The following is a 72,089-nucleotide window of genomic DNA, read 5'->3' on the forward strand; positions in this document are numbered from 1 at the left end:
ATGGTATCAAAGCCTATAACAGAAATTGTTTCTCATTCTTCTAAGTATTAATTGAATTTAACATAGGTTACATGTGGTATGTGTATTGTCAAAGCTTAAAACTCAAGAAAAAGACTCTATTGTGAGAGTATATATTAAATATATAACCATTTATGATCATGTACCTCTACCGATAGCTTAAGCTTTTGGGGTAAGATATTTCATTATAGGATGAAAAGAAGCAGTAGGAGAAAGCACCAGAGATTCATAACAGAAGAGCAGAGGTTCCAAAAGCTGATTTGTTGTTTCATAAAAATCAGATGAATTTTGCTCACATGGACAATCCTCTAAAAGAAACTCTAGCCGACTTTGAGTTCTTTAAAGCTAAACACATGGAACAGAAAATGAATTCATTCACTACAATATTCTAAATTATAAACTAATTATTTCAATTACTTGCTAAAGACAAAACTGAAAATCAACAAGTTTACATAATAATATAGATAAATGCATTAACTTTAAGGTGAAAAATTGCATACAATTGTCTACATGTGAAGTTGATAATTGAAGATCATTAGATGACAATTTCGTCAAATATGTCAAATCATCTAACAGTTCTTATCTGTTAACTTTACATAGAGATAATTGTAGTCTTTCCCTAAATTTAATGGATCATCATAAATTAACCTTTTATGGACAATTATAAATCTATTTGTGAAATAAAAGTCAAATAGGAATGCCATTCACTCTTTATTAAGAATTAATCGTGCAACAAGTTCTGTAAACATGATTAGTTAATGGTTCGTCACAATCACAAGCATCCATAATCTTTCAAGTAAGGGAAAAATTAAGCCAAACCATATTAGACAAGAGAGGAATGGTAGCGGATATTTATATTTTCTAGGCCTCAAAAGTGGGAACTTCTTAATTGTACGGCCAACTTCAACACCCTTAGATTCATAAGCCTGCAGTTGATTATACTCAAACAGGATCTTATCCCACTGCTTTCTGTAATCATTGTCCATATATAAGTTTCTTAGCATCTCAGACAAAATATCATTGAATATAGTCACGCTCAAATAATTAAAATCAATAAATTAAAATCAATTAAAATCAATAACAATTAACAAATTAAAAACAATTACAGTAGCAGGCTGGCAGCAGCTAGCACTGAAGAACAACAAATCAATAGCAAGAACAAATTAATAGCAAAAAATAGCAAGAACAACAAACAATAGTAGTAGGGCAATGAAGAACAGAGAAACAATAGCAAGAACAACAAACAATAGCAAGAATAGAGAAAATCAAGAAGCAAAAAATAGCAAGAGACTGAATCAGAAATTGAAGAACCAACCTGACTCTCCATTCTTGATGAGTTGATGATGGAGTGGCAAAGTGCAGGGAGGACCACGGAAAGAGAGAGGCGCTACGAGGACGATGGCATCCTGCATTGCTGATGGAGAGTTGCTACGGCCTGTGTGGAGAACGTGACGTGTTGCTGGCCTGCTGCTGCGTGGAGCCTTGCCAGGGAGGACGATGGAGAGAGAAAGGTGCTACGAGGAAGGGAGGGGAAGAAGAAAGGGTCGCGGGACACGAGCAAGGGTTGGTGCCGTCCGGCGACGTCAATGGCGGAGGAGAGGGAGGAGTTTTTAATGGTGTGAGAAATGAGGGGATGAGGATTTTCGGTGCTGAGGATTGGAGAGTGAAGAGGGAGTCAGTTAGGGCTACTAGTGCGCCTAGCGCATTTCACTCATTTGGGGGGTGGGTGGGGTTGTATTTGGGGGGAATTCAAACTTTCTAAATTTTAAATTTTTATTTTAGAAGGTGAAAGTCTTATTTCTTATTTTTGAATAAATTTTTTTTATATTTTTTTGTCTTTATTTATGAATAAATGATAAAAAAATTATATTTTATCTTTTAAAATAAAATTTAAAATTTCGAGAATTTAAATTCTTTTAAGAGAGAAAATTATGAACCGTGTGATTAATTTAAAAATTTTTAAGAGAACCAGTTTTTAATAGTAATTTAGTATAATTATAATATATTAAAATTATTTTAAAAATATATCAAATATTTATTTATTAATTTATTAATGAGTTAAAATAATTATTTTGATTTAAAATATAAAATTATTTAATTAATTTATTTTATTCATAAAATTAAATTTAAATTTTAATTATTTAAATTAAATTTTTTATTTTTATTATCTTACAATTATTTACAATTTAATTTTAATTATGTATAATAACTAATTATTAAAAAATTATTTAAACGTCTTAATTAAATAAGGTTAATTTAAAAGAAATTTAATTTAGTTTATTTTAATATTTTAAAAATAAAATTTTTGAATAAACAAAATAATTTCTAACTAATTTATCAAAAATAAAAAAAATGATAAGAACGATGGGAGAAAGAAGTTAATGCGTAATGTACGTGTTTAGTATAAAAAAAGTAGTGAAGATTTTTATTAGTAAAGAGTTTTTAACAATAATAATATATTAATAAATTTGTGGTTTAATTGAAAGAAAAACTTTTTTAAGAAAAAGCTTTTGATTTTGATTTGAGTTGTTTGTAAAAAATTTTAGAATTGACATCTTGCTAGAATATTATAAATTATTAGTTATTAATAATTAGCTAGTTACAACTTTAGTACTTTAATTATTCTCTCATTTAAAATTACTTTAAATTAATGACAAAATTGTGACAAATTATATTAGCGTATTTGACAAATTTATTTCAAAATTTTTATGAATTTTCCATAGCTTTATATAGAGGTTAGTAATTAGTAGCAACATAAAATAAGGACAAAATAAAGACTAACTTTTTTTCTGCACAAATTAAAAGCAACATGAAATAAGCGAGAAAAGTCTATCAATTGTTAAACGGTCGCTAATTCCTCACTAAATAAGCTTTTGATTAGTGACTCAATTGCGACCAGATACTTCTAAAATTTTCTCGATTAGCTTTGGATTTGTTATAACTCTGTGACAGATTTTCAACGAGATTGGTGAGTAATTTGCTACAAAATAGGTAGGATATAGCTTTTGATTTGCGACAAGATTGCAGTTGCCAAGTCGCTCGCTGAACTAAACTTGCAACAACTTAGCGACAAATGTATTTCGCCCGCTAATCAGTGACTTGAAATCAGCGAACAAAGTGTGTCAGTTGTTAAATAGTCGCAAATTTCTTGCTATTTAGGTCATAGGCGCTCAATATCCGTGTTTCTACTTTAGCGACTAATTAGCAAGGAACACTTCCCTAACTGAATGATTTATCTATTGCGACAACTTAGCGACAATTATTTTCTGTCGCTATCCTAATTTTGAATTTTATAATATTATGCGACAAATTAGCGAGAAACTAGTTGCTCGCTAAAAAATAAAAAACTTTGGTGACAAATTAGTTAGGAAATTGTCCATCGCAAAATGCATTTCAAGACTTTGTGACGGATTAGTTAGGAACATTGTTCCTCGCTAATTAGCCTTTTCGCACAAAGTTTATTTAGCGACGAATTAGTGTGTGAATTGTTTCTCGCTAATTGTATATCAAACACTTGCGACGGAATAGTGACAATAATATCCCTCGCTACTTTACTTTTATTCGATTGAACTCCTAAATGACTGATTTGCTAGAACATTGTCACTCGCTAATTAATTTGTGACAAATTAGCGAGGGAATTTTTCCCGTTCTTTTTTTAGCTACAAAAATCAATTTGTGAGAAACAAACTTACTCGTGAATCTCTCGCTAATCAGTCACTTTTCTCAAGTTCGAATATTTTGTGACCGCTCATTATTTTTGTCGTTAGTGCGTCACTAATTACTCGCAAGTTAGTGATGGATTAGTGACAAAAAATATTTCTCGCAAAAATTGGTCGCTAATTTGTCAAATTCTATTAGTGATACCTGTCAGACTAACAATCCTCCCGTCCGAAAAATGACAAGATCTCAATTTACTTTTCACCAGGTAAGATTAGTTTTTGTTTCACATATAAATACAATTTTGGAATAGTAGAATTGGCATATTCCTTTAAGGTTATAAATTGTGAGAGGTCTTCGCAAATCCCGACAGTTCCATTAAAAAACTCTTATGGCTTATTAAAGGAAAGGAATAGGAAAGAACATAAAAAAAAAAAGAATAAAGAAAAGAATTAACAAAAGTCAAACATTTACCTAAATGACACATGAACTCTATTAAAAAAAACCCTAGTAAAATAACTTAATTCACCATAATTTATTATTATGAAAAGAATATGATTATTTTCATATTTATTTAATTATAATTTATAAATAAATTTTGATCACAAGATTATGAATATATAATATATTTAAAATTTTGTAAAATATTTTTAAATAATAATCTTATATTACCATCGAATTTAATATGAGACTAATTCAATGCTAATAATCTTTTATAATTATTTCAAATAATAATTATCATCCAAGCATTACATAAAATCCAATGATAAATTTGACAGATTTTTTAACGGTGATAAGCGATTTTTCTATAGTAAATTATTGCCGTGGAAGAGTTCTAAAGGTCCACAAATGCTTTAATATTAACCCTTCGATTGAAGTATTAATTAATGTTTAATTTCTTTTTTAAGATAATTTTTTATCTTTTAAAGAATGAATCTATTGCATAATTTTTTACAATAGAATTCCAATAAAAAATAAGGTGAATTTTATGAGTTGTGGTGTTTAAATTATCTAATTTATTTTTATAAATAAAAAATAAAATATTTAAAATTAAAGAAAAAGTTAAGTAGGCATAGTTAATTTCAATTCACAAGTCACAACGACTTTATTAATTGAGTTTAGTAAGAAGTTAATGATAATCAAATATAATATCAACTAACAACTCTAGATTATCAATTTAAATTGGACATTAATGACTTAAGATTGCCTAATTTCTCTATTACAAGTTAAGAATGTAAAAATCTATTCTAAAACTAATTCAAGCATTTTATCAAATACCTATAGTGCATAAACATAAAAGTATCATAAATTGCTACAAGAATTAGTAAAATCTATAACTACTAAATGTAAGAAATTAATAACAGTAACTCAAACAAGTATAAAGAAAACATAAAACAACAAATTATATTAAATAAAATCAAAATCAACAAAAGTCCAAGAAGCTAGAAATTACAAAATAAAGAGATTAACAAGTAAAATTAAGAGAATTGAGATATTAGAACAATAAAAAGTAAAGAAAACTAAATCAAAACAAGAATCAAAACCTAAATCTAAGAAGAATTTAAACTAAAATCTCTACATTCTAGAGAGAAGAGGGAGTTTCTCTCTCTAAAAAAATATCCTAAAACATATTTCTAAGTTACCCTAATTGCTCCTCCTTTGTTCCTTCTTGAGTTTGGCTTGAAATACTTTAGAAATGAGTTGGATTGGACCCAAAAAAACTTGAAATTGCGACCCACATGTTCACTTAAATGAATCACGTGCTGACAGTCATGTGTACACATGAAGCATGTGTACCTGCAAGTTTGTGAATTTCCAAAATCGTACGCGCAACATAAAATTTATGCATAGGCATGACTATGAAATGTTCCAAACTCCTTTTTTTATGAATTCTCTACTCTTGCATGATTTTTACTCATTTATTCAATCCATCCTTACCTTATAAGTCTGAAATCACTCAACAAACACATCAAGACATCGAATGGAATTAAAATAAATTAAATTTAGCGTTTTAAGAGCTTAAAAAATATGTTTTTACTCTTAAGCGCAATTTAAAAAGAAATCACAAAACCATACTATTTCAATGAATAAGTATAAAATAAGTTGATAAAATCCACTTATTTCAATACAAGATAAATTATAAAATTATGATTTATCAATATCCTTTACTAAATTTGGCTTGGTTCAAAAATTAAATTCAATTTTCTATATCCTATTGCAAAATAGACCTTAAATTACGTACGCATTGGAAGATTGATACAATTGTCTATTCAAACAACCCTTTTTTATGTTTTGTGTATTGTTGAAAATAGTAATTTATTTTTATTTATTTATATTATATATATATATCTTTTTTTTAATTAAGAGTAAAAGACTCAAATTTGTAATTTTATAGACGAGCATAAAAAGATTATGTCACTTAATTTATAGTTTGTTTGCATATATATTTAGGTGAATGCTATGGTGCCTATAATGTGGTGCCTATTTACTAAAAAAGGTTAAAAGTTATTATTTTATTTAAAAAATATAAAAATAAATAATTTTTAAAAAATCAAAACTTACTACAAAAAATAAGTTAGACAACATTTAGATAAAAACTCATATAGACACTATAGAATTAGCCATATATTTATCTACGTGTCTGTGGGGATAAGATTGAACGTGTATGAGCAAACATTGAAGGGCACGGATTCGGTACGCAGGAGACGTTTGAGTATCGAAACGCCAAAAATTTGTTTGGCACACCGGTCAGCTAGAAAGTGTCAAATAAAAATATTTGTCTTTTGTGAGTCTTTTTTGCAATTCTTTATAAAATAAAGGGGTCAATTTTTTAATTTTTTAAGTGAATATATTTAACTTAATTATTAAAGTTAGTTATTCTCAGTATTTAATTGACTATTAGTATTGCTTCTCTCTTCTTCTAGGTTCTCTTCCTCTCTTTTCACTGCCGTTGCAAGCACCGCCCCTTCCATTATTTTTCCGTTCGTTGACAACTCCCCGTTCGCTGACAACTGACTGAAACCTCTCCACCGCCTTTCCTACTCGCTCTGTCATCGCGCTGCCAACTCCTTCTCCCCACTCAGTCATGGTGGCTTCGGCATCTTATCCGGCACGTCCGAAGTCCACTGCCCCCACTCCGTCGAAGTCCACTGCTTTACCAAATGTAGCAAGTGTTTCTTCATCTAAACCCCTTGGTTTTGTTTTAACAACCTTCTGCCGCGAAGGGCTAGTGTTCCTCGAGCTAACGCGAACAATAGGATTAGAATTCCTTGACCCACCACCACATCTTAGAGGTAAAGCTTGCTTATAGCGCATCTCACATTTCCATAAAAACCTCTATTTTCTGCTAATTGACCACTATACTCACTAAAATCTGTTTTAGAAAAATGCTCAATACGATCCATGTTATTCCAATTTTTTGAAATCCCTAAAAGCCCCAATACCCCAAATCAAATAAGATTCTAGATTCAGATTACTATTCCAGCATCACAATAACCAAAATATATATAGATACGGTTTCAATTTCAAATCACTGCTAATCTCAGAGTTCAAAATTTTGAAGCAATCCCAGCGATAACCATGAAATGCGCTGCGTGATTCCACTGCATTTCACTTTTTTGCACTTGACTTGTGGACAGTTGACAGGAAGATTTAAAGTTTAAATGAAATTTATGTAATTCCATTTTGAAATGAAAGAATTATACCCAGCTTCAACTCTTCGGCGAACATTGCGGAATAGGGGAGAATGTGGTGGGCGCAACGGAACCAGCCAAAATGCCTCTCACCCTTCTGTGGGCAAATTCTATTTGTTATATTAATTTTATTAACTATGGTCATATGCTTTGGAAAATTAGTTTTTTTAGATTAATTTTATTAATTATAGTTAAAGAGTGTTCGGATTAAAGTTTGTAGACCGGAATTTGTATAGAATTAATTTTGTAAAATTAATTTTAATCAAAACTTAGTTAGTATTAATGTAGTTTATTTTTGACAATTTTTATATTAAAATAAATTATAATAAACTAAATGTTGTTTGAATTATACTATTCAAAATCACTTATAGATAAAAATTACTGAAAAGAGCATAAATTTAAATAATTATTTTATATTATCTTATAATTTTTCTTTAGATATTAAAATAAATTTTAATAGTCTATTTTCTAGTATTTACAGTACTCTTTAGTATTCTAATAGAATTAATAAAATCATAATACAAATAAAAAAAATTTCATACAAAAGAAACAACAAATAAAAAATTCATATTAAACAAAAAATAATAAGAATTTTATAAAAAATAATAATATGCATGAGAGAGCATTAAAAAAATATTATGAAAGCAACAACAAAATTAATCATATAAATAATGAAAAACAAAATTGATAGATAGAAAATAAATTTTAATCTAACGTGAACAAATAAAATTTTTAAGAAAATTAAATGTAGGTGGCTCCAAGTGCTGAATCAAATATGATTCGAATTATTTTGACAGGGACTAATTCAAATTTAAGAGATTAAAATTACTCTTTTTTTAGCTAATTCGAACTAATCTCATTCGAATTACATTAAAATATATTTTTGGGTGATCCATGTTACTATTTTTTGCTTTGATAGAATCACGTAATCTTCTCTTCCATTTGGTTTAATATGGCATTTTTATAACTTACAATAATATAATCTAAGAAATTAATTATTATTTTAGATAATTTTATTAATGAGAAATTAATAATTATGTTAGATTAATTTATTAATTATAGTAATATGTCATGAAAAATTATTAGTTGTTTAGAATGTTAATCACAGTAAGATGTTGTAAAAAATTAATATTTTTTATTAATTAAAAAGCTATAAAAATTAATATTTATTAATTAAACTTTAAAATTTACTACATATATTTTTTTATTTTTAATTTATTTTTCAAGTCAACGATAACACCTATTAATTTAATAAAATTAATCTAAAAAATACTAATTTTTCATAGCATCTTATTATAATTAATACTGTAAATAATTAATAAATTCTTTTGATATATTACTATAATTAATAAAATAAATCTAACAATTATTAATTTCTCATATCATATTATTGTAATTAATAAAATTATTTTATAAATTTACTAATTCTTTGAATTATATTAGTATAATTAATAAAATTACAAAAAAAAAAACAAATTTCCTAAATCATATTATTATATCCTATAAAGTTACTCTAAAAAATTACTAATTTTATTTAAAATCTTACTATATAATTAATAAAACTATTCTATATATTATTTAACTATAATTAACAAAATTAATGTAACAAAATTACTAATTTTCAATATATATTACTATAATTAATCAAATTATTCTAAAAATTATTAATTTAAGATTTAGTGTTTAGGTTTAGGATTTAGAATTTATGGTATAGAATTTAGGATTTAGAATTCAGAGTTTAGGATTTAGAATTTTAGGATTTCTTTTTCTTCTTCTTATCTTTGATATAAGCTTATTCTTTCATTTGAACCCTAGAACTTACTACATATAATTTTTTTATTTTTGATTCATTCCCCAAGTCAACCCTTTCAATTTAATAAAATTAATCTAAAAAATACTATTTTTTTATAACATCTTACTATAATTAATACTCTAAATCATTAATATTTTTTATGACATGTTACTATAATTAACAAAATTAATCTAATAATAAATATAATTAATATTTTTAAATCATACACGTATAGAAATAAATTGGCTACACCCTACGCTTGTACATACTTAATCTAATAATGCCGTCTTCTACATTCATATGATAAGATATTATCCATACAGTATAAAATTAATATAATAATATCACACAATAATATCTAAAAAATAATAATTTTATTAAATATAGTATTCTTTTAAAATAATCATAAATAATACTTATAACAATTCATCCTATATATGGAAACATTTTAAATTAATATGAAAACGTTTTAATTAATAAAATTACTATAAAAATTTACTTATTTTTCGGATCATATTACTTTAATTAATAAAATTACTAAAAAATAACTAATTTCTTAAATTATATTATAGTCCATAAAATTACTCTAAAAAATACTAGTTTCCATAACATCTTACTATAATTAATAAAATTATTCTCGATATTATTTAACTATAATTAATAAAATTAACGTAACAAAATCACTAATTTTTAATATATATATATATATATATATATATATATATATATATATATTATAATTAATTAAGTTACTCAAAATATTGTTAATTTTTCAGAACATTTTACTTTAAAAAAAAGATATGTTTTATATATCTAAATATTACACTTATATTATATATACAAATATCACTCTTAATTTTTTGTTTTTTTATTAGATTTTGTAAAAAAAATAATTTTAAAAAATATTAAAAATATTTTAATTGATAAAATTAAAATATTATATGAATATTTATAAAAATTTTCAAATGTTAGTTTGAATATAACAAAATATATTTATCTTATTTAATAAAAATAAAACACTACTTACCAGAGTTTAGGGTTTAGGATTTGAAAATTGAGAGCTAGAGATTGGGGGTTGAAGTTGGAGGTTTGGTAGGACTGAGCACTTATTGTGGGTATCCGATTACCCGTCCGAACCAAACCAAACCTGTTAAATTGGTTCTGAAATGAATGGGTAATCAGGTCCAACCCAAATTAAATCAATGACTCTCTCTAGTAATTAGTTTGGGTAACGATTTTGGAGTGTAGAATCCAAATCAACCCGTAGATCCGACCATATATTAATTAAATAAATAATAAAAATTTAAAGTATATATATATATGCATTTTAATAGAAAATTTAAAGTGAATTTAATTTTTTTATTTTAAAACACGTTATCATTTACACAAACATAATAATATCTTTTTATAAATTAATTGTTCTTTTTTTACAATTAAATTTACTATAATTTTTATTTTTGGAGGAAAACGTTAATTCATTCCCTCTTTTCTTTTTTTTATCTTTTTTGTTTTAATAAATCAAATAAAATATAAGTATTCTCTAAATTAGAAATAGCCAAAGTTCATTCGAAAAATAATTAATCAAGTTACTTTAAAAATTACTAATTTATAATTTAGAATGTAGTGTTTAGGATTTATGGCCTAAAATCTAAGGTTTAGGACGTAGGATTTAGAATTTAGAATTTTAGGATTTTTTTTTCTTCTTTTCCTTAATATACGTACATCCTTTCATTTGAACTTTAGAATTTACTACGTATATTTTTTTTTATTTATTCTCCAAGTCAACTCTATCAATTTAATAAATTAGTCCAAAAAATACTAATTTTTCATAGCATCTTATTATAATTAATACTCTAAATAATTAATAATTTTTTATAATATATTGCTAATAATTAATAAAATTACTTTATAAATTTACTAATTTCTCATATTATATTATTATAATTAATAAAATAACAAATTTTCTAAATTATATTACCATAACCTATAAAGTTATTCTAAAAAATTACTAATTTCACGTAACATCTTACTATATAATTAATAAAATTATTCTCTATATCATTTAACTATAGTTAATAAAATTAATATAACAAAATTACTATTTTTTAATATATATTACTATAATTAATTAAGTTATTCTAAAAATTACTAATTTAGAATTTAGGGTACAGGTTTAGAGTTTAAGATTTTTGAATTTCTTTCTTAAGAGTCTACTGTTGGCCAATGAGTTGCTGCATGCATAAGGCGGGGTTCAAACTCCCGACACTTACTTAAGCGGACGAGTAAGTAAACTGACCACTCGACCAACTCAAGTTTGTTAGGTCCATTCTTTCATTTGAACTTTAGAACTTACTATATATATATATATATATATATATATATATATATATATATATATATATATATATATATATATATATATTTTTAATTTATTTTTCAAATCAACGGTAACCCTTATTAATTTAATAAAATTAATCTAAAAAATACTAATTTTTCATAGCATCTTATTATAATTAATATCCTAAATAATTAGTAAATTTTTATGACATATTACTATAATTACTAAATTTAATTTAATATAATAATTAATTTTTCATATCATATTAACATAATTAATAAGATTATTTTAAAAATTTTTTAATTTCTTAGATTATATTACTATAATTAATAAAATTATTAAAAAATAACTAATTTTCTAAATTATATTAGTGATAAAATAATTATGAATTTATGATATGATAAAATACTTTTCAAAAAGCTATTCTAATGTTTGACTTCTAAACACCAAATTATTTATTTAAATAGTTTAATTTTTATCTAACCTAATATAATAAAGTATGTTTAAACCTTATTATTATTATTATTACTATTATTATTATTTTATAAAATGTGAAAATATTTTGAAAGATTTTATGAGTACTATAAAGATTTTTAAGTCAATTTATGTAAATCGATTCAAGATACTTTTTATATACTCATGGCATCTTTTAAGGAAATTTTATAAAAAAAAATAATTATTGTAATTATTTATTTTGGGTATGTCTAAAACGAGCACAACAATTACGTACTTATTAGATGTGCCACATTTATATAGACCATTAGATTTGATTAGATGAAAATCAAAGGCTAATATGAAAGAAAAACATTGATGGACTCTAATAAATACAGAATATCCCTAGTACATAAATAAATATTTTAAATGACAATACTTTAATACACACTACTTAAATGGTAACAGAATCTTTCATTCTTAAATAATTAAATACAAAACATATAGATACAAAAATATGAGTATTTTTTATTCAATATGATTAATTATTATGCAAGAAATATTTATGATATTAAAAAATTATATTAAAATAAAATTTAAACTGTAACATAAAAATATAAAATAGTTAAAATTTTATTTTATATTATTTGATAAATAATTAGATTATTATATTCAAAATTTATTAACTAAATAATTTTATTAAAGATATTATTATATAATATAATTTTTCATCAAAATATTTTAAAAATATAATTTATTTAAATTATTATATATAATACATGAAAATATTAACCTTTTTATTTTTCTCAAATTTTGTAAAAAACGGAATAAATAATATAATTCTAAAAACATGCATATCATATTACATATTTACTTATATTAGTAAAACCTAAACTAATCAAGTTTACGTAATTAAAAGTATAAAATATATAAATAAAAAAATAAAAATATTTTAAAAATATTATGACATTTACACTAATTTTTCATATATATATATATATATATATATATATATATATATATAAATTTGGTCAAGTTAAAGAATAAAAAATTTAACTAAAAAATAAAAAGGTACTTGGAAATAATAAAAATAAAAAATAATTTTATTATAAATATATAATTTTAAATATTATATATATGGAACTTTAAATGTTAATTTTAATAAAAAAAATTTATTTTTTGTATTTATATATTTTATATTTTTAATTAAGTAAGTTTGATTAGTTTAGATCTTATTAGTATAAGTAAATATATAATGTGATAGGCATGTATTTAGAATTATGTTATGTTTATTCTGTTTTTTTTTAAATTGAAAAAAAATAAAAAAGGTTAATATTTTCATGTATTATATATAAATGTGCCGCATCCAATAAGCACATAATTATTGTACTTGTTTTAAACATAGTACTCTCTAAAAATAATCATAACTAATACTTATAACAATTCATTCTTATATATGGGAACATTTTAAATTAATATGAGAACGTTTCAATTAATATGGGTGATAGACGGTTTTAATTCAATTCACGTAATTTGAAAAAGAATATAACCATAATAAATTTAAAAATTTTGATAAACAAAATTTAAACGATATATAATTTAAGTTTTAAACCATATATAAATATAGTACTCTTTTAAAATAATCATAAATAATACTTATAACAATTCATTTATGTATATAAGAACGTTTTAAATTAATATGAGAACGTTTCAATTAATATGGGTGATAAACGATTTTAATTCAATTAACGTAATTTAAAAAAAAAATAAAACCATGATAAATTTAAAAATTTTGATAAACAAAATTTAAACGTGTTCATACCCCAACCCAATGTTAAGGGCCCAGGTCCAATCGAAAGGCCTGATCCAATAGATTAAGCCTAGCAAAGCACCCACCTCCATTCTAGAGGTCGGTGTCAACCCCGACTTGGTACGAAGAAGTCGGTTGTGAGATTAGCTGGCAGATAAATACTCATTCAAATGGGAAACCGCCCCTGAAATCTCTCTAACCACTTCATAAAGCCATATCTTAACCTCCTTAAGATAATGGGACGGTTATTATCCTAAAGATACGGCACTACTCCAACGGTGGTTATTGGCTCACCACTATAAGTACACTGACACACCTCAGGTATTCCTAAGTCCAATACTCTCTAAGACCTGCTTACACCCTTGCTAACTTAGGCATCGGAGTGTCTTTGCAGGTACCACCCCCCATTCACACGCGAGCACAAGTCGGACGGAGCCTCCCGAGTTGCGGACCTACCTGGAGTCCTCCTCCATCACTCACTTGGGCCGCCAAACGCCATCCATTGGACTAATCTCCGGTTACCCACCGTAACATTGGCGCCGTTGCCGGGGACCCGAGAGATCATCCCTCGATGGTAGAAAGATCCCATGAAGAAGGCCATGTCGAAACAGATTCTGAGCAAGAGAATCTAGGCATGGGCAATGACAATGAAGACACAGCCCAACATCAAGATAACGACCAACACAGAGAGGGTACCTCTGGAATGAAGAATCCAAAGGTAAACTCCTCAGATGGTCGTGAATCAGAAAAGGGTGGACCATCCCACGTAACTGAATTGATGGGACTAGTCCATAGCCGCCTGGAGCAATTGGAACAAGAGCGGGAGAGGCAAAAGGAAACCGAAAGGTACCTTAAGGAAGAGATGGAACGGCGAAAAGAGTTAGAAAGAAAACTCTTGCAGCTAGAATCCTCTCTCAAGAACTCCCGCGACGAAGGAGAAGATCAACTCCCAGGCGGAGAAGATCCTTTCAGCGAGGACATAATGAGGGCAAAAGTTCCAACGAACTTCAAAAGCCCTGATATGGACCTCTATGATGGAACTACGGATCCAAAGCATCATCTTAGCAACTTCAAAAGCCGGATGTATCTAGCTGATGCCTCCGACGCTACGAGATGCAAGGCTTTCCCGACCACTTTATCGAAAGCAGCGATGAAGTGGTTCGATAGCCTCCCCCCGAGATCCATTACTAGTTTTGAAGACCTCTCCAGGAAATTCTTGATGAGGTTCTCAATTCAGAAGGATAAAGTAAAACATGCACCGAGCCTCCTGGGAGTAAAACAGGAGGTCGGAGAGTCTCTACGAACCTACATGGAAAGGTTCAATAAGGCATGTTTAGAGATCCAAGACCTGCCCACAGAGGCAGTAATAATGGGGTTAGTCAACGGACTTAGAGAAGGCCCCTTCTCACAGTCCATATCTAAAAGGCACCCCGTTTCTCTAAGTGATTTACAAGAAAGGGCCGAAAAGTACATCAACATGGAAGAGAATGCCAAATTAAGAGACCTGAGTTCACGACCTACTTCCTCCTCTAGGGAAAGGGAAAGGGAAGTCAGGAAGAAGGAAGAACCCGTCTCGAAAGGCCAGAAAGTATCACTCTTATACTCCTCTAAAGACTTCTATAGTGGATGTATACAGAGAGATCTGCAACACTGAAAGGCTGCCAACCCCAAGACCTATTAAAAACAAAAAAGGGGGAAGTCGCAGCGAGTATTGCGAGTACCATAAAATATATGGTCACTCCACCAACGACTGTTACGACCTCAAAAATGTGATAGAAAAGCTTGCTAGAGAAGGTCGGCTTGGCAGATATCTCTTGGAGAGGTCGGACACCCATGGAAAGAGAAAGAGAGAGGATATGGATAGGAGAGATCCTCCACCACAAACCCCTGAGAGACACATCCACATGATCTCAGGAGGATTTGCGGGAGGTGGAGTCACCAAATCTTCTCGCAAAAGACATCTGAAGAGAGTCTATCAGGTCGGGGATGAGACACCCGACCTCCCCACTATCTCATTTACAAAAGAAGAGGGGCAAGGGATAATCCCCGGGCATGATGATCCCGTGGTGATAACTATGATCCTAGCTAATGCCCATCTCCACAGAACCCTAGTAGATCAAGGAAGCTCGGCGGACATCCTTTTCAAGCCCGCTTTCGACAAACTAGGGTTAGATGAAAAAGAGTTGAGAGCTTACCCCGACACTCTATATGGGTTAGGGGATACGCCAATAAAGCCACTGGGATTTTTACCCCTTCACACCACCTTCGGAAAAGGGGAAAAATCAAGGACTCTGAGTATAGACTTTATAGTCATCGATGAAGGGTCAGCCTACAATGCCTTAATTGGCAGAACTACCCTTAATCGACTTGGAGCAGTAGTGTCAACCCCTCACCTCTGCATGAAATTCCCGACTCCAGGAGGAATAGCAACGGTGAGGGGAGACCAAAAATTGGCAAGGAAGTGCTACAACGAAAGCCTGAATCTGAGAGGAAAGGGCAAAGAAGTCCACACCATAGAGTTAGGTGGGACAAGGACAAGAGAAGAGCTACGACCCCAGCCGGTGGAAAAACCGAGGAGATACAAATCGGTAAAGAGGAAGGCAAAACGACTTACATAGGAGCCAACCTAGGGGAAACCCTGAAACAAAGGTTGGGTGAACTCCTAAAAACTAATTCCGACCTCTTCGCCTGGAAGGCTTCCGACATGCCCGGGATTGATCCCGAGCTCATGTCTCATAGGCTCTCGGTTTACCCAGGGTCCCGACCTGTACAGCAAAGAAGACGCAAGCTCGGCCCAGAGAGGGCCTCCATAGTAGAAGAGCAAGTACAGGCGCTCCTGGAAGCCGGCTTTATCAGAGAGGTCAAATACCCAACATGGCTAGCCAATGTAGTGCTAGTCAAAAAACAAAATGGTAAATGGAGGATGTGCGTCGACTATACCGACCTGAATAAGGCCTGTCCTAAGGACCCTTATCCCTTACCAAGTATTGATACCCTGGTGGACTCCAGCTCAGGGTACCAATACCTATCATTCATGGACGCCTACTCGGGATATAACCAAATCCCGATGCATGAACCCGACCAAGAGAAAACATCGTTCATCACACCAAAAGCCAACTATTGTTACGTGGTCATGCCATTCGGATTAAAGAATGCAGGAGCCACGTACCAAAGGCTGATGAACAAAGTGTTTTCCCCCCATCTAGGGAGCTTAATGGAGGTGTACGTCGACGACATGTTAGTAAAAACCAAGCAAGAAGTCGACCTCTTAACCGACCTCTCACAAGTCTTCAACACTATAAGGTTGCATGGGATGAGACTAAATCCCGCAAAATGCGCCTTCGCAGTAGAAGCAGGAAAATTTCTAGGGTTCATGCTAACACAAAGAGGGATTGAGGCCAATCCCGACAAGTGCAGAGCCATCCTAGAAATGAAAAGTCCGACTTGTTTGAGAGAGGTTCAACAGCTCAACGGCCGACTTGCAGCCCTCTCCAGGTTTTTGGCAGGATCAGCACTAAAATCCCTTCCATTATTCTCCCTATTAAGGAAGGGATGCCAGTTTGAATGGACTCCGGAATGTGAGGAGGCGTTCCAAGAGTTCAAAAAATTCTTGAGCCAACCTCCCATCTTAACCCGACCAGCACCGGGAAAAGACCTCGTCCTATACTTATCCGTCGCAAACAGGGCTGTCTCATCAGCCCTGATCAGAGAAGACGAGATCGGGCAACACCCGGTCTATTTTACCAGCAAGGTTCTACAAGGTCCTGAACTAAGGTACCACAAACTAGAGAAGTTTGCTTACTCCTTAGTAATAGCCTCAAGAAGGCTAAGACCTTACTTCCAGGCTCACACAATAAGAGTCCGTACGAACCAGCCCATGAAGCAAATCCTTCAAAAGACGGATGTTGCAGGGAGAATGGTTCAATGGGCGATAGAGCTCTCCGAGTTCGATTTGAGATACGAAACTCGGACTGCAATTAAAGCCCAGTGCCTCGCCGACTTCATCGCAGAATACGCAGGTGAACAAGAGGAAAAACCAACTACATGGGAACTCTATGTAGACGGGTCCTCCAACAAAACAGGGAGCGGCGCAGGCATAATATTGGTAGATGGAAAAGGAACCCAGTTAGAGGTCTCCTTAAAATTTGAATTTCTAGCTTCAAACAATCAGGCAGAATATGAAGCCTTGATTGCAGGATTAAAGCTAGCAGAAGAAGTTGGCGCCACAAAGGTGACAATCTATAGCGACTCACAAGTGGTGACTTCCCAAATAAGTGGAGAGTATCAGGCAAAGGACCCCAATATGAAGAAATACTTGGAAAAAACCTTGGAACACCTCGGGCGCTTTGCGGAAACCGAGGTTAAGCACATAACTCGGGACCTAAATAGCAGAGCTGACGCCCTATCCAAATTAGCAAGTACCAAACCCGGAGGGAACAATAGAAGCCTGATCCAGGAAACCCTCCAAGAGCCCTCGGTATCAAAAACAGAGGATCAACAAAAGGTACTTGAGGTAGTCGGCCTAAATCTCGGATGGATGAACCCCCTCGTCGAATACCTGAAGTTCGACATCCTCCCCAAAGAGGAGAAAGAGGCTAAAAAGATCCGAAGGGAAGCACAACATTATACTTTGGTGAGAAATGTCCTTTACAGAAGAGGGATATCAACGCCATTACTAAAGTGCGTACCGACCTCAAGAACCACCGAGGTGTTGGAGGAAGTACATAGTGGGATCTGCGAAAACCATCTCGGAGCGAGGTCATTGGCCAGAAAAGTGATCCGAGCAGGATTCTATTGGCCGACCTTGCAGAAAGATGCAACAGACTTTGTGAAAAAATGCCAGCCATGTCAGATGCATGCAAATTTCCACGTGGCTCCACCAGAAGAGCTCATCAGTATAACTTCCCCCTGGCCTTTTGCAAAATGGGGAATGGATCTGTTAGGTCCTTTTCCCCAAGCACCAGGGCAAGTCAAATACCTGATCGTGGGAATAGATTACTTCACAAAGTGGATAGAAGCAGAACCACTAGCTACTATCACCGCTCAAAAAAGTCGCAGGTTCCTCTACAAAAACATTATCACAAGGTATGGAATACCTTATTCCATCACCACAGATAATGGGACCCAGTTCACCGACGCCTCCTTCAGAAGTTTGGTAGCCAGTATGAAAATCAAACACCAGTTCACCTCGGTAGAACACCCACAAGCTAATGGGCAAGCCGAGGCAGCTAACAAAGTCATACTGGCAGGACTGAAGAAGAGATTACAGGAAGCAAAGGGAGCTTGGGCTGACGAGCTCCCCCAAGTGCTATGGGCTTATAGGACAACTCCCCAATCCGCCACAGGAGAAACACCTTTTTCGACTAGTGTACGGCGTAGAAGCCATGATTCCTATAGAAATCAGTGAGCAAAGCCCAAGGGTAATTCTCCATGATGAGGTCGGAAATGTACAGGGGCACAAAGAGGAGCTCGACTTGCTCCCCGAAGTCCGAGAGAACGCCCAGATAAGAGAAGCAGCATTAAAGCAAAGAATGGCTACCAGATACAACAAAAAAGTCATTCGAAGAACATTTGCTGTAGACGACTTGGTCCTAATCAGAAACGACATTGGAGTCAACAAGTCGGGGGAAGGAAAGCTCGCCGCCAATTGGAAAGGGCCATACAAAATCAAAGAAGTGTTAGGGAAAGGTTATTATAAAATAACCGACCTGGATGGCACTGAGTTACCAAGGTCGTGGCATGCTTGTAATATGAAAAGGTACTACAGCTAGAAGCGAACTCTATTCCCTGATGTACTCTTTTTCCAGCTTCATGATTTTTTCCCAAAAAAGGGTTTTTTCTGGAGAGGGGTTTTTAACGAGGCATCATAGTAGAGGCTAAGGGAAATATACTGTTAAGACCCTTAGTAGCAAAAAGGTACCTTCCCGATTAATAAAGATCTTTTTCATTAATATATTTCTCTTAAATATCCTTCTCTATTTTTATATAAGTCTTTCTACGAAACGCGCCGACTTAAGCTCGACAAAGCGTGAAAATCCCATGAATCGACCTAGATGGTCGTCAGGATAAAACGACGAGGTACAAGTCGGTGTAAAGAGGTTATACAAGTCGATCGTAAAAACTCGTGAACTAACCCGACTCATAAGTCGGAAAGTGATCCCGAGTAGAGAAACTCGGAAAGCTTCGATCCACAGATCGGAACATAACACCGAGTAGAAGAAAAACGCATTGCAAAAATAACCTAAGTCATAAAACTCACCAAAGCAAAGTTGAGTATAAAGGATAAACAAAAGAGATTGAGAAACCTAGAAGAAGTTTAAAGGTTGCATACGAGCCTTTGCACGAAAAGGCTCGAGAAAACAATGCAAGCTAACAAAAGGTTTTTTCCGAAAAGATCAAACATATCCAAAACAGAAAAGCATGCATACGCGCAAAGTAACTTAAACCCTTATTCAAAAAGGGGCACCCACTTTGATTAGAAAACCCTTATCCAAAAAAGGGAATTTATTTTGTTTAAACCTTTATCCCAAAAAAGGGCAACAAACAGAATACTTTGTTTACGGCCTCAAAAGGCCAAGAAGCAAATTGTTCAAACACCACCAGCAAATAAATAGAAGTTTAAAAAAGGGGGACCCACAGGCCGGGCCCCCATATAGCCACAAAATAAAAAGAAGTCATTTCTTGGAAGCTGCAGAGGAATCACCACCACCAGGAGGAACGTCACCAGGACCGGGAGGAGGAGCCAAAGAGGAAGTCGGAGCAGGAGTGGAAGGACTCGGATCATCTTTAGAAGGAGGAAGAGACTCTATAATCCTCTGCCCCCGAGTCTTTAGGTCTGACTCTGAAAGGACCTCGGGAACAGGAGGATCAACAATGGCGCCATCAATCACCACTTTGTCAGGATGTAATGGAGAAAGATCCAAGTCGGGGGCTATAACCCTGACCTGCTCTAGGAAAATTCTCCAAGACTCCTCGGCGCCATCGGCGATAGAGTCCTCCAAGTCAGCATAAGCAGTCCGAGAGTTCAGCAAATCCTTCTTCACCTCCACCATATCTTTAAATAGGCTTTGGTAACTCTCCTGGGCTGCCTTCCTTAAATTTACCTCCATAGTACATTGGGCTCGCAGCTCGCTCTCCTTCTTCCGGAGGTCGTCTCTCTCCTTCCTTAACTTATCCCTCTCCTCCTTTAACTCCTTCTGATGTTTTTCAAACATAAGAAGCCTCTCCTCCAGCTCCTCGACCTTTGGGGAAGTACCCAAGGAGCTGAGGGGAGTCTTCTCAAACATGTCCAGAAGTTTGCCACAAACTCCCGCCGCCCTAAAACTTTCTTCGGCCAGAGTGGCAAGGTGCTTCCGAACAGAAACATCATCCATATTAATAAGTGGATAGATGTTCTTTCGGACGAAGGCAAGAGCCTCCGCCCTAACACCACCTTCCCAAGAAGGGCCAGACTCTGAAGTCTTGCGCTTCTTACTCTCTGGCTCGGAGAACGGTTGGGCAGAAGGGAGTGGTCGAGCCAAATTTGAGGAGGAGGAAATAACAATAGGCTGAGAGGGAGTACCCACATTTCTAGGAGGAGGAGGAAGAGGAGGAGGAGAGACGACCGCCTTGGAACCCCCGGACCTGGCCCGAGACTTTGCCTTGGCTTCCTGCACCCTCTGGTAGGACTCTTGAGCATTTTTCTTTGCCATATCTACAAAAGAAACAACCAAGTTACAAGTCGGCAAAATACAAGTCGGTAAAATACAAGTCGGTGAAATACAACTCGGAAATAGGAAATGCATGCACTACCTATGCAAGATTGAACAAATACCGACGTCCCCTGGAGGATTTTTCTCGTATCCAAGTATGGGGCCTTCCCCCATGCTTCTCGGAAAAACCCTACAATGGCCGCCTCCACCTCGTCTAGGTCATCTAGACCAATTTTTTCACAAGGGGTGGCCGGCAGCCAATAAAGGGGAAAGCGAGGGGAGGAATGCTCGTCCAGAAAAAAGGGGTGGTGACCCTCTACGGCTTGAACCTTGAAGAAGAAATTTTTGAAGTCGTGGAAAGATTCGTCAAAAAGGGTGAAAATCCTCCGACCTTGAATGGCTCGGAAGGATACCCATTGTTGTTTATTGTTTAGCCCACTAAAGGGCTTAGTCATATGGAAAAGATAAAAGAAGATTCTCAAGGAAGTCGGAAAGTCCAGAGCGTGGCTTATAAACTGGTAAATCTTCAAAAAACCCCATGAATTGGGATGGAGTTGAGTAGGGGCAACCTTACAGTGGTGCAGAACGGATATCTCAAAATCCGAGAAAGGAAGAAAAACACCCAAACGGGTGATCATGCATTCATACATAAAGAAAAAGTGAGGGGTCGCCTCATCAACTCTCCCAAAGCAGACCCGGTCTTCAGGACCCGGGATTATCAATTCATATTTGGGCTCGTCCTCGTCCGAAGTACAGAGCCTATGGTGAGTACGAAGGTGGGTGACGAACTCAGCGTCGACCAACGGTTCCTCCCCAAGGACCGTATCGTCAACCCACTGAGAAAGAATGTCTACAGAAGCCATTTTTTATGTAAAGAAAAGTGGCAGAAAACCTACAAAAGGGAAAAAGGAAAAAAGAAAATCAAAAAACAAGGCCACTAAAGAAGAAAGATTCGAAACTAGAATCTACGGGTCAACCTATCTACTCGCCAAACAAAACATGCAAACAAAAATGACATGGGAAAAACAGAACTAACCTTTAGCCGAAAATGAAGGTTGGGGAGAACTGAAGTCTTCAAACACAAGAATGCAACACAAACAGGATAAGGAGAAGTTTGAAAGATTGCAGAAACGGAAAATGGAAAGAGAGGGAAAGTATTTATAAATAGGCTAAGGGGCATAATGGTAAAAACGAGGCAGTCATTAATGCGACTGCACCGTTACCAAAGCCCTCAATCCCTAAATGATCCCTCAACGGACACGACGCTTGAATTGACGTAACTGTCAGAAACCAAAAGTCGCGAAAATCACGTCGGTTCTCACCATCCGTATTCTTTCAAACAAGTCGACTACGAACCCGAGTTGAATACTTGAACCCAAACTTTAAAGAAAATTTGGGCTCAAGTAGGGGCACTGTTCATACCCCGGCCCAATGTTAAGGGCCCAGGTCCAATCGAAAGGCCTGATCCAATAGATTAAGCCTAGCAAAGCACCCACCTCCATTCTAGAGGTCGGTGTCAACCCCGACTTGGTACGAAGAAGTCGGTTGTGAGATTAGCTGGCAGATAAATACTCATTCAAATGGGAAACCGCCCCTGAAATCTCTCTAACCACTTCATAAAGCCATATCTTAACCTCCCTAAGATAATGGGACGGTTATTATCCTAAAGATACGGCACTACTCCAACGGTGGTTATTGGCTCACCACTATAAGTACACTGACACACCTCAGGTATTCCTAAGTCCAATACTCTCTAAGACCTGCTTACACCCTTGCTAACTTAGGCATCGGAGTGTCTTTGCAGGTACCACCCCCCATTCACACGCGAGCACAAGTCGGACGGAGCCTCCCGAGTTGCGGACCTACCTGGAGTCCTCCTCCATCACTCACTTGGGCCGCCAAACGCCATCCATTGGACTAATCTCCGGTTACCCACCGTAACAAAACGATATATAATTTAAGTTTAAAAAATTTAATATAATTTAAACGATATAATTTGAACATTTTAAATAATAGAATAGATGAAAAACTTTATATCAAATTTGTTATATTAAATTAACAATTTTAAATGACGTGCTTAAATAAGTAGTTTTAAATTATGTGATTTGAGTTAAAATTGTCCATTAAATCTGTCTATCACCTATATTAATTAAAACTTTCCGATTAAAATGATTATATCTATATCTATAGGGACTGAACCACTAATTTGCGTATTGTACATATCATATATTTATGTAATTTAAATAAAAAATCCTTAATAAAATTATTTTATAAATTTACTAATTTCTCAGATTATATTACTATAATTAATAAAAATTACTAAACCCCAAATTACTAAATCTTGTTCCTCATGACTCATGAGTTATGAGCCTGGCAACACCGAAATTCCCAATTTCCAAATTTTTTACAGCCTCGTATTTGTCCATAGTGATCACAATTAACCATCGAAATCCTCAACTTGATCTTCAAGACCAACAGAGACAGAAATAGAATTGAAATAAAATCATAGGGTCATTCTGTCCATTAATTCGATCAAAAGAGTACCTAAAGCTGGTCATTTTTCATTGAATAAAAACTTGTTTCTTAATCTGTTCTGATTTTGTATAAAATTAGGGAGAGAGAGAAAGGGAATACGGTTAGAAAAATGGTGGAGAAGAAGAAAGAAGAATGGAATTGAAATCCATAGCTGCCGGCACCCTCAATCTCTCCCTCTCTCTCAACCATCTGATGGATTCGATCTTTGACGCCATCAACGCCCGAGATCTCTCTCCAATGGCGCCGTTTCCAGTCACAGCTTTTTTCCGATGATTTTGTCGGAGTCCTCAAGCTCTTCTCTGACCATATGGTTGATGCTGGGTGCTCGAGCTTGTGGCGGAGATTAGGAAGAAGAGGGAGGAGTTGATGGTGAAGAAGGAGCTGTTGAAGTTGTGAGGATAATTTTTGCGGCGAATAAGATGTTGGAGAGTGTTAAGAAAGCGTTGAAGAATGGACGGTTTGGTTTTCCTGGAGAAAGGTTGAAGGAGCTGAAAGTGACATTAACATAACAGGAGATACTTAATTCTAATTAATTTAAGCTAATATATTTCTAATCTTTTGATATAAACCCACATATATTTTTGATATAACAACAATAACCATAAAAAGAATAATATTTTTAAAGTAACCCCACTGACATAAAAGCTGCAAAAAAAACTAACTAGCCAATCACATCAAATTACATTTAGAATGATTTTAACCGTTGGACTAAAAAAATATAAAAGATCTAATAGCTCCTCAATAAAAAGGCACACCAATAAGCCAAACAAACTTTTGGCATTTCGGTACCCAAAAGAAGGGCGGCGTACCGAATCCGTGCCCAACATTGAAATCTATAGGAAAAAGTGAAGCAGCTACAGTAGTTGAAACATGCAGAAGCAAATTTGACATGTCTATTGTGCATATGAAAACAAAAGAAATAATAAAATTGTAGTGTACGGATGCGACAAACTACTATGAAACATTTGGAATCATCGAAAATTTTCTAAAAACGAATTTAACACGTGCATGATAAAAATTTTGGAAAGATTTCTTTGCCGATTTCTGAGGATAGTGAGAAATTGACCCATGCATGATAATAATTATATGGATTGATTTAATTTGCTCGTTTCTGTAGATACTGGATAGCGAGAAGGGACACTCTATTATACAGATTGAGTGATATAGAGAGAGAAAATAATTTTTTTTATAGTTATTTTTTATTATTTTATTGTTATTCAAAGTGTGGGTCTTACTTTTTTCAATCTCTATTTCATCCCATAAAAAGAAAGATCTATAAACTTACATCTTTACTACATAATTCCTAGCGAAAAAATTTCGCTCAGCTTTTGGATTAGTTTTTTTTTCTAAATAAAAAGTACAACAATCTAACACAATAGAATAATCACCTTCGCAATAGTTTAAGGATATGTTGCTGAAGAATCTGAGCGTGGCTGTTTAAGTCTGTCTTTATTTTTCTTCTTTACTTTCTACTTTCTAGACATCAAAAAAAGTTAGTGCAATCACTACTATATAGAGAAGATATGTCACTAAAAGGATTATTGATCACTAAAAAAAGAAAAAGTCTAGGGGGCCAGCAATTTTATTGTATTTTGACCAACATGTAATCAGCAGAGAAAGATGAGCCATTAGATAAAATATCACACCAATCTCATACCATTAAATCATCATTGATGGCTAATTGATGGCTACCAATCACAAATATTGCTGACCCCCTAACATTGCTCCTAAAATAAATACCTAAATAAAACTCTTGTTTTTGTCAATTTGCATTGTCTGTCACTATTTTAATCTTTCAAAACACATATGACCTCAAAAAAAAAAAAAAAAAAGACAACCCATAAACGATGCAATACAGTAAAAATCTCAAAAACAAATTCATTTAGTTCAAGTGAGTTCTTGGGAAAGTAGCTACTAACTATTTTTTTTGGTGACTAGCTACTAACTATTTGAAAGACCTAAATTGAATTGTCTCGGTAACTATAAACTATAATTTGAAAATTAGGTTAAAAGAACATTAGAATTTTTATAATTTATAAACAACCACTACTCATTGTTATGCATAACTTGACTATTATACTTATAACTCAGTCATTACAACGTAGTTCATCCTGTATTATTTGGTAGCTGTAACTCATAGCTCGAAAAATAAGTCAAATAAATAAATAGAATCATTTAAGTAAAACAGAAAAATAATATCATCACACGTTACTCCAAATAGTTCGGAGAAGTAGTCAAAACAGATATTAGTGCGTTAAACGTAATTACACTATAGTCACATGTGTTCACTAATATTTCAAAAATCGCAAATATTTGAGAATAGTCATTTTTCTATAATTATGTCTATATAAGGTAAAACAAGATAAAAAAATAGAAAATATCTTAAACCTACTTATTAGTAATGTCAATTTTATTCTCTTCTTTGAATTATTATTGAATAGGGTGTCGAAATACTTTTTACAGGTATCTATCCCATCTAGTCTTTTTTAAAGTTCAATATTTACTTCATCCGTAAAGAAAATAGAATGATATCACTCTTTCTGCAACGAGCTATATCACGGACAGTCCCTTTTTAACAATAGAACACAATCTAAATCACAATAGTTTAAATTAATTTGGATTAAAAAAATTAAATCGATATTCAACACTTTACAATTCACAATCATCTGAATGATATGTCTTCAAATCCCCCAACCACTTCTTCATCTCCACCAATGGCAGTGCGTGGGAAGTGAAGGAGTCAACATAATGACTCTGAGAGAAAAGGCTACTACAAAAGCAGGGAAAAGAAGAAAGAAACATTGCAAAAAATAAAAACAACCCTAAAAATCTACCAACCTGATGAGCGAATATTTTATACGTTTTTTGGTATTATTTTTATATAGTTTTTAGCATATTTTGTTTAAGTTTTATTATATTTTCATAGGTTTTAGTATAAAATTTACATTTTTTGATTTTACTATGAGTTGTTGTATTTTATAGTAATTTCAGATATTTTCTAGCTGAAATCTGAGAGTTTTGATAAAGTTTGATTCAGAGGGAAGAAAAGCGTAGCAGATGCTGTCAGGATCTGACCTCCGTGCACTCAAGGAAACTTTTCTCGAGCTATAGATATTCAAATGGAGCGTTCTCAATGGCTATGGAAAGCTAACATCCATGACTTTTCAGCAATATATAATAGTCCATACTTGTCTTTTGAGATGAAGGCTCAAAACTGGCGTTCAACACCAACCATCTACCCCAGTCCTGGTGTCCAACGCCCACAGAGAGGTGGCCAGTGTCCAACACACACAAAGGTATCCCTAGCCAGCGTTCAATGCCCAAGGAGCGTCCTAGCACGTGGGAGACACTAAAACTCAGCCCAAACACTCACCAAGTGGGCCCCAAAAGTGGATTTTCGCACTACAAGCCTAAGCCTATCATATTTCTGTAATTCTTAGTTACTAGATTAGTATATATATACAAGAGTTTACCTTTGTTAGAGGACTCGTGCCCACTTTTATGTTTCATATTATATTTTCTATCAGCATGAGTCACTAAACCTCCTAGGTTAAAGTTAGGAGCTCTGCTGAGTTTTACGGATTAAAAAAAGTACTACTGTTCTATTTCAATTCGTGTTTGATTCTCTCCTAAGATGTATCTTCGTTCTTTAACCTTATGAATGAGTTGAACCGTCAAAAGTTATCTCTATTTTACATGGGTTCAGCGAGCATCTTTCATCGGATATCAATGAACCACTAGCTTGATTATACATCTCTTAGACGGCTAATCCACGACTTCGTTGGGGACTTCTCGAGACATCAGTTCAGCCGAGGTATGGAGAGATTAGAGTCTTTGTGGTAAAGGGTAGAATCAAGGCGCAGTTTTCTCTAATTCGGAAGATTCGACCTTGTCTGTGGCGTTTTGAGTATGATCATCAAGGAGAATGAACTGTAGGAGCTTCACCCTCATTCAGACTAGATGCGCACTAAACCTGGTGTTCAGCCTAAAGGAAGCTTGGCGGCCGCTCAAACCGGCATTGATCACATACAGCCTGCTATAAAAGAAATCATCCACAGTTGGAGTAGACAGTATGAAAGGATTGATCCAGAAGAACAAAGCATCTCTGAAACCTTAACCATCTTCATATCATTGAATTCACAATTACTGAGTAACGTTATCCTTATTTTACTTTTATGCATTTAAACAACTACACAACTTTTATATCTGCCTAACTAAGATTTACAAGATAACCACTGTTTGATCCAAGCCGATAATCCTCGTGGGATTGACCCTAACTCACCTCAGGTATTACTTGAACGACCCAGTACACTTGCTGGTTCAGTTGTACGGAGTGTGAAAATCCGTGCACCAAATTTTTGGCGCCGTTGTCGGGGATTGTTCGAGTTTGAACAAACTAACGGATTATTTTATTGTTTAGATTAGGTATTGTTTTTAATTTTGTTTGAGTCTTTTATTTTTCTTTTTTATTTCGAAAAACTCAAAAAAAAATAAAAAAATTTCAAAAATCTTTTCTTTTCTTTATTAATCTTTATCTTTTGTTTGAGTCTTCTGTTCTTGTTCTTGTGAAATTTTCGAATTTCTTGAAGTCTTTTTTCAAAAAAATTTCAAAAATAATATCTTTTATTTGAGTCTTGTGTTAAATCTTAAGTTTGGTGTCTTATGTGTTTTCTTTATTTCTTTAAATTTACGAAAACTTGTTCTTATTGTGTTCTTCTTGGTCTTCAAGTTGTTCTTGTTTTTCTTTTTATTCGATTTTTTAAAAAAAAAATAACGGTTGTTAATTTTTAACTAACAAAAAAAATACACTTACACTCTTTTTCAATTAAAATTTTTTAAATAAATGTACTCTTATTATTTTATTTTTTTAATTTAAATAAACATATTCGTATTATTTTAAATAAAATTTAAAATTAATATAAGTAGGTTTATTTAAAATTTTAAATTTTACTATTTTAAATAAACATATTCTTATTATTTTAAAAAAAATTTAATTTAAATAAATGTACTTATATTATTTTAAATAAGTTTATTCTTTTAATTTAAAAATAATATGAATGTATTTAAATAAAAAAATTAACAACCGTTATTTTTTTAGATCAAATAAATATAATTAATCATATGAGTACAATAATACGAATACATACGATTTTATAAATCATTAATTTAGATTCTATCTATTTAAATTTTAAATTACAAACTAATACAAATTTTATAATTTAAAATTCTAATTATTTAAATAAAATTAAATTGATTAAAAAATAAAATATACTAAAACAATTCAAATCATATTAAAACGTAAACAAATTTGTTGAGTCCATAAACAATCTTTTTATGTAAATAAATAAGTTTAAATAATGTAATTGGCGAATTTTGTACAAACTTGATGAACACAATAAAAAAATTAAATCCTAAAAAATAATATGATTTTTTTTAAAATTAATTTTTTTATATTTTATAATAGAAAAAAAACCTGATTAACATTAAACTGGTTCAATATATTAGATAATTTTAATTTTTTAATAATTTTTAATTATAATTTTGGTTAAAAAAATTATATAGTAAACAATTAACTATAATTTTTCAATTTAAATTAGTCAATTTATTTTTAAAATAAAATACGGTAAAAAATCTAATATCATAGCTATATCAATTGGTTTTTTAATTAAATTATTTATATAAAATAAATTGATTTTTTTAAGGGAGCCACTTAGATAAAAATTGGCAAAAACGTCTTTTTTTTAAAATATTTTTTAAAAATTAAAATTTAACACATATAATTAATTAAACTATAATATTTTTATTAAAATTAGATCAGATAAATTAGTTTAGCCAAAAATTTAATAAATTAAATTTTAAACTGATATAAATTAATATTTTTTAATAAAAAATGACTACAATATCCCTATTATAAAAAATAACTAAAATACCCGTATTAAATATATATATATATATATATATATATATATATATATATATATATATATTATAATTTTAAAAGCTCTAAATCCTAACCTTCTGACGACATGACGACAGAGAAGAAAAATGCTAGAATTTAGGATTCTCAAAATTAATATATATAATAAGAGTATTTTAGTCATTTTCTATAATAGCGATATTGTAGTCATTTTTATAAAAAATAATATTAATTTAGACCAATTCGAAATTCGATTCACCATTTTTCGATCAAATTAATTTGTCTGGCTTAATTTTGACAAAAATAACACGATTTAATCAATTATATGTGTTAAATTTTAATTATTAAAAATATTTTTAAAAAAAGACGTTTTAGACGTCTTTATCAGAGTAGCTCCACACATGTCATCTATCTAAAAACAACTTCATATGAAATCGATTGCAGGTGAATTTCTGTCATAAATTTTTTTTTATTTTGCTTCAAAATTTATATACTTAATAATTTTGTTGAACATATATTATTCAAACGATTGTGAATGGTATAACATTAGAGTATTGATTTTTTTTTATCCAAATCGATTTAAACTATTGTGATTTGGATTGGACGACTTTTATCCTATACAAATTTTAAATTTTATAATCCAAAAATTTTAATTATTTTTTTTTCTTCTAAATTTTTAAATTTTAATTATTTTTTCCATCCAAATTTTAAATTTAAAAATTTTTAAATTGTTACATTTTTTTAAAATCTAATAACTCAACCCTATTCAAATTACAATAATTTAAATCTGATTAATTAATTCAAATTGATACAAAATAAATTATAATTATTTGAATATAATTGACTTAAATTAAAAAATATAATCAAACAACAAAATCAAAATTATAACCAATTAGATTGATTTTATTTTTTAAATCGATCCAACAAGAGCTACATACTCAGCTATTCCAATTGCTGGATGTCATTGTGATTTGCCTTTTACAGTCTCTAAATCGAAAAAGGCTTCTTTTAGTATGATCAAAGAAAAGGTTCGGAAAAGAATCCAAGGATGGAAGCGCAATCTTCTTTCGTCAGGTGGTAGACACATATTGCTTAAGGCAGTGGGAGAAGCTATTCCTATTTATACATTGTCTTGCTTCAAGTTGCCTGATGGTTTAATTTCGGAAATTCACTCTCTACTTTCTCAGTTCTGGTGGGGACAAAAAGGTTCTGAAAGGAGGATGGCTTGGATTAGCTGGGACACTATGACTCGCCCACGAAAAGAAGGAGGCCTTGGATTTAAAGATCTCAGAATCCAAAATCTGGCGCTTTTAGGCAAACAGTTTTGGCGACTTGTAACACAGCCTACTTCCTTATTATCCAAAATCTTAAGAGGTAAATACTTTAGCAATGGTAATGCTATAACGGCAGAAATTGGAGTCTTACCTTCTTGGGGATGGAGGAGCATATTGGAAGGCCGAAAGATTGTTGAAAAAGGTCTTAATTGGGCTGTGGGTACTGGTGAGGATATCCGAACCTTTGAGGATCCTTGGCTGCCTCCTCCGTATCCTTTAATGATTTCTGACATGCCAAATAGACAGGCTATTTCTGAGTTGTTTCCAAGAGTTAAAGATCTAATTACTGAAGATAGAAATTGGAATCATAATCTCATTCAAGAACTATTTCTCCAAGACGTTGCAAATAGAATTTTGTCAGTTAAAATTCAGTAGAGTAGGGACAAATTGCAATGGGATTTGAACAAATCCAAGCAATATGATACAGCTTCAGGTTACAGAATTGGCTATTTATTTTACCATCCGCCTCTGGAGCTTTGCCCTAATTATATGCAACAGAAAAAGCCGTGGATTGATCTATGGAAGTTGAACTTGCCTCACAAAATTAAGCTATTTATTTGGAAAGCTCTCCATGGTCAACTTCCGGTGCTTGCTCAGATTCATCACCGCATCCCATCTATATCACCAATATGCCCTTGCTGTCATGAAGCAACGGAAACAGTCACTCATTGTTTGATCGATTGCTCTAGAATTAAAGACGTATGGTCTCAGAGTTATCTTCGTGACTGTCTTCCCCCTCAGAGTTCTAAGGACTTTTGGACATGGTGGACTGCATCAACAGAGATACTTAACCCGTTGAAGAATGCTGACCGTAATCCTCAGTTGCTTGCCATCATTTGCTGGAACTGCTGGAAAGCTCGCAACCAGTTGATTTTTGAAGGTTCTACTTCTATGCCGTCTGCCATTCTAGCAAGCTCTGTCAAGTTGCTCCGTGAAATCCAAAGAACTCCCAGTTTAAGTCGTCATCTCCATGAGACAAGCTCTTAGGTGCATTCAATTTGATTTATCATTATTTCTTCTTTAAGATTTTTCTTCGTTTTTCGACCACGCACCGTTGGATGAATACCTTCAGTGTAGTGTTTTTGGGAAATCCCCACCTTTTATTATGCTGTCTTGCTTTTGGACATCTTTGTATTTCATTTTTTAATAATTAATGAAATATAACCTATTATCTTTGGAAAAAAAATGCTCTCACACAAGTTGCATGACCATATATAAAAATAAAAACACCTATTTCAATGAAGAAGCTAAACTTAAAACATCTTTTCATAAAAATATTTCTTTTTAAATGTGACTTATATGTTTGATAATATTTTAAATAAAGATAATATTTTAATAATATATTAAAATCAAATTCTATAATTCATCATCTAATAATAAAAACAAATATTTTTTCACATAAAAACAATATAAAATCTTTGTTAAAGTATCTACCAAAATAAATTTTTTCTCATTTCTCAACTCGATCTTGCGATTAAAAAAAATCAACCTATTTCATATACCTTATTTATTACAAAATAAACTTTGAATCACACATTACAAACATTAGAATGTTTTGAAATAATTACAGTTTCATATTCAATCAACTATTTTAAATTTTGTAGTGTATTGTTGGAGATAATATTTTTAGTTTATTTATTTAAATGAAGAAACTCTTGATCGTTGCTCCATTTATTCACTAATCCGAATCATATATGTTTCCTTGCTTGTCTTTAGTAGACTTGGAGACGATGCTTGAATAAGATTTTCAGTAATAATATATATAAGCAAAAATTTTCTTATGTGAGACAAAGAATAGTACAACCATATCATGATTTATGCTTGTGCAAAAGTTTTGATCTCCTATGGAATGGTAAGCTTTCAACTATGTTATATGAAAATAGAATTAATATTCAAAATGATTCCTGAAATTTGACGTTCAGACACAATTTAATCCTTAAATTTTTAATTGACTCAAATTGTATCATAAAATTTTGACTCATGCTTCAATTTGGCTCTTCTGACGTTTTTCGTCACTGAAAAGCTGATTTGACAATTTTAAATGACACGTGGCACTGTAACAGTTAGATGACATGACCAAATTTTTCAAGGCATCAATTTAACTCCTCACAATTTGAATATAAAACCTAACACATCCCCAGTTGAAATGCTTTGTTCATTTTTGAAAAAAATTTTAGGATCAACTCTAACCTTCACTTCTACTAGCCACTTAAAGTTCTGGTTGAAATATTTAAGGCCTCAAGATTGTGCTTCAACTAGGGGTGGCAAAGCGCCCCATCTCGCCCTGTCTAAGCGCCGTCTAGGAAACTAAAGTTAAAGATATAAAGCAAATTTCATAACAAACAAATTGGCCCAAATAAGTTGAGCATATGCAACGAAAAGGTTACGCATCTCCTTTAGTACATCATTGATGTACTCAGATAAGATGGTAGTCATGTGGTCAAATGTTCATCCAGAATTACAGTGTCGCAACCAGGCCTCTTTGTAAAACATATTTTCTCGCATTTTAAATTCCGATTTGAGATCTCTTAGGCTGCATTTGTAAGAGAGGCTGAATTTGATAGACAAAGACAGGGCGACAGAGACTAAATTAAGTTTTTGTATTATGTTTGATGTAAAGTATACAGAACTAAGTTATGTCTTAATATTCTATCTATTTGGTTCAAGATAAATATGGATATGAAATAATGATATTTACTAAGATATCCTTAGTTATTAAAAAAATATTATTAAAGTTTCAATCTCCGTCTCCGGAAATTTCAGCCCCTTGGTCCCCACTTTTTGGAGGAACTAAAGGGCAAATTTTGTGTCCCGAGACTGAAATTTTAGTTCTAGTCTCTTGCCACCAAACACAATATTAAGTCCCGGTCTCCTAGTCTCAATTCCAATCTCAAAAAACAAAAACTACGTACTTTAGTGCTCTCATGTATGTCAAGTATTACTCCTTGTTTGGGGAATATGCTTCATTGATCATGGCTCATTTTTCCTATTTTACACTTGAACCTACTCATGAAGTAGTTAGCAACCGTATGATGGATACAATAAGCATAATACGCCCCTAGAGGATGCCATCCTCTACCCTCCTCTTCCATTGTAGCATGTATGACTCTTGCTACGTCAGGATATGGCAAGAATACCTTGATGTGGAGTCACATGCTGTTGGGAATTTTTTATAAAGAACAACCAAGATTTTGTTGATTCCAACTCAATCAATTACAAAAGAAATGGGAAGAATGTTTGAATTGCTGTCTTGTGCAAATGCCATTACCAGAACTCCTTTTTATTGCCCGTACAAATTTGTACCATCAATAGATACCAGAGGTTTGCAATACTTAAATGTTTCATTGTAGGAAGGAAATATCCAAAATACCTTATCAAACTGCATAAAACCAAAGTCTTGAAGAATGCCTTCATAATGTGGCACAAGTTTGATATCATGAACTATACCAAGCAAACATTGCTCAATCCTATTCAAAAACCTCGAAAGTTGGTTGTACGACTTTTTTTAATCTCCATAAATTTAAGCCGTTACTGTTTGATTTGTCATTCAAACCTTCCTGTACAACGACTTAAACATGCAACTCTGCTCCACTGCCCCTTGCAGTACTCTAATTGGAACGAAAGAATTACCTAAATTGATTAATATGTCACTAATTTTAGAAATTTTACAACAATAAAAATATAAAATGATAAACATATAGCCATTTTTCAAAAATAGATACAAAAATTTAAAATATTTATCTTCTCTTATGGCAAAGATAACTCCACAAATCAGATTGCTATCAAGATTTGAATGATCTTGGAACATTATTAGTGCCAAGCACGTGTGTTTTATATTTACAAGCCTCCCAATAACCAAGATTTTCTTGATAATCAACCCAAATGCTCCACCGATAACCTACAACATAATATTTACACCGACAATGATACTTTAGATTATTAGATTTCACTACAAGAAAGTTGTTGGATCAGATACCGTCGAATTTATCGGCAGATTTTTTCGTCTGTTGCAAAATACCGATGAATTTAGCGGCGGATATAAATTCTTGCAAAATTTTGGAACTTGTTACCGTCAAATTTTTTTTCAGTAAATTCGACAGTAATATATTATTTATTATTAATAATTAAATTAATAGTTACTGACAGATTTAACCGACAGTAAATCCGAGGTAAACTTAAATTTTAATTTTTTTAAAAAAAATTATTTGAAAATTTAATATATAATTTTAAATATTTAAATTTAATAATTTCTAAACAAATAAAATTCAAAATTTTACAATTTCTTATAATAATTTGTCTATAATTTTTAGTTGAAAGTTTACAAACAAGTTTAAATTTCAAAGTTTATTACTATTAAAAAAAGAGAATTCAATTAAGAAGGAAAATTATATTTGAAATGCATCAAACCCTCAATTACACAAAATGAACAAAATTAAATTAAAAATCGAAAGAGCAATACTGATGAGCATTAAAGATTAGACTATACTAATATACTACTACATTTAACAAAAGATCAACCATGGCAAACTATATTTATGATACTAACAATTAACTAATTTATCTCTCTCTCTATTCTTCTATCTTAATCCCAATTCTTTGACTAATTGCAAGTGTGGTTGAAGAATCAAAGGATTAGTATAGTGAACCTATTATGTTATCATAATCTTATACTTTACATTGTTACTACTACAAGAGTGTATTGAACCTATTACATTACTATAATCTTTTGAAAAACTTTTAGTGATACTGTTAGCATTACATCATTTGTTCATTTCCCATTTCTATAGTAGTAGTTATATTATGGACCGAGGTAAGTAGTGCTAAGCATATCTCTCTGTAATCAAGTAATATATAAAATATAAATAAACACATCAAACATAATTATATTCTAATATAAATCTTAAAATCTCATCCAAATTAAAAATTTTACATCAACCAAAATATTATCTAATCTCATCCAAGTCTGCATAAGTCAAATAACAAAAGAAATATCCAAACAAGATTAATAAGTAGATAGTAATTAGTATGCAAATAAATAATAGCTAGAATAATAAGCATGCAGCGAGAACAATAATAGCTAGGCAAATAAATTCAATAACTACATACCAAAAAATTTAATAACACATAACAAAAAATTAGCAAAAGAATTATTAGTAAGAACTGAACAATTATTAGCAAAAAGTTTAACAAATCAACAAAAACAATGACAACAACAACAATCACTAACAAATCAACAAGAGCTATAAAGCAATAACTACAAAAACTAAACAATTATTAGTAAAAAAATTAAGTAATCAAGAATAATAACAGCAAATAAATTGAATAACTACAAGAACTGAACATATATGCAACAACAACATAACAATTAACAAGAAGAATTAACAACAAGAAGAACAACTAACAGAGGATAAAAAAGAACAATCAGCGACAAGATGCTGAAGAACTGAATCGAGTGACAGAGTCACAAACTATACCTGAATGCCAGAAGGAATGGAGCTGGAGGTGAGCAGGTCCTAAAGCGACGGCGAGAGCCAGAAGATGACAACAAGGCAACAGAAAAACTCGTAGAGTGGTAGACAAAGGAACTTGTAGCTTCAAGCTCTAGGAGAGGAAGAGGACACACCGTCGGAGAGGGCAAAAAAAGGTTAGGACAAAAGGGGTTAGGGTTTTTTATTAAAAAAATGAAAACAAGATAGAATAGGGAGAGGGATGATGGCAACCTACCTGGACGATGAAGGAGAGATACAAGTCCGGCGACAGAGGGAGCAACTCTATTTGAGGCAACGAAACACGATACAGGTAAGTTGGCGCAAACTTTGGAGGAGAATGTAGGTGGGCAGCACTAGCGGAGGGTGGCCAAAGAGATTGCCGGTGGTAGTTGCATAAGAGAAGAAGAAATGGGAGAATGGGAGAGAGAGAAGAATGTTCTCGAAAGTGAGGGGAGAGGGCCACGCATTTTGAATTTAGATAAGGTTTACCATCGAATTTACCGGCAGATAAATCCGCCGGTAATGCTCGCGCCAATTTTTCTTTTTCCCTCCAAATATTACCAGTGAATTTACTGTCGAAAAATCTAATCCGATGGTAACTTTTTTTCCGACGAATTTATTGTCATATCTGCCGGTAAATTCATCGCTAACGTCCGACGCTAATTCAGACGATAGTTAGCATTTTTCTTGTAATGTTTGACCATTCGATACTCTACACTGTGACAAATGCTATAGTTCTTGATGACTAGGTGAACGGACTCTCTACTGTATAATTTATGACCAACTCTTAGCTACACATAGTCATCAGTGTTATAGTCATCAACGCTCCCAGATCGAAAGACATCAGTTTCACTTACATAACATTTAGATCCAATGTTGAATAATGGCTTGAAACTTATGGTGGTGGCGAGATATATCGTGAGAAAGTATAAGACTATAATTGAGTTTTTGGGCCAAATTTCGTATTATCCTCGTTATCACTAACATTATTAGAACCAGACTGGACCGTACCCACTCATTTTTTGACTCAGACTCTTCAAAAATCAAATTAGTACCAAGTTCAGGTATTGGGAGAGAAGACCGAATTCTCATAGGGGATTCCGTTCTTTCTGCCTGGCTAAGTCCTGCCGCACAACCTATTGGAACTGAACATGAGAAGAAGATTTACTGTCAATGTCTACGTACCAACTCAATTCAAAACTCCATCACTTGTTCAGTCACAATTTTTTCATAGCATTCAAATATAGCTCGCATATGTTCATCATCCTTTGGTCAGAATACCTTATACTGAATATTTTATTTGGCGTCCAATAAACTGTATTGATATTCAATTTTTCGAATATCTTTATTCCAAACATTCTAATATTAATCAAAATCAGATCTTTAAGTTCTGTCAACAAATACAATCGCTAAATATGCATAATAATAATAATAAAATTACTGTTTTCAAAATGTACACCATTATTTTTATGTATTATTATTATATTCAGATAAATAATAATTATACGTTTACTAGCTATTTCGCGAATTTGTCATTGTAAAAAAAAAAAAAGAAACAATTGATAAAAGGTAAAAGTTATTAGAAAAATCTAGTATATATAGGCATCTTTTGTGATAATTTTACATGCATGCAACACATGCACTATAGCACCAGCACTTTCTCTCATAGTTTCGTAGTTCTTCTCTGACATAGTTTCGTAGTTCTTCTCTGCGCAATGACTGTCTGCGAAATAGTGACCGTGTTTAAAACAATAAAAAATTCAAAAACTTTATATATTAGTAAATATAATTTTTTTTTATTTATATAAAAAAGCCCAACATTTGGCACAGGCCATTATTTGAAAGCAACCAGCTTGCTCGACTTCAATCTTTACAGACCAACTATATATGAACTTCCACATGTCATGGCCCCTGTATGTCTCCTAAACTAAATCTGAACATGAATTATTTAATTTAAATCTGAGTGATCATAAATATTGAAATATTAATGTTCCATAAAAAGACAATGGTATATGTGAACAGCTTCTGCATAATATATCAAGGGAACCTTCTGCAACGTGTAAGAACAAAAATTGTCCACGATGGACGGACTCCTTATGTATCATGTCTCTGTGCAAAGGTAGGCATGCCTAGCTACGTTACCGTCTTACCGATAAAGTTTTAGATAATTAGATTGATGAAGTTTGTCTTCTTTTCATGTGCATGACTTGTGCTATAATCTTTTTTATTGGGTGTAATTGATGGTGTCCACAAATTTTGGTGTTTATAGTGACTATAAATTTTACAAATCATTAGATGCTAAAATTTTTAATTATACAAAATGAAAAATTGAAATACATTTTGGTTATTACAGTTCTATTAATAAATAATGACATATTTATGGGTTTATAAATAAAAAAAAATTAGACCATTTATCATATTTTTAAAAAAAATAGTCTATCGTTTTTTCTCGTAGTTTGAAATGGGATTGCTATTAATGTCCAAAATTAAAAAAATGGTAGTATCTAAAAATATTTACATTATATTAATCTTTTTCTCACGTTAATAAATAATTATTTATATTTTTTATTTTTAATTAAAATAATTATTTTATTCTGCAATAAAAAATTTAAAGTTTAAAGTTACTGTTATTAATTAAATTTTAATATTATATTAGTCAAGTGAAATTTAAAATTATTAATTACAAAAAAATAGTATAAGTAGATAATGAAAATATTAAACAATGTGAACAATAGATATATCGGATGTTCAATTTATTAGGTGTGCAGATAATTATTCTAATATTAAGATTTAAGTGAGTAATTTGAAGTATAATATATTTTATTTGAATTGAATGTATAAGTAGGTGTGTAGATAATTATTCTAATATATTATATTCAAATTACTCACTTAAATCTTAATATTAGAATAATTATCTGCACACCTAGTAAATTGAACATCCGATATATTTATTGTTCACATTATTTAATATTTTCATTGTCTACTTATACTTTTCTTTTTTATAATTAATAATTTTAAATTTTACTTGACTAATATAATATTAAAATTTAATTAATAACAGTAACTTTAGACTTTAAATTTTTTATTGCAGAATAAAATAATTATTTTAATTAAAAATAAAAAATATAAATAATTATTTATTAACGTGAGAAAAAAAATTAATGCAATATAAGTATTTTACTATTTTTAGATACTACCATTTTTTTTAATTTTAGACATTAATAAAAACTTTTTTTTAATAACGAGAAAAAATGATAGACCATTTTTTTATCAAAAAATATAATAAATGATATAATTTTTTTTTATTTACAATCCCATAAATATGTCATTATTTATTAATAAAACTGTAAATGAAACGTGCTTCAATTTTTTATTTATATGATTAAAAATTTCAACATTTGATTATTTGTAAAGTCTATAGCCACCATAACCACCAAAATTTGTGGGCACCAGACACGAACCTACATTGAAAGAGGAGGGGACATTTGCCCCCACATGTTTAAAAAAAAAAAACTAATACATACCTCTATATATATATATATATATATATATATATATATATATATATCTTTTATTATATTATATTTATCTAAAATAAAATATAAATATTTTTTTGTATTTTATATTAAAAAATATTTTATTAAACTTAACATTTAATAATAATTATATTATTAAATTAGATTTAATATAAAAATAAAAAATAAAAAATAAATAAACTTAAAAAATAGTGATAATTAATTTTATTATATTAGTTAATTAATTGATAATTAAATTAAAATTTAATTTTTTAATTAAATACAACTTAAATTATTAGTGACTTTTTAAAAAATATTTAACATAAAAAAATATATTATCTATATATTAATATACTTTATTAATATTTATTATTAGACTGGCCTTGATTATAGTAATTATTTTAGATAAAAGATTTATTTATACTATAAAAACTATAATAAGTAGATTTTATAATTAAATATGAGATAATAAAAAATAAAATAATTGTTTTAGAATATATATAGAAAAATAATATTTAGTCATATTAAAAATAAAAAAAGTCATTATAAATTATTTTTTTATTATTTTAAATATTATACTGAGTGAAATTATTTTTTTATTTTTTTAAATACTATAATAAGTGATTGTGTGTATATTTTGAATTCTTATCAATATATATAGATAATTCTAATTTAAAGTTTTAAATATGTCTAAATAAATTTGAATTGGTCGAGTGATTAGCTTAATCGTCCACTTAAACAAGTGTTGGGAGTTCGAATTTCATTTCATGTGTGTAATAATTTATTGACCCCTCTTAAATAAAACTCAAAGTCATGATACATTAGTTCTTAATGTATTAGATATTGTAAAAAATAAAAAATATATCTCTACCTAAATTTTATTATTTTTTGCCCTCACAACTAAATTTTTCTGGATCCGTCACTGGTGGGCACTATATAGGCTACACCTTTCTATTGAGGGTCCAACAACAAACCACGTTCGAAAGGGGTACCTCCTCTTAGAATGTGCTATTTTTAATTAGTATAACATTGCTATTTTTAATTAGTATAACATTTCAGTATCATATTTTTAATTGCCCGGTAAACTTAAACAATAGTTCTCAACATGCTCCAGTATCTTGACGCCATAATAGCCGGAGTTGCCGGCACACTTATCATTTCGTACTGCTTGTACTTGGCCAAGAGGGCAGCACTACCACCACTTGATGGTCACCGAAAGAAGCCACCCATGGCCGCAGGTCGGTGGCCGTTGATAGGTCATCTTCACCTCCTAGGCGGTTCAGGCCAGCTACCATACGAAAAACTTGGAGACTTAGCAGACTTGTACGGTCCCATATTCAGCATCAGAATCGGTGTTCACACTGCCGTGGTTGTGAGTTCTTGGGAGTTAGCCAAGGAGTGTTTCACAACCCTGGATGCCATCGTCTCCTCTCGTCCCAAGTTCACTGCCGCAAAGATTCTCACATATGATTATGTCAATTTCGCGTTCGCTCCTTACGGTGAATTTTGGCGCGAGATTCGCAAGATAGTCGCTTCAGAGTTACTCTCCGCTCGCCGGTTCGACATGCTTCGGGGTATTAGGGATTCAGAGGTGGAGGCATCGGTGAAAGAGATGTACAGAAAATGCGTCGATAAAAGTGATGTGGTGGAGATGAAGAGGTGGTTGGGGGATTTGAACCTGAACGCGGTTCTGAGGATGGTTGTGGGGAAGCGATACACGGCAAGAAGCGAAGATGAGTGGCGAGAAGTAGGGAGGATCAGGAGGGCGTTCAGGGAGTTCTTTCGTCTGACGGGAGTGCACGTGATAGGGGACGCCATTCCTTTTCTTGGATGGCTTGATTTTGGTGGCCAAGTGAAGGAGATGAAGAAGACTGCTAAGGAGATGGACGAGATCATTTGTGAGTGGTTGAAAGATCATCGGAGAAGAAGAGAGTGCGGTGATGATGATCAGAGTGACGCCCAAACAGAACAAGACTTCATTGACGTCTTGCTTTCTGTCCTTCATAATGGCGCTGATCTTGATGGTTATGATCTTGACACTGTCATCAAAGCCACCTCTTTGGTATGCACCTCATTCACGTCTTGCTTTGTCATTGATTTTGTTATCAAAATGGATTCTCTCCATTTTTTAATACTTGAGAAAATGACACATTAATTTTATAAGTAAAACCAAAATTAAATATAAGAAAAAAAATAATAAAAGATAATGAAAGATAACATATCACAATTGATACTATCCAATTTTTTTTACCGGAGAGATTTACTCCCTTTTGTTATGAATGGATGATTAACAAATTAATTTTACCAAAATATTCATAAATTAATTTTTGGCGTTTTAAAAATAAAAATATTATATAATTATTATTTTTATTTTTTATCTTACATTTAAATCAAATACTAATCAATTCTTCACTTTTTTTACACTAAAAATGTTGGCTCTTTTTAATATTTTTTCTTTTAAAAATGAGTAATATTAGAAGATTATAAAAATTTATTGTTTTTAGCCATTAGTTAAACATTAATGTTTAAAAGTATAGAATAAAATATGTTATTGAATTATTAGACTAAAAAAATTAAATTAATAGCTAAGTTATGGTAAAAAACAATAAATTCTTCCCTAGCATTTCTGTTAAAAAAAGTTATTAACAAAATTAATGGATAATTTAATCTCTTATTTTTTAAATATTTGGACAATTTAATTACTCAACTAAAGAATAAAGCTTAGTTTATTATTTTATCATAAATTAATTTATTGAGTTACGTTATGTGTACACCAAAATTAGTCATTAAAGTCAGCCATCAATATAAAATACATGTTGAAATATAAATATACATTAAAAATAAATTAAACTATACATGTATTTATTACATTAGTAGCTAATTTTAATAGCTGATTTTGGTGTACAAATAATATTTTTGTAATTTATTTAATATTTTAAAAGCTTAGGATAATTTTAACCACTGATTGGATTTTAGCGCAGCATGAATAATATCTGATGATAATTATTGATGTATATTTGATTGGGTATTTTTTTTAATACATTTGTTTTCTTGTTTTATATTTTTTATTTATTGTTAAAATAAATAAATGGTTTTAAATGTAATAAATACATAAATATAAAATAAATATTATATATATATAAATATAAATATTAAGTTAAATAAAATAATTTTATAAGATTGTTCTCTCGAATAACTTTTTTATCGGGTGATTCTTTCTCAAAACTTATTTAAACCTGCTCCTTTAATTTGAGAAAAATTTAAGGGTTAACAATTTTGTTTATATTGACTAGTATTTTTAGTTAGTAATTCAATATTTTTAGTCCAAACAGCCTAATTTCATATTTTTAAATATTATTAACTAATTATTATTGGCTAAAATAATAAATTACGATAACTTTATAGATTTATTTTTAACAGTAATACTAAAAAAATAATAAAAATAATTAACTTAAATTTAATTTATTTAATATTTATTAATTCTAATAATCATTAATAAATATTAAATGAAGAATAGTACTAAGGGGTTAGTAGATGAAGTGATTTGTAGTTATCAATAATATTTTAAATTGTGTGAGATAATATCTAATGGTATAAGATTATTCAATTTCTTTTTTATGGTTAAGTGCGGACCAGAATTTAATAAAAGTGCTAGCCTCTAAATTTTTTCTAAAGTAAATTTTGATTATTTATGCTGATTTTTTATTATCTTCTAAAAATTATTGTACTTTTAAATAATGGTGACCTCTTTTGCATCATTTGGCAGATGATAATTTCAGGGGCAACGGATACAACAGCAGTTACAATGATATGGACACTTTCGTTGCTAATAAATCATCAGCACGCTTTGAAGAAAGTTCGGGACGAACTAGATGAACAAGTAGGCAAGGAGAGACTAGTGAAGGAATCAGATATTAACAAGCTAACATACCTTCAAGCTGTGGTAAAAGAATCAATGCGATTGTACCCGGCTGGGCCACTCTCAGGACCTCGAGAATTCACAGAGGATTGTACCTTGGGAGGTTATCATATCAAAGCAGGTACCCGAATGTTCTTGAACATTTGGAAGCTTCACAGAGACCCTCGCGTATGGTTAGATCCATTGGAATTCAAGCCAGAAAGGTTTCTAACCACACACAAGGATCTGGATGTGAAGGGTCAGCATTTCGAGCTTCTTCCCTTTGGCGGTGGAAGAAGGTCGTGTCCTGGGATAACGTTTGGGGTTCAGATGACGCATTTGGCATTGGCTGCATTCTTGCATGCATTTGAGGTAACTACACCGTTTGATGCTCCCGTCGATATGAGTGCCTCGTTTGGACTCACAATGATGAAAGCCACACCATTCGAGCTTTTGCTCAAACCTCGCCTATCTCCTTCTATTTATCATTGAATACACTACCCTCTTCCATTTGTATATTGGTTGTGTCGTACAGACCTGGTTCGTGTGTTAGAAAATTATAGTTGATGTACCATTTTATTTTAGTACCGTATATTATATATCTATAAAATTATTTCCTAATCTTACGCCTGCGTTGCATGATTTTTATCCAAAGTGGGGAGGAAACAACCAAATTACTAAACAAAAGAAGTTTATAAACAGAAACTGCCTTGTGACCTTTTTTCATGGAACATAACTTGCCCTTTTTCTATTGGTTGAATTTTTTTGTTGATCATAGCACATAAATTTTTAAAAAAAATATAGGTAACCAACAACATTTTTTAAATAATGTGTGAACAATGTGAATTAATAAGGTTAAAAGAGTAAATTTAAATTAGAGTGTAGTATATTTTTATTTGATTGGTAGTTATTTATTTTGTTCAAGATGATCATTATTTACCTAGCACTCCAAATTTTTATTATGAATAAATTTTGTTAATTGCATAAGTCAATGTTATGAGTATGTGATTCTTTAAATATTTATGTATTGTGTATCAAATTTTCTGTACTTAGTAGTTTTGGTGAACAAATATATTTTATTAGTTGAACGAATTATTTTTCAAAATTTTATTTGCCATATATCAAATTTTTTTATTGTGCTAAAAAATTTATGTACTTAATAATTTTGTTGAACATATATTTTAACGATTGTGAATTGTATAATATTAAATATTGATTTAATTTTTTTATCCAAATCGATTTAAACTATTGTGATTTAAATTGGATGACTTTTATCCTATACAAATTTTTAATTTTATAATTAAAAATTTTTAATTATTTTTTGTCATCCAAATTTTTAAATTTAATTATTTTTTCCATCCAAATTTTAAATTTAAAAAATTTTAAATTGTTACATTTTTTCTAAAATCGAATAACTCAACCCTATTCAAATAACAGTAATTTAAATCTGATTAATTAATTTAAATTAATACAAAATATATTACAATTGTTTGAATAAAATTGGCTTAAATTAAAAAATATAATCAAACAACAAAATCAAAATTATAACCAATTAGATCGATTTTATTTTTTAAATCGATCCAACAAGAGCTACTCGGCTACTCCAATAGCTAGATGTCATTGTGATTTGCTTTAGCCACAATGCTTTCACACAAGTTGCATGACCATATATTGGAGTTTGGGTAAAAAATAAAAGAAAGAAGTATAAGTATATAATAAAAATATTAAATAATGTGAATAATAGATATATTAGATGTTTAATTTATTAAATATGCGGATGATTATTCTAATATTAAGATTTAGGTGAGTAATTGGGAGTGTAGTGTGTTTTTATTTTATTTGGCTAATTTTAAAACCTATTATTCATATTATTTATAAAAGTTATTGTCTACCTAATAAAGTTTAAAATAAAAACACCTATTCTAATGAAGATACTAAAATTAAAAACATCTTTTTATAAAAAAAATTTTTAAGAGTGTAACTTATTTGTTTAGTCATATTTTAAATAAAAATAACATTTTAAAAACGTATCAAAATCAAACTCTATAATTCATCGTTTAATAATAAAAAAATATTTTTTCACATAAAAACAATATAAAATATTCGAAGTATCTACTAAAATAAAATCTCTCTCATTTCTCAACTGGGTCTTGCGATTTAAAAAGAAAAAAAAAAATCAACCTATTTCGTATACCTTATATATTACATAATAAACTTTGAATCACACATAGTACAAACATTAGAATGTTTTGAAATGATTACAGTTTCATATTCAATTAACTATTTTAAATTTTGTAGTGTATTGTTGGAGATAATATTTTTAATTTATAAAAAAGTAGAGGGAACCAAAAAAGAATTTGTCAATTATTAACAACAATAATTATTTATTATTTTTAAATTAAAATTAAAAACGTACTGATATCAATTAATTAAAAATTTAAAAATTAGGATTGTAACGAATGAAAGTGTTTGCAATGTGAAGCAACAAGAGTGACGCTACTCCCAATCCTTTATTATCTTCTCCGGTCATCAACAACTTTTTCGAAATTGCGCTCTCACTGAAATGCTGTGCACACCGTTCGACGCTTTCACCACCGTCGTCTTGATCGCCACGCAGAACCTCCTCCCCGTGGAGCAACCGCTGCTACTTCGCACTGTTAGTTGCACTGCTCAATGCGTGCAGTGGTTCGCATCGGTGCCACCGCTGCGGCCTCCATTTCGACGATCTTCTGGGCAATGCTGGTGCCTTTCGCAACCAATTTCCGTCGCCGCAATGCGCGCTTTGCAAGCGCAATTTTCTCCTCTGTAGGACCACCGCGGCACCCTCTCCCTCGCGATCTGCATCCGACCGTGCATTCTCTCTATCTCGTTTCCACCTTCTCAATTCGATCAAAGACATCCCTACTAAAAGACACATGCATAATTAAGGAGACACATTCAGAAGACACATCTATTCTATAAAGACATTTTCAATAAAAAAGATACTACCATAAAAAGTTAGCAAAAATTGGTAGAATCCTTTTTAGTTACATAACGGAATTGTTAATTTATTTATTTAAAGGAAGAAACTCTTGATCATTGCTCCATTTATTCACTAATCCGAATCATATATGTTTCCTTGCTTGTCTTTAGTGGACTTGGAGATGATGTTTGAATAAGATTTCCTGTAATGATAAGCGAAAATATTCTTTTGTGAGACAAATAATACTACAACCATATCATGATTTATGCTTGTTCAAAAGTTTCGATCTCTTATGGAATGGTAAGCTTTCAACTATGCTATACGAAAATGTCTCAAAACTGAGTCTGTCAACGTGGATGGCAGATACTTACTACCCTTGCAGTCCATAGCGGGTGCAGGGGTGGGTATAGTTCGAGACTAGAATAGGAATTGGGTTAGTTGTTGGCTTCTTTCTAAGAAGTCTAGTCTTAAAAGTGCTGTGCTGAGAATAGAGCTAGCTTGATGCTTTCTTCTTAAGATTGCGACTATGTTGGGAGAAAGGATTCAGATTTATTAATTATTATTGTTGAATTGAATTAATTTAGACTTTTTAGGTAGTACCTTTCTAAGAATTCACTTGAACTAAATGAATTTGTCTCTGAGATTTGGACTCTGTTACGCTATCTAGGGGTGTGCAAAAAAACTGGTTTTACTAACTGAATTGAAACTAAACTGAAAATGTTTTAAATAAACTAGTTTTTTTTTTTAAATAAAAAACTGAACTAAAATCATAATTTTTATGAATACCAGTTTATTAAAAATCAGTTTTTATGGTTCAGTTTAGTTTTAAACCAAATTAAAACTAGTTTTATTTAAACTCTAAAATTAACTTTTACATACTCTTTCTCTCTATCTCTCCCTTCACTCTCTCTCCCCTTCCTCTCTCTCTCTCCTCTTTCTCCCCCTCCTCTCTTCCTTCTCTCTCTCTCTCTCTCTCTCTCTCTCTCTCCCTTCTCGTCTTTCTTCCTCTCTCTCTCTCCACCTCTTTCTCCCTCTCCTCTCTCTCTCTCCTTCCTTTTCCTCTCTCTTCCGCTTTTTTTCTCTCTCTCTTCTCTCCCTCCTCTCTCTTCCCCTCCCATCTTTCTTCGTCTCTCTCTCTTCTTTCCCTCCTCTCTCTCTCTCTCCTCCCTTTTCTCTTCCTCTCTTTCTCTCCCTCCTTTTTATTTCTCACTCTCCCTTTTTCTTTCTCTCTCTCCCCCCTCTTTCTTCCTCTCTCTCTCTCCTTCTCCTCTTTCTTCCCCTCCTCTCCCTCTCTCTCTCTCTCTCTTTCCTTTTCCTCTCGCTTTCTCTCCCTCTCTTTCCTTTTTCTCTCCTCTCCCTCGCTCCCCCACCCTTCCCCCTTCTCTCTCTCTCCCTCTTTTTCTTCTCTCTCCCTTCTTGTTTCTCTCTCTCTCTCCCTTCTTTCTGTCTTCCTCTTTCTCTCTTTTCTTTTTTCTTTTTATCTATTTTTCTCTCCTATTTCTCTCTCCCCCTTCCCTTCTTTTTCTCTTCTATTCTCTCTCTTTTTTCTCCCTCCTCTCTCTCTTTCTCCTCTTTTTTCCCTTTCTTTCTCTCTTTTCTCTTTCTCTCTCAACCTTCTCTCACTCTATATCCCTCTTCTCTCTCTTTCTCTCTCCTTTTTTTTCCAAAACAAGAGAGAGAAGGAGGGAGAGAAAAAAGAGAAAAAAAGAGGGGAGAAGGAGAGATAGAAAAAAGAGAGAGGAGGAGGAGGAGAGAGAAGGGAGAGAGAGAAAGAGCACAAGAGAGAGAGAAAGAGAGAGAGGGAGAGAAAGTGAGAGAGACAAAGAGAAAGAGAGAGGGAGAGAGAGAGAGGAGAGAAAGAGAGAAGGAGAGAGGAAGAGAGAGATAGAGAAAAAGAGGGATATGGGAGAGATAATGAGAGAAAGGAATAGAGGGAGAAAAGGAAGAGAGAAAGAAAGGGAAGGGGGAGAAAGTGGGGCAGGGGAGAGAGAAAGAGGATGGGAAGAGAGAAGGGGAGAGAGAGAAAAGGAAAAGAGGGGAGAAAGAGAGGAAGACAAAGAGAATGGAAGGGGAGAAAGAGGGGAGAGAGAGAGAGAAGAGGAAGAGTGAGAGGGGAAGGAGAGAAAGAGAGAAAGGATGGAGAGAGAGGGAGAGAAGAGGAGAAAGAGAGGAAGATGGGAAGAAAAGAGAAAAAAGGAGAGAAGGGAGAAAGAGAAAGAGAGAGAGAGAGAGAGGATGGAGAGAGGGGGAAAGAAGGGGAGAGAGAGGGAGGGAGAGAGAGAGAGGGAAAGAAATAGAATGTAAAATCTAATTTTATATATGTCAAGGGAGAAAGGGAGCAAGAGAGAGAGGAGTGAGAGAGAAAAGGAGAAAGAGAGAGAGAAAGAGGGATAGGGGAGAGAGAGAATGAGAGAAAAGGATAGAGAGGGAGAAAAGAGAGAGAGAGAGAGAGGGAGAGAGGAGGGGGAGAGAAAGAGAAAGACAAAAAGAGGGGAGGCGAGAAAGAGAGAGAGAAAAAGAAGAGAGAGAGAGGAGGGAGAGAGAGGGAGAGAAGAAGAGAGAGAGGAATAGGAGAATGAGAGAGGGAGAGAAGGGAGATAGAGAGATGAGGGGGGAGAGAGGGAGAGAAGGAGAGAGAGAGTGGGAGAGAGAAAAAGGAGGGGAAAGAAGGAGAGAAGGAGAGAGAGAGAGAGAAGGGAAGAGAGAGAGAGAGTGGGAGAAAGAGAGGAGGAGAGAGAAAATGTAAAACCTAATTTTATATATATTAAAAGTTAAAACTAGATTTAGCTTATAAACCAATTTAAACTGGTATTTTTAATTAAAACTAGTTTTATTTTTATGAACTGGTTTAAACTGGTACATTGTATTGTAAACTAGTTTAAAATCAGTTTCTTATTTGACATAGTAGTTTGGTTCAATTTCTAAACCATTTAAAATGGTTTAGTGCAGTTTCAGTTCAGTTTATGAAAAAAATGAATCATGAACACGATCGCTATCTATAATTCTATGGGTTGTTTCTTTATCATATGTGTATCGACCGACTAATATATGGCAACAGATAAATTGACAAAAAGGAGAGTTTTATCTAATTTTTTTTAGTGATCAATAATTCTCTTAATTACTTATCTTTTTTATTGATTAGCGATTGTATTATTTTGTGTTAGGTTGTTGTAATTTTTATTATTAAAAAAATGACTAAAGAACTAACTAGTAGGGCTGGCAATACATATTTTACCCTATCTTATCCTATCCGCACCCCATATATATAACACTTTTTACAAAAATTATACATATAGTGAAGGCTCCTACTTGTAATAACTAGCAATAAGTGAATGACCACTAAACTAGTTAGCTAATTTAGTAATTTAGAACATTTGCATATTTATAAAGTTAACCTAAAATAAAAATTAAAATAAAAAACCAAAATCATTTATCTTTGTTATTCAGAAACCTTAATAGTTAAGTGAGAGCATAGAGCGCCGTTTCACTTTCAGAAACCCAAATTCGGCCATAACCCCCAACTCTCCTTTGGTCCTTCCTCTTTCTCTTCTTCCTCCTCCGTGCTCTCCTCTATTCGGTACGTTGCTATGCCGCTGCTTCATGCCCTCCTCTTCTCGCAACGTCGCTGTTTCGTGGCCTCCTCTTTTCACTACGTAGTGCCATACCACCGTTCTGTTCTCTCTTTGATATTTTTCAGCATGCTTGTTTGTTCTTTATGTAAAGCTTAGTTTTTGTATATTTCGTCTTTATCATGTTGATTCCTTTAGTTGGTTGGACATAAAAATTGGGACTTTACTTTACGTTTGAATATGTGATTTTGATTCTCTGTTGATTTATCCTTGTTAGCAATTTTCATTTGTGACTTTACCATGATTGTTTTTTTTCATTTTTTAAAATTAATTATGATTAATGTACTGGCTCCTTTATTATTTTTTTTTCATTTGAATAGATTCATATTAATTTTATTCTGAATTTTGTCTTTTTTTTATAGAAGATGAAATTTGAATTAATTTGAACTAATTTATATGGTGTCCAAATTAATTCACATAATTGGATTGATTTAAGACATGTTTTGTTCATTGAAAGGTTAATCATTAGAAAAAATTAACAACATGAATTAAAAACTATCACAAATAATTTATTAATAAAATCGACTTCTTTTTTAGATACATACAGAACATAATAAACAGAAACTGATTTATATTAGATCTCATAGTTTATAAAGTAAATTTATTAATGTTGTATTTAATTTGTTGTTGTTCTCTAAAATTCTAATAATTCATATATGATGTTAATTGTTCCTACCAACATGATTCATGCCTTCTAATTGTGTGGAAGAAGTAGAACATTTTCATATATTGCATTTGCTTGTTAATTTGTCCTTGTTTATCTCAATCTGACTTATTTTAAGACGATAATTTTTACTCTTTAGTGTGTTCTGTTTTCTTTTGTTTTTTTTAATATGTTATAATTTTTGTGCTTGTTCTAAATCTTAATGATTTTTCAGCATGTTTGAGTTTTTAATGTTTATTATTTATTTTACTGATTGTGTAGGCAATTAAATTAAGAATGGATAGTATCAACATGGTTGTAGTGGCTCAAGAACAACAAGAAAAAACTTCTATTGAAGAAACTGCTAATTTTGTTTTGGACGAATCTTCCTCGGTTTAAAATAGCAACAAATCTTCATTAAAAACTGTTTATTGGTAATACTTTAGTAGATATAAAGAGAAAAACGGGTGGAAGGCAAAGTGCAACTATTGTAAGTTTGTTATTGGTGCCAATCCAAGGAATGGGACTACAAATTTAAAGAAATATTACTCCATTATTATAAGAAAATAAAATTAGCAAACTCAAGACAATCAACTGCCGAATCTTTTCAAAGACATGGAAAGAATAGTTCAGATATTTTTTTATTTGATGCATCTCACACAAGAAAATTAATTTTCAAGTCCATTTGTATCCATGAGTATCCTTTGTCATATGATCATGTTGCAATAAGGAAAATGTTTGCTTCAATGTAACCAACTTTTAAGATGCAAGCCGAAACACGATCAAGAAGAATATATTTGAATTGTACGAAGTGGAGAAACTTAACATAAACAAAATGATGGATGCAAATGATAGTCGAGTAGCTATTACAACTGACATGTGAATTTCCAACCGGAAAAAAAGTGTATATAGTTGTTATAGCACATACATTGATAATTCATAGAATTTGTAAAAGCGAGTATTGAGGTAATACTTTTGTGAGTTGGTATAGTAAGTCAGGCGTTTCCTTTACAAAAAAAATTATCTCTTAATTGTATGATTAGATGAAATTCCACTTATGTGATATTAAAAACTGTATGATTGTACAAAGAAGTCTTTGCTAGACTAAAACAAAAAAGCTCCATTTCTATAAGTGTGCCAAGTAATGAGGAATAGGAACTTGCAAAAGAAATTTGTGGTAAATTAAAACTTTTTTATGATGTGATCCAATTATTTTTTTTGAACTCAAATTTCAACTGCCAACATTTACTTTAATAAAATATGCGATATACATGTTAGATTGAAAAATGGGCTGTTTCACCTAACTCAATTATTAGTAGCATGGCATGTATGATAAAGAAAAAAATTGATAAGTATTGGAAATAAATTCATAGCATTATGGGTATTACTGTAATTCTAGATTCTAGGTATAAGCTTGGTGGGCTTGAATATAAGTTTGCTAGAGAATGTAGAGATCCTAATGATTACGCAAAAAAAGTTAAGAGAATCAAACAGGCATGCTATGAATTGTTTAATGAATATCAAAAGAACACATCTAATTTAAGTAATATGTCAGTAAAATCTACACAAGAGCTTAGGATTAATGCAGATGAAGATAGTAATGTTGTTTATCAATTATATATTAGACAAAATAAGAAGGAGAAAGGTTCATTTATAAAGGTGAAATTTGATCACTATGTAGAGGAAGATGTTCATCCTCTAACTCCTGATTTTGATATATTAGCTTGGTGGAAGATAAATGGAGTTAGGTTTCTAATTCTTCAAAAAATTGCAAGAGACATATTTGCCATTTTCGTGTCTACTGTTATTTCTAAGTCTTTCTTTAGCACAAGTGGCCGTATAATTGCTACTCATAGTGGTAGTTTTCATGAAAATACAGTAGAAGCTCTTATATGCAATCAAAATTGGTTGTGGGCAGCATATCATAAAAGAGGTTATTTATGTTTTAAATTTTTAATTTGTTTATAAATTATAATTGTGTTAAAATTATGTATAATAAAATTGTTGTATTTGATTTTTAAGTGAAAAACTTGATTATCAAACTGTAAATAAAAATGATGATGTATTTTTTAAACTGACAGAAGAATAATATTGCAAGGATTTAGAATTAGAAGAAATGTTTGAAGACATTTATCTTTCTTAATGTTATTTTAATTTTATTAAAAATTTGATGATCATGCTATTTGTAATTTTATGTTGGATTTATTTAAGATTTTATTGTCTTTAATTTTAATTTTAATTTAATTTTTTATTTTTTATGTTATTAATATGTATGAAATTCGTAAAATTTGAATTTTATATTTGTTTTGAAAAAAATTGATATTTCTATGGGTAGGGTAGGGGTTAGAACCTTAGGATGCGAGTATGGTTAAGGTTGAAAGATTCTCACTCGCAAATAGGATAAGGTAGAATTTTAATGATATTTTATTTTCAACTCGCGGGTAGAATTAGGGTAGGGTCCAAACTCTACCCTAGCTACCCAACCCATTGCCAGGCTTATTAACTAGCAATTAATTTGTTTTTAAATTTTTTTAGAGAAAATATGAACTCAGAGTATCATTAAAAAATCTAAAATTTAACAGAAAAAACATGCAAAATCTAAAAATAAAAAAAATCCCAATATCATGAAAATATTTGTTATTATTATTATTTAAAAAAACGGCAAGAGAATAAATTAGGGTAGTCAATTAGAGACAACCAATAATTAATTTTTTATTTTTTTAAAATATAAATTTAAATTATCATGAAAAAAAACATTTAAAATCTAATAAGAAAAACCTCTAAAATCTAAAAAAAATCTAATCCCAATAATAACAAATATCTAAAATCATTTTAAAATTTTCAAAATGTATTTTAAACATTTAAATTATTTTTGAAATTCCAAAATTTATTAAATAAAGAGACATTCAAAAACTTTTATGGAAGGTCAATTCAAGTTATCACGAGAAACATATAAAACCTAATGAAAAAACATCCAAAATTTAAAAAAAATCTAAAACTATTTTAAAAATAAAAAATTTATTTTCAAAACTTCCAAAATTTATTTTTAAAATTTCAAAATTATTTCTAAAATTATTTTAAAATTTTCAAACTTTTTTTCAAAAAATAAAAAATTTAATAAAACGATACATCCAAAATTATTAAAAAAAAAACATAAAAAACATAAAAAAACATCTAAAACTGTAAAAAAAAATCTAAAACTGGAGACAAAAAAACTTTCAAAATGAAGAAGAAGGAAGAGGAGGCGGTAGCAATAGACGCGGGAAGAACAAGAAGCGGTGACAGACTCAAAACAAAAAAGAACTAGAAGAAGCGTCGGTTTGGCCTTGCGTCGATGGAGAGATGCACCGGCGCTGGCATTTGACTGCAATGGATGGCCTTGCGTTCCTCGACGCCACTGGTTGAAGTGAACTCTGTGCGTGGTGGAAGTTGCTCCTATGTCGAAGATAAAAAGTTCTGCGTTCAACGTTTGGTGGTCACGGCAATTGGCGACGATTGGTAGCATCAATCTCGTGATGGAAGGTGCTATGTTGAAAGATAATCGGTAGTCTTTAGAGAGTGGTGGATGTAAAAAGAGATCATAAAGGTGGCAATACATGACGAGATAACGACTGGAACGGTTTTTTTTTTTTTTTTGGTCAAGTATTCTTACACACATTCCTTTTCTTTTCTAATAGGTTTTATATATAAACTTTCTAGATAGCTAGAATTTAAATTCTGTACATCTTTTAGTAAGACAAATATAATTGCCACTAAACTAAGTCTTGCGGTAAAAGTGATTTTTTTTTTTTCATTCTGTATTCTGAATGTATATGAAGATGAATTATATTATCTCTTTTACTGTTTTTTTTTTATTTTTTTATTTTTTAAATTTGAATTAGATGGAAGTTGGCTTATGTTTTGTGACTTATTAGTTGATTCTCATACCTTTTGTAAAAAAATTAATCCAAAAACTCAGCAAAATTTTTTAAAAAAGTTTAAGGCCAATAATTTTATTAAATTTTAGTCACTATATAATTATTAAAAAAAATAATAATTTTACACTATTAAATAAAATCTTAAACCATTAAAAATATTATTAATAATTATTTAATAATTACAAATCACAAAAGTTACTAATCCTAACAATCCTCAAATTTTTTTTTTGGCTATCCGTCCACTAAAACGAGCAAATTAAATCTTTCCAATTGTTATCATGCATGTGTCAATTTCTCGCTATCCACAGAAACCGGCAAAGAAATCTTTCCAAAATTCTTATCATCCATATGTCAAATTCACAATTAATGTTTTTAGAAAAATTTCGATGATTCCAAATGTTGCATAGTAATTTATCGTATTCGAACACAGCATTTATATTATTTCTTTTGTTTTCATAAGCACAATATAAAATTCAAATTTGCTCCTGCATGTTTCAACTACTGTAGCTGCTTCCCTTTTTTCTTTGGACTCAAATGGATGGTTTACAATATAATGGTACGAAAATACAATATGCAATGTTATCTACATGCTAAGATTAATATAGACTATTTATTCAAATTGGTCTAAAGAAATTTAAAGTGAATATTTTGGTCTTTAACAAAAATTAATGATATAATTGGTCCTCAAAATTTTTTTTGGCGTCAGATAAATTAATCCTTTTTTGACACTATTCTATGAAGCATTAATGAAACAATTTGACTTGTCATGTCAAATTAGTGATTCAATTAGTAACAGTCATGTGTTAAATTAGGATAAATTAGTCTCTTTAATAAAATTATTAGATTTTTTTAAATAAAATAAAAAAATAAATATTTTTTCAAACAAGATATTTCAGTTCTATTATTTAAAATATGATTTTTCTTTATAATAAAGGCAAGTTTGCCTGATAAACCACTATTTTATAGTTTATTTTGTGTTTAATTGAGTGGTTTTATTAAGTCTTTACCCACTTATTAATATGAAGTGCATGATTTTACAATTCCTTTCTAAGTTTGTTCTATGGTTGAAAACTTGCATCCTAAAGACCTTTAATTTATGTATTTCAATTCTCCTTTATACCATTCGATGCCGTGATCCGTGTGTTAAGTGTTTCAGGCTTCGCAGGACAGGAATGACTTAGAGAATGGAGAGGAAGCTTGCAAAAATGGAAGGAACACAAGAAACTAAGGAGATAACCAGCGAACAGCGACGCGCGCACGTGGCTCACGCGAGCGCGCAAAATGGAGAAAGTCGCAGCGATGCGTACGCGTGCCTGACGCGTACGCGCGGATTGGAGTCTGCACGAATGACGTGAATGCGTGGATGACGCGGACGCGCGACAAGAAAAAACGTCGAATGACGCGCACGCGTGACCGACGCGTACCCGTGACTTGCGCGATCTGCAAAAATAACAGAAAACGCTGGGGCAATTTTGGGCCACGTTTTGACCCAATTTTCGGCCCAGAAACACAGAATAAAGTCAGGGAACATGCAGAGACTCAACAAACAACATCAACACATTCTCATTAGGATAGTTTTAGGATTTTAGATCTGAATCTAGAGAGGAATTACTCTTCCTCTAGGTTCTCTTTACATTTATAGTTTATTGCTTTTTGCTTTGGATATTGAAGAGTCATCACCTCCGTTGAAGATACTATTCTAATTTGTTTCCTTACTATCTCTTTTATTTATTCCACATTCTTAAAATGGCAATTGGATTATTTTCATGGATTGTTGATACAGAGGATTACTTTTATTTATTTAAATAATTTTTAGTCTATTTTATTTAACTTATTATGTCTTCTTCTTATATTTTTCTGAGTATTATATTCATGTCAATGGAGTAGATCCCCTACTTGACATGGGGGTTGATTAAAAGGAGACACTTAAGTTGGAAGGCTTAAGTGAAGGTTAAACTGAAAGTTGTTGGCTTGTTCTGTATTTACTAACGCTAGACCTTTCCAAGGGAGAGGACTAGAATTTGTAAATAAGAGTTAGCTCAATCACTTGACTTTCCTTTATTTAGTAAGGGTTGACTAAGTGAAAACAACAACTAACCTTTTTAATACTACACCTAAGAGATCCCAACAAGGATAGAACTTCCAATTGATCATTCCCCCAGTCAAGGCCTTTTATTTAGAATATTAATAATCATTCTTAGTTTTTATTTCACAACTATTATTCAACTCAACTCTCTTGAAAACTCCTGATTAATAAATTAAGCATTCTCTCTGCAACTCATTGGGAGACGACCTGGGACTCATACTCCCAGTATTTTTATTTCTAAATTTCATGACAACTCTTTTAAATTGATACGCAGAATCTTCATTGGTTAAGAGCTATATTTGCAACGCTATTTTCTCTATAAACTTTTAATCGGTGATTTTTCCGTCATGTCAATTTTTGGCGCCGTTGCCGGGGAGTTGCAATAGTGTGCTAATTTGTTGGTTGGATTTTTGTTTTATTTGCGTCTTATTTTATTTTTATTTTATTACCATGAGCTGTATGTCTCTTTCATTGAATGACTCGTTCGCTACCTGATCCGAGCCTACCCGTATTTGATCCTGAAATTGAAAGAACTATCTCACGTATAAGGTGGGCTCGGTGTCGGTTAGTCCTTTCTGAAGACGAATCTGAAATGTCATTTAAGGAAGAAACAGGCTCCCTTTCTACTGATTCTGTTGATTTGAACACAGAGGACATGGCAGCTCCCAGGAGGATCACTCTTCAGAAGGCAGGAGCTCTAAATTTTACATTACCACCTTTTCAGGTGCGTAATCCAAATCTGGGTGCAGATATTGAACTGAAAACTGCATTAATTAATCTACTGTCGAAGTTTCACGGCTTACCTGCTCAAGAGCCTCTCAAGCACCTCAGAGATTTTCAGACAGCCTGTTCTATTGTTAGGCGTAATGGTGCATCTGAGACTTCTATTCTGTTAGCCGCTTTTCCGTTTTCTCTTAAGGAAAAGGTGAGGGAGTGGTACTACATTCAACCTGAAGCAGTCGTTACTAACTGGGATATGCTCAGGAGAGAATTCCTAGAAAAATACTTTCCAGCTGAAGTTACTGATAGACTAAGGAAAGAGATTTTAATGATCATCCAAGGCGAATCCGAGACTCTCTACGAGTACTGGGAGCGCTTCACTAATCTCCTAGATGCATGCCCCCACCACATGATTGACAAGTTGGTGTTGATCGGCTACTTCACACAAGGCATGAAGTCTCAGGATAAGACTACATTAGATGGTGCAAGCAATGGTTCTCTAAAAAAGTACAAGACCACAGATGAAGCATGGCAACTGATCGCCGACCTGGCTGAGTCTGCTCGGACTCACAAGCGTAACAGGAACAACCACCCCAAGGCTATGGCAGAGGTTTTCTCTAGTAGCGAGAATACTGCTCTCACACAATCAATATGTGAGATGACCAACCTACTGAAGCAGATACATCTGGGCCAGCAACAGTCTCAACCCCCGTTACCACAACGTAGTCAACAACTGGTTCCTCAGAGAGTATACGGATTATGTGCTGATTATAGTCATTACACTTATGAATGTCCACAGCTCCAACATGAGGACAACACCTTGGCAGCTACTCACAATTTTTAAGAACGCCTGAATCAAGGATACTATCAACAAGGCAGCAACTATAACCAAGGTGGGAACTTTAACCAAGGTTGGCAGGACAACTCCAACCAGGGTTGGAGAGAAAATTCCAACCAAGGATGGAGGGACAACTATAATAGAGGAGGTAGAGACAACAATGGGAATCAGAGGTTGAATAATAACAACAAACAGCAGAACCAAAACCAGCCTTACAAAGCACCTCACCAAAGGTAGTCCCAAGCACTTCAGAACAACCAACAGCAGACCCCTCAGATTACTTACCCACCTTCCTCTTCTAATGACGAATTACTACACTCGATTGATCAAAGATAAAAGACCATGGAGAACAACCTCACTTCTACCTTGAACGGTCTGAACTCTACCTTGCAAGCTCTTATCTCATAGATTGGATCACTGAATAACTCCAATAACCAGCCTTCAAACTCCAGTGAAATTCCCTCTCAACCTTTACCCAACCCCAAGGGAGGTATCAATGCCATCACTTTAAGGTCTAGAACCACACTGCAAGAGAGGAATCCGGAGGAGCCAAACCCACCAGAACATGCCCCAATAGAGGACATGGTTGAAATGGAGGAAGTTGAAGAAGAAGATGAAGTGCAAGACTTGGTTGAAGAAGAAATACCTCACCCCAGGAATGAAGCACCAAAGGAAGCAGAAGTTGAAAATAGCGTCATTCCTATCCCATTTCTACACCTTGCACGGAAGTCCAGAAAGCAGATGGAATTTGATCCCAAAATGGTAAAAATTTTCAAAAAGGTTGAGGTAACTGTTCCCCTTTTTGATGTTATTCAACAAGTACCTAAATATGCACAGTTTTTGAAAGATTTATGCATACACAAAAATAAAATTAATGAATTAGAAACTATTCCTTTAGGTAGTTCTATTTCTGCTTTAATGGGAGGTATACCTGAAAAATGTAGTGATCCAGGTCCATGCATGGTTAACTGTACCATTGGAGGTGTATTATTTTCTGACTGCATGTGTGATTTAGGAGCATGTGTTAGTATAATGCCATTGTCTATATATGATGTTTTAAGGCTCCCCCCCTTAAAAAGGTCGGCAGCTCGTTTTGTGTTAGCAGATAAAAGCATTATTACAGTAGTTGGAATTGTTGAAGATGTATTAGTGAGCATTAAGGGGCTCACATTTCCCATCGATTTCTATATCCTGGAAATGCCCCCTAACGATTCAGGAAGACCGTCATCAATCTTGCTTGGAAGACCATTCCTGAAGACTTCAAAGTTTAAGCTGGATGCATTCTCAAGAACTTATTCCTTTGAGATAGATGGCAGAGCAGTGAGTTTCAGTTTAAATAAAGCTATGAAGCACCCTTCGGAAGATCATTCTATCTTCTAGTGTGACATCATTGATGAAACTATAGCTGAAGTTCACCAAGAAGAAGTAGAAGAGTAGTACTTGGAGCAAGGTCCAAGTGTGGGGACACCCTTTGAACATAATGAGGATACTTTGCCATTATCAATAACCCCGGATGATCCAGAGCCTAGCCATGAGTAGAAATTGGAATTGAAGCCACTTCCTCCACACCTCAAGTATGCTTACCTTGAGGATAATCAGAAATTCCCAGTTATCATTGCAAGGAAACTCACTTCCCAACAGGAGGAGCAGCTGCTCGTGTGCTGAGGTAACACAAAAAAGCAATTGGGTGGAGCTTGGCGGATATAGTAGGCATCAGCCCTCAAATTTGTGAGCACAGAATATTCTTAGAAGAGGGATCAAAGCCTGTCCGTCAACCCCAAAGAAGATTGAATCCCACCATCTTAGAAGTTGTTAAGAAAGAAGTGACCAGGCTACTTGAAGCAGATATTATTTACCCCATCTCAGATAGTGAATGGGTCAGTCCAGTCCAAGTGGTGCCCAAGAAGTCTGGAGTCACAACAGTAAAGAATGAGCATGGAGAGTTCCCGACAACTAGAGTGCAGAATTCATGGAGAGTGTGCATTGATTACAGGCGTCTCAACCAAGCCACTCGTAAGGATCACTATCCCTTGCCATTTATTGATCAAATGCTTGATCGCCTGTCAGGTAAATCCCATTACTGCTTTTTAGATGGTTATACAGGCTATTTTCAAATTCATATAGCTCCAGATGATCAGAAAAAGACTACTTTTACATGTCCCTTTGGAACTTATACTTACAAGAGAATGCCCTTTGGCTTGTGCAACGCACCAGCCACCTTCCAAAGGTGCATGATGAGTTTTTTCTCTGATCTCATTGAGAGCTGTATGGAGGTTTTTATGGATGATTTTAGCATATATGGTGATTCCTTTAAACTTTGCTTGGATAATTTAGACAAAGTATTAAACAGGTGTGTTAGTTCAAACCTTGTATTGAATTTTAAAAATTGTTATTTTATGGTAAAATAAGGGATTATTCTAGGACATGTTGTCTCTCATACTAGTATTTCTGTATATCCAGCAAAGATAGATGTCATTTCTAGCTTGCCTTACCCCTCCTCTATGAGGGAAGTCCGTTCATTCCTTGACCATGCAGGTTTCTACAGGAGATTCATTAAGAACTTCAGTAAGGTAGCATTACCTTTATCCAGACTACTGTAGAAAGATATTGAGTTTGAGTTCAGTGAGGATTGTATGCAAGCATTTGATAAGCTGAAGATCGTCCTGACTCAGGCCCCAATTGTGAGAGGACCAGACTGGACCAGCATTTTGAGATTATGTATGATGCCTCCAACCATGCAGTAGGAGCAGCACTGGCTCAGTGCGACGGTAAGGATCCTTTTGTAATAGCTTATGCGTCTAAGACCTTAGACGCTGCTCAGTCTAATTGCACTACTACTGAAAAGGAGCTTCTTGCTATTGTTTTTGCTCTGGATAAATCCCGAGCCTATTTACTTGGTACTAAGGTAGTGGTGTACTCAGACCATGCAGCTCTGAAATATTTATTAGCTAAAAAGTAGTCCAAACCAAGGTTGATACGTTGGATACTGTTGCTGCAAGAATTTGACTTAGAAATTAAGGATAGGAGTGGTAACCAGAATTTAGTGGCAGACCACTTGAGTCGTCTTGAGCACATTAAGGATGACTCTACTCCCATCAATGACGCTTTTCCATTTAATAGCTTGCATGCAGTATCTGAAGTAGCTCCTTGGTATGCACCCGTAGCTAATTATCTAGTTAGCCATACTTTCCCTCCCAATTTTAATAAGCATCAAAGAGACAAGCTGAAAAGCGAGTCCAAATATTATATATGGGATGATCCATATTTATGGAGGTGTGGTGCTGACCAGGTAATTAGAAGGTGTGTGCCCCAATCAGAATTCCAGTCTATTTTAGAGGCATGCCACTCTTCTGAGAGTGGAGGACATTTTGGTACTCAAAGAACAGGTAGAAATATTTTGGACTGTGGATTCTGGTGGCCTACTCTTTTTAAAAATGCTGCTTCCTTTTTTAAATCTTGTTCCCCATACCAAAGGTTTGGTAATATATCCAAGAGGGATGAAATGCCTCAACAAATTATGCTTTTCTGTGAATTTTTTTATGTTTGGGGCATTGACTTCATGGGTCCATTTTCAAACTCTAATGGTTACCTTTATATACTGTTAGCTGTAGATTATATTTCTAAATGGGTGGAAGCAATTCCTACCCGTATTGATGATGCTAACACTGTTGTTTTCTTTGTTAGAAACCATATTATCTGTCGCTTTGGATCACCACGAGCAATCGTGAGCGATCAAGACACTCACTTTTGTAACAGGAGACTCACAGGATTACTAAAGAGGCATAGGATTGTTCACAAAGTAGCAACAGCTTATCATCCCCAAACCAATGGCCAAGCAGAAGTGTCTAACAGATAGGTTAAACGCATTTTGGAGAAGATAGTAAAGCCTCATAGGAAGGATTGGAGTGCTAGGTTACAAGATGCGCTCTGGGCATATCGAACAGCGTACAAGACACCCATTGGGATGAGCCTCTTCCGTTTAGTGTACGGTAAGGCTTGCCACCTTCCAGTAGAAGTGGAACACAAGGCCTTCTGGGCTGTAAAGGAATGCAACATGAATGATAAGGAAGCTGGTGCTGAAAGGAAGCTGCAACTAGCAGAATTAGAGAACCTTCGCCTAGAAGCATATGACAACTCCAGGCGATATAAGGAAAAGATGAAGGCCGTCCATGACAAGCACATAAAAAGGAGAGAATTAAGACCAAGGGAATTAGTTCTTCTTTACAACTCCAGACTGAGGCTTATGCCAGGCAAACTGAGATCAATATGGGAAGGCCCCTACAGAGTAGAGAAGGCAGAGCCATACGGAATTTTTCACCTGCATCATCCTTCTAACTCCAAATTCATTAAGGTCAATGGACACCGCCTGAAGCTTTATCATGGTGAGAAGATGAAGGATCACAAAGAGCTCGAGGTCTTCCTGATAAACCACTATTTTATGGTTTATATTGTGTTTAATTGAGTGGTTTTTATCAAATTCTTGCCCACTTATTCATATGATTTGCATGATATTACAATTTCTTCCCAAAGTTGTTCTATGGTTGAAAACTTGCTTCCCAGAGATCTTTTAATTACGTATTTTAATTCTCCTTTATACCATTCGATGCCATGATCCGTGTGTTAAGTGTTTCAGGCTTCATAGGGCAGGAATGGCTTAGAGAATGGAGAGGAAGCTTGCAAAAATAGAAGGAACACAATAAACTAAGGAGATGACCAGCGAACACCGACGCGAACGCATGGCTCACGCGACCACGCGAAATGGAAAAAATCGCAGCGACGCATTCGCGTGCATGACGCGAACGCGTGGATTGGAGTATGCACGAATGACGCGAACACGTGGATGACGCGTACGCGTGGCAAGAAAAAATGCTGAATGATGCGCACGCATGGATGACGCGTACGCGTGACATGCGCAATCTACAGAATTAACAGAACACGCTAGGAGCGATTTTTGGCCGTATTTTGACCCAGTTTTCGGCCCAGAAACACAGAATAAAGCCAAAGAACATGCAGAGACTCAATTCATACTTAGCATAGGCTCATAATTCATAATTTTAGGTTTAGATGTAGTTTTTAGAGAGAGAGGCTCTCTCCTCTCTCTTAGGATTAGGATTAGGATTTAGGATTAGGATTTCTTCGTCTTTTCAATTCCAGGGTTAATATTCCTTTACTTTACTTTATATTTTCTTCTACCTTTATTTATTCTATTACTTTAGTTGATTACTCGATGTTGCCAATTTGGTTTATGGATTCCTATGTTCAATCTAACTTTCTATTTAATATAATTCGAGGTATTTCAAACTTATGATTTTTATTTAGCTTTTTACACTCTTAGCTTTGGTTGATTAATTGGTTACACTTGAGTTATCAAACTCAGCTGATGATTGAAAATTGGAATTCTTTGCTGATTGATTTGAATTCCCCTAACTCTAGTCTTTTCTTAGGAATTGACTAGAACTTGAGGAATCAAATTGATTTATCCACTTAACATACCTTTGTAGTTAGAGGTTGACCAAGTGGGAGCAAAATCCAATTCTCATCACACCTGATAAGGATAACTAGGATAGGATTTCCAGTTCTCATACCTTGCCAAGAGATTTTCGTAATTATTAATTTATTTTCTTGTTATTTAAATTACTTGTTCTCTATTTCAAAAACAAAAAAAACCTTTTTTTCATAACCAATAATAAACACACCTCCCTGCAATTCCTTGAGAAGACGACCCGAGAGTTAAATACTTTGGTTATAAATTTTATTGGGTTTGCTTAAGTGACAACCAAAACTTTTGTACGAAAGAATTTTCTGTTGGTTTAGAAACTATACTTACAACGCGATTATATTTGTGAATTTCTTTACCGATAGAAATCCGCTCGTCACTTCCTTCTGGAAGACCCACCAACAGAAGCAGAATGAGCATAATGACCATCCAACTTAAGGACGAAAAAGCAAAGTGCTAGGTGAGAGACAACCCACCATGGTATGATCGTTCTGTTTCAATCTTAGTTTTATTCATTCTCATTTTTTTTACTTTAATTTTTCTTAATGACTATTCTCATAACCTCTGCACTTAGTCTACATCTGCATTCGCATTCTGCATAAAAAAAGGGAAAGCACGCGACGCGCAAGCGTCGCTAATGCATCCGCATCATAGGTGCATAAGCGAAAAAAGGGAATTAAACAGAAAGTCACGCGGGAGCTTGGCTGGAGGTGTGCCATAGGCACAAACACGCCCACGCGACCGCGTGACCCATGCGTCCGTGTCACTTGCGAAATCCGCCTTCCATGCGACTGTGTCACTCACGCGCACGCGTAACCCTGTGATTTCGACGTAAATAGGTGTCTGGCAGAACGTTATGATTGAATGGGGATGGAGTTGTGCTGGAAGCACAAGCCCCATCACGCGAACGCGTGCCACACGCGTTCGCGTTGTTATTTAAAATAGAGGCCATTCACGCGTCTGCGTCACTCACGCGAGCGCGTCACCCAAAATTTTGGCAATCTGCGTATAAAACCGAGACTTGTGAGCGCGCGATGCTGCTTTTGTGCCAATAGCACAAATCAGGTCACGCGTCCGCGTCACCTGAATTTCTCACCAACCACGTGACCGCATACCCCATGCCTCCGCGTCACATGCGACGCACAGCTTATCCAGATCAGCGCTAAATATCTTATCTTTTCTTCTCCAATCCTAATTTTTCTTATCCCTTCTTATTTCTTTCTTCTCCCTTCTTCCTTCTTTATTCTTCCTCACTTTTTACTCTCTCCTCCCTTATTTTTCACATTCATTATCAAGGTTCTTTGCTTTTCCATTATTCTTTTTCTCTTTATTTATGTTTTCTTCTTCCTTTTTCTCTTTCTTTTTGGTGCACGAAATTGTGATCATCAATGGTGCCATCAACATGGTACGCTCAATTGAAATCTCAACTCTTTTTCACAACTTCGCACAACTAACCAGCAAGTGCACTGGGTCGTCCAAGTAATAAACCTTACGCGAGTAAGGGTCGATCCCACGGAGATTGTTGGTATGAAGCAAGCTATGGTCACCTTGTAAATCTTAGTCATGTAGATTCAAATGGTTATGGATGATATATGAATAAAACATAAAGATAAAGATAGAGGTACTTATGTAATTCATTGGTGAGAACTTCAGATAAGCGAATGGAGATGCTTTGTCCCTTCCGTCTCTCTGCTTTCCTACTGTCTTCATCCAATCCTTCTTACTCCTTTCCATGGCAAGCTGTATGTTGGGCATGACCGTTGTCAGTGGCTACAGTCCCGTCCTCTCAGTGAAAATGTTCAACGCACCCTGTCACGGCACGACTAATCATCTGTCGGTTCTCAATCAGGTTGGAGTAGAATCCATTGATTCTTTTGCGTCTGTCACTACCCAGCCTTCAGGAGTTTGAAGCTCGTCACAGTCATTCAATCATTGAATCCTACTCAGAATACCACAGACAAGGTTTAGACCTTCCAGATTCTCTTGAATGCCGCCATCAATTCTAGCTTATACCACGAAGATTCCGGTTAAAGAATCCAAGAGATAAACATTCAAGGCTTGTTTGCTTGTAGAACGGGAGTGGTTGTCAGGCACGCGTTCATAAGTGAGAATGATGATGAGTGTCACATAATCATCACATTCATCAAATTCTTGAGTGCGAATGAATATCTTGGAATAAGAACAAGCTGAATTGAATAGAAGAACAATAGTAATTGCATTAATACTCGAGGTACAGCAGAGCTCCACACCTTAATCTATGGTGTGTAGAAACTCCACCGTTGAAAATACATAAGAACAAGGTTCAGGCATGGCCGAATGGCAAGCCTCCCAATACATGATCAAAAGACTCCAAATGATCAAGGATCAAAAGAATTCAAAGATCTAAAGATGATCTAAGATCCCAAGATTAAAAATACAATAGTAAAAGGTCCTACTTATAGGGAACTAGTAGCTTAAGAATTACAAAGATGAGTAAATGACAGAAAAATCCACTTCCGGGCCCACTAGGTGTGTGCTTGGGCTGAGCATTGAAGCATTTTCGTGTAGAGACTATTCTTGGAGTTAAACGCCAGCTTTTGTGCCAGTTTGGGCGTTTAACTCCCATTCTTGTGCCAGTTCCAGCGTTTAACGCCGGGCATTCTTGATCTGATTTGGAATGCCGGTTTGGGCCATCAAATCTTGGGCAAAGTATGGACTATTATACATTTCTGGAAAGCCCAGGATGTCTACTTTCCAACGCCGTTGAGAGTTTGCCAATTGGGCTTCTGTAGCTCCAAAAAATTTACTTCGAGTGCAGGGAGGTCAGAATCCAACAGCATCTGTAGTCCTTTTAGTCTCTGAATCAGATTTTTGCTCAGATCCCTCAATTTCAGCCAGAAAATACCCAAAATCACAGAAAAACACACAAACTCATAGTAAAGTCCAGAAAAGTGAATTTTAACTAAAAACTAATAAAAATATACTAAAAACTAACTAAATCTACTAAAAACATACTAAAAACAATGCCAAAAAGCGTACAAATTATCTGCTCATCACAACACCAAACTTAAATTGTTGCTTGTCCCCAAGCAACTGAAAATCAAACAAGATAAAAAGAAGAGAATATGCAATGAATTCAAAAAACATCTATGAAGATCAGTATTTAATTAGATGAGCGAGGCTTTTAGCTTTTTGCCTCTGAACAGTTTTGGCATCTCACTCTATCCTTTGAAATTCAAAATGATTGGCTTCTTTAGGAACTCAGAATCCAGATAGTATTATTGATTCTCCTAGTTAAGTATGATGATTCTTGAACACAGCTACTTTATGAGTCTTGGCCGTGGCCCAAAGCACTCTGTCTTCCAGTATTACCACCGGATACATACATGCCACAGACACATAATTGGGTGAACCTTTTCAGATTGTGACTCAGCTTTGCTAGAGTCCCCAATTAGAGGTGTCCAGGGTTCTTAAGCACACTCTTTTTGCCTTGGATCACAACTTCATTATTTTTTTTCTTTTCCTTCTTGCTTCCTTTCTCTCTTTTTTCGTTTTTTTTTCACTGCTTTTTCTTGCTTCAAGAATCATTTTTATGATTTTTTAGATCCTCAGTAACATGTCTCCTTTTTCATCATTCTTTCAAGAGCCAACAATTTTAACATTCATGAACAACAAATTCAAAAGACATATGCACTGTTCAAGCATACATTCAGAAAACAAAAGTATTGCCACCACATCAAAATAATTAATCTGTTATAAAATCTGAAATTCATGCAATTCTTCTCTTTTTCAATTAAGAACATTTTTCATTTAAGAGAGGTGATGGATTCAGAGGACATTCATAACTTTAAAGCATAGACACTAAGACACTAATGATCATAAGACACAAACATAGATAAACATAAAGCATAATTTTCGAAAAATAGAAAAATAAAGAATAAGGAAATTAAAGAACGGGTCCACCTTAGTGATGGCGGCTTGTTCTTCCTCTTGAAGGTCTTATGGAGTGCTTGAGCTCCTCAATGTCTCTTCCTTGCCTTTGTTGCTCGTCTCTCATGATTCTTTGATCTTCTCTAATTTCATGGAGGAGGATGGAATGTTCTTGGTGCTCCACCCTTAGTTGTCCCATGTTGGAACTCAATTCTCCTAGGGAGGTGTTGATTTGCTCCCAATAGTTTTGTGGAGGAAAGTGCATCCCTTGAGGCATCTCAGGGATTTCATGATGAGTGGGATCTCTTGTCTGCTCCATCTTTTTCTTAGTGATGGGCTTGTCCTCATCAATGGGGATGTCTCCCTCTATGTCAACTCCAACTGAATAATAGAGGTGACAAATGAGATGAGGAAAGGCTAACCTTGCCAAGGTAGAGGACTTGTCCGCCACCTTATAGAGTTCTTGGGCTATAACCTCATGAACTTCTACTTCTTCTCCAATCATGATGCTATGAATCATGATGGCCCGGTCTAGAGTAACTTCGGACCGGTTGCTAGTGGAAATGATTGAGCGTTGGATAAACCTCAACCATCCTCTAGCCACGGGCTTGAGGTCATGCCTTCTCAGTTGAACCGGCTTCCCTCTTGAATCTCTCTTCCATTGGGCGCCCTCTTCACAAATGTCAGTGAGGACTTGGTCCAACCTTTGATCAAGGTTGACTGGTGCGCGAAATTGTGAACAATACTTTTCACAACTCAAATAATCCTCGGTAATGAATCCAAAAACTTGGTGTTCAATACCATGGCATAAACACAACTTCGCACAACTAACCAGCAAGTGCACTGGGTCGTCCAAGTAATAAACCTTACGCGAGTAAGGGTCGATCCCACGGAGATTGTTGGTATGAAGCAAGCTATGGTCACCTTGTAAATCTTAGTCAGGCAGACTCAAATGGGTATAGATGATGAATGAAACATAAAGATAAAGATAGAGATACTTATGTATATCATTGGTGAGAACTTCAGATAAGCGTATGAAGATGCCTTCCCTTCCGTCTCTTTGCTTTCCTACTGTCTTCATCCAATCCTTCCTACTCCTTTCCATGGCAAGCTTATGCAAGGGTTTCACCGTTGTCAGTGGCTACCTCCCATCCTCTCAGTGGAAATGTTCAACGCACCCTGTCACGGCACGGCTATCCATCTGTCGGTTATCGTTCAGGCCGGAATAGAATCCATTGATTCTTTTGCGTCTGTCACTAACGCCCCGCCTGCTAGGAGTTTGAATCACGTCACAGTCATTCAATCATTGAATCCTACTCAGAATACCACAGACAAGGTTAGACCTTCCGGATTCTCTTGAATGCCGCCATCAGTTCTTGCCTATACCACGAAGATTCCGGTTAAGAAATCCAAGAGATAAACATTAGAGCCTTGTTTGCTTGTAGAACAGAAGTGGTTGTCAGGCACTCGTTCATAGGTGAGAATGATGATGAGCGTCACATAATCATCACATTCATCATGTTCTTGGGTGCAAATGAATATCTTGGACAAAGAACAAGCGAAATTGAATAGAAGAACAATAGTAATTGCATTAATACTCGAGGTACAGCAGAGCTCCACACCTTAATCTATGGTGTGTAGAAACTCCATCGTTGAAAATACATAAGAACAAGGTCTAGGCATGGCCGAATGGCCAGCCTCCCAAGGTGATCAAAAGATCTCAAGAAAAGGTTCCAAAGATCCGATCCCCCCAAATACAATAGTAAAAGGTCCTACTTATAGAAAACTAGTAGCCTAAGGATGAGTAAATGACATAAAAATCCACTTCCGGGCCCACTTGGTGTGTGCTTGGGCTGAGCAATGAAGCATTTTCGTGTAGAGACTCTTCTTGGAGTTAAACGCCAGTTTTTATGCCAGTTTGGGCGTTTAACTCCCATTTAGGTGCCAGTTCCGGCGTTTAACGCTGGGAATTCTGAGGGTGACTTTGAACGCCGGTTTGGGCCATCAAATCTTGGGCAAAGTATGGACTATCATATATTTCTGGAAAGCCCAGGATGTCTACTTTCCAACGCCGTTGAGAGCGCGCCAATTGAGCTTCTTTAGCTCCAGAAAATCCACTTTGAGTGCAGGGAGGTCAGAATCCAACAGCATCTGCAGTCCTTTTCAGTCTCTGAATCAGATTTTTGCTCAGGTCCCTCAATTTCAGCCAGAAAATACCTGAAATCACAGAAAAACACACAAACTCATAGTAAAGTCCAGAAGAGTGAATTTTAACTAAAAACTAATAAAAATATACTAAAAACTAACTAGATCATACTAAAAACATTCTAAAAATAATGCCAAAAAGCGTACAAATTATCCGCTCATCACAACACCAAACTTAAATTGTTGCTTGTCCCCAAGCAACTAAAAATCAAATAAGATAAAAAGAAGAGAATATGCAATGAATTCCAAAAACATCTATGAAGATCAGTTTTAATTAGATGAGCGGGGCTTTAGCTTTTTGCCTCTGAATAGTTTTGGCATCTCACTCTATCCTTTGAAATTCAGAATGATTGGCTTCTTTAGGAACTCAGAATCCAGATAGTGTTATTTATTCTCCTAGTTAAGTATGATGATTCTTGAACACAGCTACTTATTGAGTCTTGGCCGTGGCCCAAAGCACTCTGTCTTCCAGTATTACCACCGGATACATACATGCCACAGACACATAATTGGGTGAACCTTTTCAGATTGTGACTCAGCTTTGCTAGAGTCCCCAATTAGAGGTGTCCAGGGTTCTTAAGCACACTCTTTTTGCCTTGGATCACAACTTTATTTCTTTCTTTTTCTTTCTTTTTCTTTTTCTTTTTCGATTTTTTTTTCGCCTCTTCTCTCTTTTTTTTTGTATTCACTGCTTTTTCTTGCTTCAAGAATCATTTTTATGATTTTTCAGATCCTCAGTAACATGTCTCCTTTTTCATCATTCTTTCAAGAGCCAACATTCATGGACCACAAATTCAAAAGACATATGCACTGTTTAAGCATACATTCAGAAAACAAAAATATTGCCACCACATCAAAATAATCAAACTGTTATAAAATTCAAAATTCATGCAATTCTTTTCTTTTTCAATTAAGAACATTTTTCATTTAAGAAAGGTGATGGATTCATAGGATATTCATAACTTTAAGGCATAGACACTAAGACACTAATGATCACAAGTCACAAACATGGACGAACATAAGCATTAATTTTCGAAAAACAGGAAAATAAAGAACAAGGAAATTAAAGAACGGGTCCACCTTAGTGATGGCGGCTCTTTCTTCCTCTTGAAGATCCTATGGAGTGCTTGAGCTCCTCAATGTCTCTTCCTTGTCTTTGTTGCTCCTCTCTCATGATTCTTTGATCTTCTCTAATTTCATGGAGGAGGATGGAATGTTCTTGATGCTCCACCCTTAGTTGTCCCATGTTGGAACTCAATTCTCCTAGGGAGGTGTTTAGTTGCTCCCAATAGTTTTGTGGAGGAAAGTGCATCCCTTGAGGTATCTCAGGGATCTCATGATGAGAGGGGTCTCTTGTGTGCTCCATCCTCTTCTTAGTGATGGGCTTGTCCTCATCAATAGGGGTGTCTCCCTCTATGTCAACTCCAACTGAATAACAGAGGTGACAAATGAGATGAGGAAAGGCTAACCTTGCCAAGGTAGAGGACTTGTCCGCCACCTTATAGAGTTCTTGGGCTATAACCTCATGAACTTCCACTTCTTCTCCAATCATGATGTTATGGATC

At 33.3% G+C, this 72,089-nt stretch overlaps 2 protein-coding genes across 2 annotated transcripts; one reads left to right on the plus strand and one right to left on the minus strand.

The window, feature by feature from the left end:
* Positions 1-20,413: 20,413 nt before the first annotated feature.
* Positions 20,414-21,604, minus strand: LOC130939586 (uncharacterized). Its single transcript, XM_057867679.1, has 3 exons — positions 21,553-21,604; positions 20,719-21,432; positions 20,414-20,580 (listed from the first exon to the last, which is right to left on the minus strand). The coding sequence occupies exons 1-3, from the start codon at positions 21,602-21,604 to the stop codon at positions 20,414-20,416; spliced, it is 933 nt and encodes a 310-aa protein (XP_057723662.1).
* A 19,617-nt stretch (positions 21,605-41,221) lies between these two features.
* On the plus strand, positions 41,222-44,712 carry LOC130942012 (cytochrome P450 CYP82D47-like). Its single transcript, XM_057870678.1, has 2 exons — positions 41,222-42,282; positions 43,987-44,712. Exons 1-2 carry the CDS (start codon positions 41,326-41,328, stop codon positions 44,608-44,610), a joined length of 1,581 nt encoding a protein of 526 aa, XP_057726661.1. The 5' UTR covers positions 41,222-41,325; the 3' UTR covers positions 44,611-44,712.
* The last annotated feature ends 27,377 nt before the right edge of the window (positions 44,713-72,089 follow it).

This window comes from Arachis stenosperma, chromosome 7 (genome assembly GCF_014773155.1).
Source record: "Arachis stenosperma cultivar V10309 chromosome 7, arast.V10309.gnm1.PFL2, whole genome shotgun sequence".
Classification (NCBI taxonomy): Eukaryota; Viridiplantae; Streptophyta; class Magnoliopsida; order Fabales; family Fabaceae; genus Arachis; species Arachis stenosperma.

Excerpts from the sequence above, each read along its gene's own strand:
- LOC130939586 (XM_057867679.1), bottom strand. The coding sequence starts at position 21,604 with ATGGGGGAAGGCCCCATACTTGGATACGAGAAAAATCCTCCAGGGGAC. Across the intron at positions 21,433-21,552 it reads AAATCCTCCAGGGGACGTCG|ATATGGCAAAGAAAAATGCT; the intron begins GTATTTGTTCAA and ends TTTCTTTTGTAG. Across the intron at positions 20,581-20,718 it reads GGAGGACTCTATCGCCGATG|AGTCAGACCTAAAGACTCGG; the intron begins GCGCCGAGGAGT and ends AGGTCCTTTCAG.
- LOC130942012 (XM_057870678.1), top strand. The coding sequence starts at position 41,326 with ATGCTCCAGTATCTTGACGCCATAATAGCCGGAGTTGCCGGCACACTT. Across the intron at positions 42,283-43,986 it reads TCATCAAAGCCACCTCTTTG|ATGATAATTTCAGGGGCAAC; the intron begins GTATGCACCTCA and ends ATCATTTGGCAG.